General features: G+C 54.9%; 1 protein-coding gene across 1 annotated transcript; it reads right to left on the reverse strand.

The window, feature by feature from the left end:
* Nucleotides 1-34766: 34766 nt before the first annotated feature.
* Nucleotides 34767-36903, reverse strand: LOC123797306 (uncharacterized). Its single transcript, XM_087869976.1, has one exon. It carries the CDS (start codon nt 36809-36811, stop codon nt 35774-35776), a length of 1038 nt encoding a protein of 345 aa, XP_087726102.1. The 5' UTR covers nt 36812-36903; the 3' UTR covers nt 34767-35773.
* Between the last annotated feature and the right edge of the window lie 32628 nt (nt 36904-69531).

The following is a 69531-nucleotide window of genomic DNA, read 5'->3' on the forward strand; positions in this document are numbered from 1 at the left end:
ACATGCTCCCAGGTGCCTGTGGCAAGGGGAAGGATATGCCATACACTGACCTGGAAGAGACCGCACTGCCCAGGCACAGTCTGAACCCTTCCCTCATCCCGGCGGTTTTGCTAGCAGGAGTTCAAACTCAACGAACACAGCCCGGAGACCCCTGGGGCAAAAACGGCTTCCGACGAAGAATATGCTCTTGCTGTGGAAAACCTATCCCAAGTGGGGGTAGCCTGGTCAACAAAATGCCACACACCCAGGTGGAAGAAACAGCATGGCCCAGGCATGGTCTAAGCCCCTCACCTCGTCCCTGTGCTTTGGGGAGCCGGAGGGACACCCGAGGCCCACGGCACTGAGGCCCGTTGGGCAGAAAGCCGGCTTCCCAAGGAAACAGCTTTCCTGAGGTGCAGACTCTATCCCAAGGGGTGGTGGCAAGGGAAAGCAAATGCCATCCCCTTCTCTGGAAGAAACCCCAGTGCCCCGCCATGTTCTAAGCCCTCCCCTCCTCCCTGGGCTTCTGGCAGCAGGAGAGAAAAGAGAGGAGCACAGCACTGGGACCCTTTGACAGAAACCGGCTTCCCACGAGGAAGTCCTTCTCCACGTGCGGAAATTCTCCCCAGTGCCTGTGGCAAGGGGAAAGAAATGCCATACACTGACCTGGAAGAGACAACAGGGCCCAGGCACAGTCTGAGCCCTTCCCTCATCCCGGCGGTTTTGCTAGCAGGAGTTCAACACCAACGAACACAGCCCGGAGACCCCCGGGGGCCCAAACGGCTTCCGACAAACAATATGCTCTTGCTGTGGAAAACCTATCCCAAGTGGGGGTAGCCAGGTCAACAAAATGCCAAACACCCAGGTGTAAGAAACAACATTGCCCAAGCATGGTCTAAGCCACTCACCTCGTCCCTGTGCTTTGGGGACCGGAGCGACAGCCGAGCCCCACGGCCCTGAGACCCGTTTGGCCAAAAGCCGGCTTCCCACGGAAACAGTTTTCCTGAGGTGCAGACCTTCTCACAAGTGGTTGTGGCAAGGTAAAGCAAATGCCATCCCCTTCTCTGGAAGAAACCACAGTGCCCAGCCATGTTCTAAGCCCTCCCATCCTCCCTGGGCTTCTGGCAGCAGGAGTGAAAAGAGAGGAGTAGAGCACTGGGACCCGTTTGACAAAAACCGGCTTCCCATGGGAAAGTCTTTCTCCACGTGCAGACATGCTCCCAGGTGCCTGTGGCAAGGGGAAGGAAATGCCATACACTGACCTGGAAGAGACCACAGGGCCCAGGCACAGTCTGAACCCTTCCCTCATCCCGGCGGTTTTGCTAGCAGGAGTTCAACCCCAACGAACACAGCCCGGAGACCCCTGGGGCAAAAACGGCTTCCGACGAACAAGAGGTGCTTGCTGTCGAAAACCTATCCCAAGTGGGAGTAGCCAGGTCAACGAAATGCCACACACCCAGGTATAAGAAACAACATTGCCCAGGCACGGTCCAAGCCCCTCACCTCGTCCGTGTGCTTTGGGGAGCCGGAGGGACACCCGAGGCCCACGGCCCTGAGACCCCTTTGCAAAAAGCCGGCTTCCCACGGAAACAGTTTTCCTGAGGTGCAGACCCTATCCAAAGTGGTTGTGGCAAGGTAAAGCAAATGCCCTCCACTTCTCTGGAAGAAACCACAGTGCCCAGCCATGTTCTAAGCCCTCCCATCCTCCCTGGGCTTCTGGCAGCAGGAGTCAAAAGAGAGGAGCAGGGCACTGGGACCCGTTTGAGAAAAACCCGCTTCCCACGGGAAAGTCTTTCTCCAGGTACAGACATGCTCCCAGGTGCCTGTGGCAAGGGGAAGGAAATGCCATACACTGACCTGGAAGAGACCACAGGGCCCAGGCACAGTCTGAACCCTTCCCTCATCCCGGCAGTTTTGCTAGCAGGAGTTCAACCCCAACGAACACAGCCCGGAGACCCTGAGGCAAAAACGGCTTCCGACGAACAAGAGGTGCTTGACTGGAAAACCTATCCCAAGTGGGGGTAGCCAGGTCAACAAAATGCCACACACCCAGGTGTAAGAAACAACATTGCCCAGGCACGGTCTAAGCCCTTCACCTCGTCCCTGTGCTTTGGGGCGCCGGAGGGACACCCGAGGCCCACGGCCCTGAGACCCCTTTGCAAAAAGCCGCCTTCCCACGGAAACAGTTTTCCTGAGGTGCAGACCCTCTCACAAGTGGTTGTGGCAAGGTAAAGCAAATGCCCTCCACTTCTCTGGAAGAAACCACAGTGCCCAGCCATGTTCTAAGCCCTCCCATCCTCCCTGGGCTTCTGGCAGCAGGAGTGAAAAGAGAGGAGCAGGGCACTGGGACCCGTTTGACAAAAACCGGCTTCCCACGGGAAAGTCTTTCTCCACGTGCAGACATGCTCCCAGGTGCCTGTGGCAAGGGGAAGGAAATGCCATACACTGACCTGGAAGAGACCACAGGGCCCAGGCACAGTCTGAACCCTTCCCTCATCCCGGCAGTTTTGCTAGCAGGAGTTCAACCCCAATGAACACAGCCCGGAGACCCTGAGGCAAAAACGGCTTCTGACGAACAAGAGGTGCTTGACTGGAAAACCTATCCCACGTGGGGGTAGCCAGGTCAACAAAATGCCACACACCCAGGTGTAAGAAACAACATTGTCCAGGCTCGGTCTAAGCCCCTCACCTCGTCCCTGTGCTTTGGGGAGCCGGAGGGATAGCCGATCCCCCCGGCCCTGAGAACCCTTTGCAAAAAGCCGGCTTCCCACGGAAACAGTTTTCCTGAGGTGCACACCCTATCCCAAGTGGTTGTGGCAACGTAATGCAAATGCCCTCCACTTCTCTGGAAGAAACCACAGTGCCCAGCCATGTTCTAAGCCCTCCCATCCTCCCTGGGCTTCTGGCAGCAGGAGTGAAAAGAGAGGAGCAGAGCACTGGGACCCGTTTGACAAAAACCGACTTCCCACGGGAAAGTCTTTCTCCAGGTGCAGACATGCTCCCAGGTGCCTGTGGCAAGGGGAAGGAAATGCCATACACTGACATGGAAGAGACCACAGGGCCCAGGCACAGTCTGAACACTTCCCTCATCCCGGCGGTTTTGCTAGTAGGAGTTCAACCCCAACGAACACAGCCCAGAGACCCCTGGGCAAAACCGGCTTCCGACGAACAATAGGTGCTTGCTGTGGAAAACCTATCCCAAGTGGGGGTAGCCAGGTCAACGAAATGCCACACACCAAGGTGTAAGAAACAACATTGCCCAGGCATGGTCTAAGCCCCTCACCTCGTCCTTGTAGTTTGGGGAGCTAGAGGGATACCCGAGGCCCACGGCCCTGAGACCCCTTTGCAAAAACTCGGCTTCCACGGAAACAGTTTTCTTGAGGTGCAGACCCTATCCCAAGTGGTTGTGGCAAGGTAATGCAAATGCCCTCCACTTCTCTGGAAGAAACCGCAGTGCCCAGCCATGTTCTAAGCCCTCCCATCCTCCCTGGGCTTCTGGCAGCAGGAGTGAAAAGAGAGGAGCAGAGCACTGGGACCCGTTTGACAAAAACTGGCTTCCCACGGGAAAGTCTTTCTCCACGTGCAGACATGCTCTCAGGTGCCTGTGGCAAAGTGGAAGGAAATGCCATACACTGACCTGGAAGAGACCACAGGGCCCAGGCACAGTCTGAACCCTTCCCTCATCCCGGCGGTTTTGCTAGCAGGAGTTCAACCCCAACGAACACAGCCCGGAGACCCCTGGGGCAAAAACGGCTGGCGACGAACAATAGGTGCTTGCTGTGGAAAACCTATCCCAAGTGGGGGTAACCAGGTCAACACTATGCCACACACCCAGGTGTAAGAAACAACATTGCCCAGGCATGGTCTAAGCCCCTCACCTCGTCCCTGTGCTTTGGGGAGCCGAGGGACACTCGAGGCCCACGGCCCTGAGACCCCTTTGCAAAAAGCCGGCTTCACACGGAAACAGTTTTCCTGAGGTGCAGACCCTCTCACAAGTGGTTGTGGCAAGGTAAAGCAAATGCCCTCCACTTCTCTGGAAGAAACCACAGTGCCCAGCCATGTTCTAAGCCCTCCCATCCTCCCTGGGCTTCTGGCAGCAGGAGTGAAAAGAGAGGAGCAGAGCACTGGGACCCGTTTGACAGAAACCGGCTTCCCACGAGAAAGTCCTTCTCCACGTGCAGACATGCTCCCCAGTGCCTGTGGCAAGGTGAAAGAAATGCCATACACTGACCTGGAAGAGACCACAGGGCCCAGGCACAGTCTGAGCCCTTCCCTCATCCCGGCGGTTTTGCTAGCGGGAGTTCAACCCCAACGAACACAGCCCGGAGACCCTGAGGCAAAAACGGCTTCGGACGAACAAGAGGTGCTTGCTGTGGAAAACCTATCCCAAGTGGGGGTAGCCACGTCAACGAAATGCCACACACTCAGGTGTAAAAACAACATTGCCCAGGCACGGTCTAAGCCCCTCACCTCGTCCCTGTGCTTTGGGGAGCCGGAGGAACACCCGAGGCCCACTGCCCTGAGACCCCTTTGCAAAAAGCCGGCTTCCGACGGAAAGAGTCTTCCTGAGGTGCAGACCCTATCCCAACTGGTTGTGGCAAGGTAATGCAAATGCCCTCCACTTCTCTGGAAGAAACCACAGTGCCCAGCCATGTTCTAAGCCCTCCCATCCTCCCTGGGCTTCTGGCAGCAGGAGTGAAAAGAGAGGAGCACAGCACTGGGACCCGTTTGACAAAAACCGGCTTCCTACGGGAAAGTCTTTCTCCACGTGCAGACATGCTCCCAGGTGCCTGTGGCAAGGGGAAGGAAACGCCATACACTGACCTGGAAGAGACCACAGGGCCCAGGCACAGTCTGAACCCTTCCCTCATCCCGGCGGTTTTGCTAGCAGGAGTTCAACCCCAACGAACACAGCCCGGAGACCCCTGAGGCAAAAACGGCTTCCGACGAACAAGAGGTGCTTGCTGTGGAAAACCTATCCCAAGTGGGGGTAGCCAGGTCAACAAAATGCCACACAACCAGGTGGAAGAAACAACATGGCCCAGGCATGGTCTAAGCCCCTCACCTCTTCCCTGTGTTTTGGGGAGCCGGAGGGACAGCCGAGGCCCACGGCCCTGAGAACCCTTTGCAAAAAGCCGGCTTCAAACGGAAACAGCTTTCCTGAGGTGCAGACCCTATCCCAAGGGGTGGTGGCAAGGGAAAAAAATGCCATCTCCTTCTCTGGAAGAAACCCCAGTGCCCAGCCATGTTCTAAGCCCTCCCCTCCTCCCTGGGCTTCTAGCAACAGGAGTGAAAAGAGAGGAGGACAGCACTGGGACGCTTTGACAGAAACCGGCTTCCACGAGGAAGTCCTTCTCCACGTGCAGACATGCTCCCCAGTGCCTGTGGCAAGGTGAAGGAAATACCATACACTGACCTGGAAGAGACCACAGGGCCCAGGCACAGTCTGAACCCTTCCCTCATCCCGGCGGTTTTGCTAGCAGGAGTTCAACCCCAACGAACACAGCCCGGAGACCCCTGGGGCAAAAACGGCTTCCGACGAACAATAGGTGCTTGCTGTGGAAAACCTATCCCAAGTGGGGGTAACCAGGTCAACAATATGCCACACACCCAGGTGTAAGAAACAACATTGCCCAGGCATGGTCTAAGCCCCTCACCTCGTCCCTGTGCTTTGGGGAGCCGAGGGACACCCGAGGCCCACGGCCCTGAGACCCCTTTGCAAAAAGCCGGCTTCCCACGGAAACAGTTTTCCTGAGGTGCAGACCCTCTCACAAGTGGTTGTGGCAAGGTAAAGCAAATGCCCTCCACTTCTCTGGAAGAAACCACAGTGCCCAGCCATGTTCTAAGCCCTCCCATCCTCCCTGGACTTCTGGCAGCAGGAGTGAAAAGAGAGGAGCAGAGCACTGGGACCCGTTTGACAGAAACCGGCTTCCCACGAGAAAGTCCTTCTCCACGTGCAGACATGCTCCCCAGTGCCTGTGGCAAGGTGAAAGAAATGCCATACACTGACCTGGAAGAGACCACAGGGCCCAGGCACAGTCTGAACCCTTCCCTCATCCCGGCGGTTTTGCTAGCGGGAGTTCAACCCCAACGAACACAGCCCGGAGACCCTGAGGCAAAAACGGCTTCCGACGAACAAGAGGTGCTTGCTGTGCAAAACCTATCCCAAGTGGGGGTAGCCACGTCAACGAAATGCCACACACTCAGGTGTAAAAACAACATTGCCCAGGCACGGTCTAAGCCCCTCACCTCGTCCCTGTGCTTTGGGGAGCCGGAGGAACACCCGAGGCCCACTGCCCTGAGACCCCTTTGCAAAAAGCCGGCTTCAGACGGAAAGAGTCTTCCTGAGGTGCAGACCCTATCCCAACTGGTTGTGGCAAGGTAATGCAAATGCCCTCCACTTCTCTGGAAGAAACCACAGTGCCCAGCCATGTTCTAAGCCCTCCCATCCTCCCTGGGCTTCTGGCAGCAGGAGTGAAAAGAGAGGAGCACAGCACTGGCACCCGTTTGACAAAAACCGGCTTCCTACGGGAAAGTCTTTCTCCACCTGCAGACATGCTCCCAGGTGCCTGTGGCAAGGTGAAGGAAATACCATACACTGACCTGGAAGAGACCACAGGGCCCAGGCACAGTCTGAGCCCTTCCCTCATCCCGGCGGTTTTGCTAGCAGGAGTTCCACCACAAGGAACACAGCCCGGAGACACCCTGGGGCCCAAACGGCTTCCGACTAACAATATGCTCTTGCTGTGAAAAACCTATCCCAAGAGTGGGTAGCCAGGTCAACAAAATGGTACACATCCAGGTGGAAGAGACAACTAGGCCCAGGCATGGTCTAACCCCTCACCTCCTCTCTGTGCTTTGGGGAGTCGGAGGGACCCCCGAAGCCCACGGCCCTGAGACCCGTTTGGCAGAAAGCCGGCCTCCCACGGAAACAGCTTTCCTGAGTTGCAGACCCTATCCCAAGGGGTGGTGTTAAGGGAAAGAAAATGCCATCTCCTCCTCTGCAATAAACCCCAGTGCCCAGCCATGTTCTACGCCCTCCCCTCCTCCCTGGGCTTCTAGCAACAGGAGTGAAAAGAGAGGAGGACAGCACTGGGACGCTTTGACAGAAACCGGCTTCCACGAGGAAGTCCTTCTCCACGTGCAGAAATGCTCCCCAGTGCCTGTGGCAAGGTGAAGGAAATACCATACACTGACCTGGAAGAGACCACAGGGCCCAGGCACAGTCTGAGCCCTTCCCTCATCCCGGCGGTTTTGCTAGCAGGAGTTCCACCACAAGGAACACAGCCCGGAGACCCCCTGGGGCCCAAACGGCTTCCGACAAACAATATGCTCTTGCTGTGGAAAACCTATCCCAAGTGGGGGTAGCCAGGTCAACAAAATGCCACACAACCAGGTGGAAGAAACAACATGGCCCAGGCATGGTCTAAGCCCCTCACCTCGTCCCTGTGCTTTGGGGAGCCAGAGGGACAGCCGAGGCCCACGGCCCTGAGACCGCTTTGCAAAAAGCCGGCTTCCCACGGAAACAGTTTTCCTGAGGTGCCGACCCTCTCACAAGCGCTTGTGGCAAGGTAAAGCAAATGCCCTCCACTTCTCTGGAAGAAACCACAGTGCCCAGCCATGTTCTAAGCCCTCCCATCCTCCCTGGGCTTCTGGCATCAGGAGTGAAAAGAGAGGAGCAGAGTACTGGGACCCATTTGACAAAAACCGGCTTCCCACGGGAAAGTCTTTCTCCACGTGCAGACATGCTCCCAGGTGCCTGTGGCAAGGGGAAGGAAATGCCATACACTGACCTGGAAGAGACCACAGGGCCCAGGCACAGTCTGAGCCCTTCCCTCATCCCGGCGGTTTTGCTAGCAGGAGTTCAACCACAAGGAACACAGCCCGGAGACCACCTGGGGCCCAAACGGCTTCCAACGAACAATATGCTCTTGCTGTGGAAAACCTATCCCAAGTGGGGGTAGCCAGGTCAACAAAATGCCACACAACCAGGTGGAAGAAACAACATGGCCCAGGCATGGTCTAAGCCCCTCACCTCGTCCCTGTGCTTTGGGGAGCCGGAGGGACAGCCGAGGCCCACGGCCCTGAGACCCCTTTGCAAAAAGCCGGCTTCCCACGAAAACAGTTTTCCTGAGGTGCAGACCCACTCACAAGTGGTTGTGGCAAGGTAAAGCAAATGCCCTCCACTTCTCTGGAAGAAACCACAGTGCCCAGCCATGTTCTAAGCCCTCCCATCCTCCCTGGGCTTCTGGCAGCAGGAGTGAAAAGAGAGGAGCAGAGCACTGGGACCCGTTTGACAAAAACCGGCTTCCCACGGGAAAGTCTTTCTCCACGTGCAGACATGCTCCCAGGTGCCTGTGGCAAGGGGAAGGAAATGCCATACACTGACCTGGAAGAGACCACAGGGCCCAGGCACAGTATGAGCCCTTCCCTCATCCCGGCGGTTTTGCTAGCAGGAGTTCCACCACAAGGAACACAGCCCGGAGACCCCCTGGGGCCCAAAGGGCTTCCAACGAACAATATGCTCTTGCTGTGGAAAACCTATCCCAAGAGGGGGTAGCCAGGTCAACAAAATGCCACACACCCAGGTGGAAGAGACAACTAGGCCCAGGCATGGTCTAACCCCACACCTCCTCTCTGTGCTTTGGGGAGCCGGAGGGACCCCCGAAGCCCACGGCCCTGAGGCCCGTTTGGCAGAAAGCCGGCCTCCCACGGAAACAGTTTTCCTGAGGTGCAGACCCACTCACAAGTGCTTGTGGCAAGGTAAAGCAAATGCCCTCCACTTCTCTGGAAGAAACCACAGTGCCCAGCCATGTTCTAAGCCCTCCCATCCTCCCTGGGCTTCCGGCAGCAGGAGTGAAAAGAGAGGACCACAGCACTGGGATCCTTTGACGGGAAACCGGCTTCCCACGAGGAAGTCCTTCTCCACATGCAGACATGCTCCCCAGTGCCTGTGGCAAGGGGAAGGAAATGCCATACACTGACCTGGAAGAGACCACAGGGCCCAGGCACAGTCTGAGCCCTTACCTCATCCCGGCGGTTTTGCTAGCAGGAGTTCAACCCCAACGAACAAAGCCCGGAGACCCGCTGGGGCCCAAACGGCTTCTGACGAACAATATGCCCTTGCTGTGGAAAACCTATCCCAAGTGGGGGTAGCCAGGTCAACAAAATGCCACACACCCAGGTGGATGAAACAACATGGCCCAGGCATGGTCTAAGCCCCTCACTTCGTCCCTGTGCTCTGGGGAGCCGTAGGGACCCCCGAGGCCCACGGCCCTGAGGCCCGTTGGTCAGAAAGCCGGCTTCCCACGGAAACAGCTTTCCTGAGGTGCAGACCCTATCCCAAGGGGTGGTGGCAAGGGAAAGCAAATGCCATCCCCTTCTCTGGAAGAAACCCCAGTGCCCAGCCATGTTCTAAGCCCTCCCCTCCTCCCTGGGCTTCTGGCACCAGGAGAGAAAAGAGAGGAGCACAGCACTGGGACCCTTTGACAGAAACCGGCTCCCACGAGGAAATCCTTCTCCATGTGCAGACAAGTTTCCCAGTGCCTGTGGCAAGGTGAAGGAAATGCCATACACTGACCTGGAAGAGACCACAGGGCCCAGGCACAGTCTGAGCCCTTCCCTCATCCCAGCGGTTTTTAGCAGGAGTTCAAGCCCAAGGAACACAGCCCGGAGACCCCTGGGGCAAAAACGGCTTTCGACGAACAATAGGTGCTTGCTGTGGAAAACCTATCCCAAGTGGGGTTAGCCAGGTCAACAAAATGCCAAACACCCAGGTGTAAGAGACAACATTGCCCAAGCATGGTCTAAGCCACTCACCTCGTCCCTGTGCTTTGGGGAGCAGGAGGTACACCCGAGGCCGCCGGGCCTGAGACCCGTTTGGCCAAAAGCCGGCTTCCCACGGAAACAGTTTTCCTGAGGTGCAGACCTTCTCACAAGTGGTTGTGGCAAGGTGAAGCAAATGCCATCCCCTTCTCTGGAAGAAACCCCAGTGCCCAGGAATGTTCTAAGCCCTCCCCTCCTCCCTGGGATTCTGGCAGCAGGAGTGAAAAGAGAGGAGCACAGCACTCGGACCCGTTTGACAGAAACCGGCTTCCCCCGAGGAAGTCCTTCTCCACGTGCAGACATGCTCCCCAGTGCCTGTGGCAAGGTGGCGGAAATGCCATACACTGACCTGGAAGAGACCACAGGGCCCAGGCACAGTCTGAGCCCTTCCCTCATCCCGGCGGTTTTGCTAGCAGGAGTTCAACCCCAACGAACAAAGCCCGGAGACCCGCTGGGGCCCAAACGGCTTCTGACGAACAATATGCCCTTGCTGTGGAAAACCTATCCCAAGTGGGGGTAGCCAGGTCAACAAAATGCCACACACCCAGGTGGATGAAACAACATGGCCCAGGCATGGTCTAAGCCCCTCACTTCGTCCCTGTGCTCTGGGGAGCCGTAGGGACCCCCGAGGCCCACGGCCCTGAGGCCCGTTGGTCAGAAAGCCGGCTTCCCACGGAAACAGCTTTCCTGAGGTGCAGACCCTATCCCAAGGGGTGGTGGCAAGGGAAAGCAAATGCCATCCCCTTCTCTGGAAGAAACCCCAGTGCCCAGCCATGTTCTAAGCCCTCCCCTCCTCCCTGGGCTTCTGGCACCAGGAGAGAAAAGAGAGGAGCACAGCACTGGGACCCTTTGACAGAAACCGGCTTCCCACGAGGAAATCCTTCTCCATGTGCAGACAAGTTTCCCAGTGCCTGTGGCAAGGTGAAGGAAATGCCATACACTGACCTGGAAGAGACCACAGGGCCCAGGCACAGTCTGAGCCCTTCCCTCATCCCAGCGGTTTTTAGCAGGAGTTCAAGCCCAAGGAACACAGCCCGGAGACCCCTGGGGCAAAAACGGCTTTCGACGAACAATAGGTGCTTGCTGTGGAAAACCTATCCCAAGTGGGGTTAGCCAGGTCAACAAAATGCCAAACACCCAGGTGTAAGAGACAACATTGCCCAAGCATGGTCTAAGCCACTCACCTCGTCCCTGTGCTTTGGGGAGCAGGAGGTACACCCGAGGCCGCCGGGCCTGAGACCCGTTTGGCCAAAAGCCGGCTTCCCACGGAAACAGTTTTCCTGAGGTGCAGACCTTCTCACAAGTGGTTGTGGCAAGGTGAAGCAAATGCCATCCCCTTCTCTGGAAGAAACCCCAGTGCCCAGGAATGTTCTAAGCCCTCCCCTCCTCCCTGGGATTCTGGCAGCAGGAGTGAAAAGAGAGGAGCACAGCACTCGGACCCGTTTGACAGAAACCGGCTTCCCCCGAGGAAGTCCTTCTCCACGTGCAGACATGCTCCCCAGTGCCTGTGGCAAGGTGGCGGAAATGCCATACACTGACCTGGAAGAGACCACAGGGCCCAGGCACAGTCTGAGCCCTTCCCTCATCCCGGCGGTTTTGCTAGCAGGAGTTCAACCCCAACGAACACAGCCTGGAGACCCTGGGGCAAAAACGGCTTCCGACGAACAATAGGTGCTTGCTGTGGAAAACCTATCCCAAGTGGGGGTAGCCAGGTCAACAAAATGCCACACACCCAGGTGTAAGAAACAACATTGCCCAGGCATGGTCTAAGCCCCTCACCTCGTCCCTGTGCTTTGGGGAGCCGGAGGGACCCCCGAGGCCCACGGCCCTGAGACCCCTTTGCAAAAAGCCGGCTTCCCACGGAAACAGTTTTCCTGAGGTGCAGACCATATCCCAAGTGGTTGTGGCAAGGTAAAGCAAATGCCCTCCACCTCTCTGGAAGAAACCACAGTGCCCAGCCATGTTCTAAGCCCTCCCATGCTCCCTGGGCTTCTGGCAGCAGGAGTGAAAAGAGAGGAGCAGAGCACTGGGACACGTTTGACAAAAACCGGCTTCCCACGGGAAAGTCTTTCTCCTTGTGCAGACATGCTCCCAGGTGCCTGTGGCAAGCGGAAGGAAATGCCATACACTGACCTGGAAGAGACCACAGGGCCCAGGCACAGTCTGAACCCTTCCCTCATCCCGGCAGTTTTGCTAGCAGGAGTTCAACCCCAACGAACACAGCCCGGAGACCTTGAGGCAAAAACGGCTTCCGACGAACAAGAGGTGCTTGACTGGAAAACCTATTCCAAGTGGGGGTAGCCAGGTCAACAAAATGCCACACACCCAGGTGGAAGAAACAACATTGCCCAGGCATGGTCTAAGCCCCTCACCTCGTCCCTGTGCTTTGGGGAGCCGGAGGGACGGCCGAGCCCCACGACCCTAAGACCCCTTTGCAAAAAGCCGGCTTCCCATGGAAACATTTTCCTGAGGTGCAGACCCTATCCCAAGTGGTTGTGGCAAGGTAATGCAAATGCCCTCCACTTCTCTGGAAGAAACCACAGTGCCCAGCCATGTTCTAAGCCCTCCCATCCTCCCTGGGCTTCTGGCAGCAGGAGTGAAAAGAGAGGAGCAGAGCACTGGGACCCCTTTGACAAAAACCGGCTTCCCACGGGAAAGTCTTTCTCCACGTGCAGACATGCTCCCAGGTGCCTGTGGCAAGGGGAAGGAAATGCCATACACTGACCTGGAAGAGACCACAGGGCCCAGGCACAGTCTGAGCCCTTGCCTCATCCCGGCGGTTTTGCTAGCAGGAGTTCAACCCCAACGAACACAACCCAGAGACCCCTGAGGCAAAAACGGCTTCCGAGGAACAATAGGCGCTTGCTGTGGAAAACCTATCCCAAGTGGGGGTAGCCAGGTCAACAAAATGCCACACACCCAGGTGTAAGAAACAACGTTGCCCAGCCATGTTCTAAGCCCTCCCCTCCTCCCTGGGCTTCTGGCAGCAGGAGAGAAAAGAGAGGAGCACAGCACTGGGACCCTTTGACAGAAACCGGCTTCCCACGAGGAAGTCCTTCTCCACGTGCAGACATGCTCCCCAGTGCCTGTGGCAAGTGAAGGAAATGCCATACACTGACCTGGAAGAGACCACAGGGTCCAGGCACAGTCTGAAACCTTTCCTCATCCCGGCGGTTTTGCTAGCAGGAGTTCCACCACAACGAACACAGCCCGGAGACCCCCTGGGGCCCAAACGGCTTCCGACGAACAATAGGTGCTTGCTGTGGAAAACCTATCCCAAGTGGGTGTAGCCAGGTCAACAAAATGCCACACACCAAGGTGGAAGAGACAACATGGCCGAGGCATGGTCTAAGCCCCTCAGCTGGTCTTTGTGCTTTGGGGGAGCCGGAGGGACCCCCGAGGCCCACGGCCCTGAGGCCCGTTGGGCAGAAAGCCGGCTTCCCAAGGAAACAGCTTTCCTGAGGTGCAGACCCTATCCCAAGGGATGGTGGCAAGGGAAAGCAAATGCCATCCCCTTCTCTGGAAGAAACCCAACTGCCCACCAATGTTCTAATCCCTCCCCTCCTCCCTGGGCTTCTGGCAGCAGGAGTGAAAAGAGAGGAACACAGCACTGGGACCCTTTGACAGAAACCGGCTTCCCACGAGGAAGTCCTTCTCCATGTGCAGACATGCTCCCCAGTGCCTGTGGCAAGGTGAAGGAAATGCCATACACTGACCTGGAAGAGACGACAGGGCCCAGGCACAGTCTGAGCCTTTCCCTCATCCCGGCGGTTTTGCTAGCAGGAGTTCAACCCCAAGGAACACAGCCCGGAGACCCCCTGGGGCCCAAACGGCTTCCGACTAACAATATGCTCTTGCTGTGGAAAACCTATCCCAAGTGGGGGTAGCCAGGTCAACAAAATGCCACACACCCAGATGGAAGAAACAACATGGCCCAGGCATGGTCTAAGCCCCTCACCTCGTCCCTGTGCTGTGGGGAGCCGGAGGGACCCCCGAGGCCCACGGCCCTGAGGCCCGTTGGGCAGAAAGCCGGCTTCCCAAGGAAACAGCTTTCCTGAGGTGCAGACCCTATCCCAAGGGGTGGTGGCAAGGGAAAGCAAATGCCATCCCCTTTCTGGAAGAAACCCCACTGCCCACCAATGTTCTAAGCCCTCCCCTCCTCCCTGGGATTCTGGCAGCAGGAGTGAAAAGAGAGGAACACAGCACTGGGACCCTTTGACAGAAACCGGCTTCCCACGAGGAACTCCTTCTCCACGTGCAGACATGCACCCCAGTGCCTGTGGCAAGGTGAAGGAAATGCCATACTCTGCCCTGGAAGAGGCCACAGGGCCCAGGCACAGTCTGAGCCTTTCCCTCATCCCGGCGGTTTTGCTAGCAGGAGTTCAACCCCAACGAACAAAGCCCGGAGACCCGCTGGGGCCCAAATGGCTTCCAACGAACAATATGCCCTTGCTGTGGAAAACCTATCCCAAGTGGGGGTAGCCAGGTCAACAAAATGCCACACACCCAGGTGGAAGAAACAACATGGCCCAGGCATGGTCTAAGCCCCTCACTTCGTCCCTGTGCTCTGGGGAGCCGGAGGGACCCCCGAACCCACGGCCCTGAGGCCCGTTGGTCAGAAAGCCGGCTTCCCACGGAAACAGCTTTCCTGAGGTGCAGACCCTATCCCAAGAGGTGGTGGCAAGGGAAAGCAAATGCCATCCCCTTCTCTGGAAGAAACCCCAGTGCCCAGCCATGTTCTAAGCCGTCCCTTCCTCCCTGGGCTTCTGGCAGCAGGAGTGAAAAGAGAGGAGCACAGCACTGGGACCCGTTTGACAGAAACCGGCTTCCCCCGAGGAAGTCCTTCTCCACGTGCAGACATGCTCCCCAGTGCCTGTGGCAAGGTGAAGGAAATGCCATACACTAACCTGGAAGAGACCACAGGGCCCAGGCACAGTCTGAGCCCTTCCCTCATCCCAGCGGTTTTTAGCAGGAGTTCAAGCCCAACGAACACACCCCGGAGACCCCTGGGGCAAAAACGGCTTTCGACGAACAATAGGTGCTTGCTGTGGAAAACCTATCCCAAGTGGGGTTAGCCAGGTCAACAAAATGCCAAACACCCAGGTGTAAGAAACAACATTGCCCAAGCATGGTCTAAGCCACTCACCTCGTCCCTGTGCTTTGGGGAGCCGGAGGTACACCCGAGGCCGCCGGGCCTGAGACCCGTTTGGCCAAAGCCGGCTTCCCACGGAAACAGTTTTCCTGAGGTGCAGACCTTCTCACAAGTGGTTGTGGCAAGGTGAAGCAAATGCCATCCCCTTCTCTGGAAGAAACCCCAGTGCCCAGGAATGTTCTAAGCCCTCCCCTCCTCCCTGGGATTCTGGCAGCAGGAGTGAAAAGAGAGGAGCACAGCACTGGGACCCTTTGACAGAAACCGGCTTCCCACGAGGAAGTCCTTCTCCACGTGCAGACATGCTCCCCAGTGCCTGTGGCAAGGTGACGGAAATGCCATACACTGACCTGGAAGAGACCACAGGGCCCAGGCACAGTCTGAGCCCTTCCCTCATCCCGGCGGTTTTGCTAGCAGGAGTTCAACCCCAAGGAACACTGCCCGGAGACCCCTGGGGCAAAAACTGCTTCTGAGGAACAATAGGTGCTTGCTGTGGAAAACGTATGCAAATGGGAGTAGCCAGGTCAACAAAATGCCACACACCCAGGCAGAAGAAACAACATGGCCCAGGCATGGTCTAAGTCCCTCACCTCGTCTCCGTGCTTTGGGGAGCCGGAGGGACCCCCGAGGCCCACGGCCCTGAGGCCCGTTGGGCAGAAAGCCGGCTTCCCACGGAAACAGCTTTCCTGAGGTGCAGCCCCTATCCCAAGGGGTGGTGGAAAGGGAAAGCAAATGCCATCATCTTCTCTGGAAGAAACCCCAGTGCCCATCCATGTTCTAAGCCGTCCCTTCCTCCCTGGGCTTCTGGCAGCAGGAGTGAAAAGAGAGGAGCACAGCACTGGGACCCGTTTGACAGAAACCGGCTTCCCCCGAGGAAGTCCTTCACGTGCAGACATGCTCCCCAGTGCCTGTGGCAAGGTGAAGGAAATGCCATACACTGACCTAGAAGAGACCACAGGGCCCAGGCACAGTCTGAACCCTTCCCTCATCCCGGCGGTTTTGCTAGCAGGAGTTCAACCCCAAGGAACACAGCCTGGAGACCCTGGGGCAAAAACGGCTTCCGACGAACAATAGGTGCTTGCTGTGGAAAACCTATCCCAAGTGGGGGTAGCCAGGTCAACAAAATGCCACACACCCAGGTGTAAGAAACAACATTGCCCAGGCATGGTCTAAGCCCCTCACCTCCTCCCTGTGCTTTGGGGAGCCGGAGGGACACCCGAGGCCCACGGCCCTGAGACCCCCTTTGCAAAAAGCCGTCTTCCCACGGAAACAGTTTTCCTGAGGTGCAGACCCTCTCACAAGTGGTTGTGGCAAGGTAAAGCAAATGCCCTTCACTTCTCTGGAAGAAACCACAGTGCCCAGCCATGTTCTAAGCCCTCCCATCCTCCCTGGGCTTCTGGCAGCAGGAGTGGAAAGAGAGGAGCAGGGCACTGGGACCCGTTTGAGAAAAACGGGCTTCCCACGAGAAAGTCTTTCTCCACGTGCAGACATGCTCCCAGGTGCCTGTGGCAAGGGGAAGGAAATGCCATACACTGACCTGGAAGAGACCACAGGGCCCAGGCACAGTCTGAGCCCTTCCCTCATCCCGGCGGTTTTGCTAGCAGGAGTTCAACCCCAACGAACACAGCCCGGAGACCCCTGAGGCCCAAACGGCTTCCGACGAACAATATGCTCTTGCTGTGGAAAACCTATCCCAAGTGGGGGTAGCCAGGTCAACAAAATGCCACACACCAAGGTGGAAGAGACAACATGGCCCAGGCATGGTCTAAGCCCCTCATCTCGTCTCTGTGCTTTGGGGAGCCGGAGGGACACCCGAGGCCCACGGCCCTGAGACCCGTTTGGCCAAAATCCGGCTTCCCACGGAAACAGTTTTCCTGAGGTGCAGACCCTCTCACAAGTGGTTGTGGCAAGGTAAAGCAAATGCCATCCACGACTCTGGAAGAAACCATAGTGCCCAGCCATGTTCTAAGCCCTCCCATCCTCACTGGGCTTCTGGCAGCAGGAGTGAAAAGAGAGGAGCACAGCACTGGGACCCGTTTGACAAAAGCCGGCTTCCCACGAAAAAGTCTTTCTCCACGTGCAGACATCCTCCCAAGTGCTGAGGACATAGTACTGAGACATATTTGGCAGAAACGGGTTCAAATGAAAAATATTTCTTGATGTGCAAACTCTATCTTAATTTGTTGTGGCAAGGTAAAGGATGTGCCATATGCTTATTTGTAAGAAATAACTGGTCCCATGGACGGTCTGAGCCCTAAGATCATCACTGTTCTTTTGGTATCATGAGTTAAAACCGAGGCAAACAGCTGAGAAAATTTGGCAAAAACCGCCTTTCAATGAAATAAATTTTCTCTTTTGCAAACTCTATCATAATTGTTTGTGCCAATGTAAAGAAAATGCCATACGCTTATCTGTAAGAAACAGAAGTTTCCAGGATCGGTCTGAGCCCTCACATCATCATAGTGATTTCGGTAGCATTAGTTAATCCCAAACAACACGGTATTGAGACACATTTGACAAAAAACCGCTTCCAACGAAAAATATTTTGTTCATGTTGAAACCCTATCATATGTGGTTGTGGCAATGTAAAGAAAATGCCACACCCTTATGTGTAAGAAACAACATTACCCAGGAACAGTCTAAGCCCTAACATCATCACTGTGCTTTTGGTAGCATGAGTGAAACCCGAGGAATACAGCACTTAGACACATTTGGGAAAAACCGGCTTCCAATGAAAACGATTTTCTTAACGTGGAAACCCTATCACAAGGGGTTGTGGAAGGTAAAGTAAAAAAGCGGAGTTCCAACGAGAAATATTTTCTTCACGTAGAAACCCGTTCCTGGGCACTGTTGTTTCTTACACATAAGGGTGTGGCATTTATTTATCTGGCCACAACCACTTACGTTTGGGTTTGAAAGGGAAGAAAATATTATTCATTGGAACGCGATTTTTGCCAAATGTGTCTTAGTGCTGTTTGCCTCCGCTTTAACTCCCGCTCCCAAAAGCACAGTGCTGATATTAAGGCTCAGACTCTTCCAGGGCACTGTTGTTTCTTACAGATAAGCGTATGGCATTTTCTTTACATTGGCACAAACAATTATGGGTTTCGGGTTTGGGTTCGGGTTAGGGGTTTGGGTTCTGGTTCTGGTTCTGGTTCGGGTAGGTTTCGGGTTCGGGTTCGGGTAGGGTTCGGGTTCGGGTAGGGTTCGGTTTCAGTTACGGTTCGGGTTCGGTATCGGTTTCGCTTTCAGTTATGGATTCGGGTTCAGGTTCGGGTTAGGGGTTAGGGTTCGGGTTCGGGTTCTGGTTCGGTATTGGTTTCGCTTTCGAGTATGGATTCGGGTTCGGGTTCGGGTTAGGATTAGGGTTCGGGTTCGGGTTAGGATTAGGGTTCGGGTTCGGGTTCGGGTTCAGGCTCGGGTTAGGGTTCGGGTTAGGGTTAGGGTAAGGATTCGGGTTAGGGTTCGGGTTCGGGTTCGGGTTAGGGTTCGGTTTAGGGTTAGGGTTCGGGTTACGGTTAGGGTTAGGGTTCGGTTTAGGGTCAGGTTTAGGGTTAGGGTTAGGGTTAGGGTTCGGGTTAGGGTTCGGGTTAGGGTTCGGGTTCGGGTTAGGTTTCGGGTTAGGGTTAGGGTTAGGGTTCGGGTTCGGTTTCGGGTTAGGGGTCGGGTTAGGGTTAGGGTTCGGGTTCGGGTTAGGGTTCGGGTTCGGGTTAGGTTTCGGGTTAGGTTTAGGGTTCGGGTTAGGGTTAGGGTTAGGGTTCGGGTTCGGTTTCGGGTTAGGGGTCGGGTTCGGGTTCGGGTTAGGGTTAGGGTAAGGGTTAGGGTTAGGGTTAGGGTTCGGGTTCGGGTTAGGGTTAGGGTTCGGGTTCGGTTTCGGGTTAAGGTTCGGGTTCGGGTTAGGGTTAGGGTTCGTGTTAGGGTTCGGGATAGGGTTAGGGTTCGGGTTCGGGTTAGGGTTCGGGTTCGGTTTCGGGTTAGGGTTCGGGTTAGGTTTCAGGTTAGGGATAGGGTTAGGGTTTGGGTCAGGTTAGGGTTAGTGTTCGGGTTAGGGTTAGGGTTACGGTTAGGGTTAGGGTTCGGGTTAGGGTTCGTTTTCGGGTTAGGGTTCGGGTTAGGGTTAGGGTTCGGGTTCGGGTTAGGGTTCGGGTTAGGTTTCGGGTTAGGTTTAGGGTTCGGGTTAGGGTTAGGGTTCGGGTTCGGTTTCGGGTTAGGGGTCGGGTTCGGGTTCGGGTTAGGGTTAGAGTAAGGGTTAGTGTTAGGGTTAGGGTTCTGGTTAGGGTTAGGCTTAGGGTTAGGGTTTGGGTTCGGTTTCGGGTTAGGGTTCGGGTTAGGGTTAGGGTTAGGGTTCGTGTTAGGTTTAGGGTTAGGGTTAGGGTTCGGGTTCGGGTTAGGTTTAGGGTTAGGGTTAGGTTTCAGGTTAGGGATAGGGTTAGGGTTAGGGTCAGGTTAGGTTTAGTGTTCGGGTTAGGGTTACGGGTAGGGTTAGGGTTCGGGTTCGGGTTAGGCTTAGGGTAAGAGTTAGGGTTAGGGTTAGGGTTCAGGTTAGGGTTAGGGTTAGGGTTAGGGTTACGGTTCGGGTTCGGGTTCGGGTTAGGTTTCAGGTTAGGGATAGGGTTAGGGTTAGGGTCGGGTTAGGTTTAGTGTTCGGGTTAGGGTTACGGATAGGGTTAGAGTTCGGGTTCGGTTTTGGGTTAGGTTTAGGGTTAGGGTTCGGGTTAGGGTTAGGGTTAGGTTTCCGGTTAGGGATAGGGTTAGGGTTAGGGTTAGGGTTAGGTTTCGGGTTAGGGTTAGGTTGCGGGATCGGTTTTGGTTTAGGGTTCGGGTTTTGGTATCGTTTGGGTTATGGTTAGTGTTTGGCTTCGGGTTCGGGTTAGGTTTAGAGTTAGGGTTAGGGTTAGGTTTAGGGTTAGTGTTCGGATTAGGGTTAGGGTTAGGGTTAGGGTTAGGGTTAGGGTTAGGGTTCGGGTTAGGGTTAGGGTTAGGTTTCCGTTTAGGGATAGGGTTAGGGTTAGGGTCGGCTTAGGGTTAGGGTTCGGGTTAGGGTTAGCATTCGGGTTAGGGGTACGGTTAGGGTTAGGGTTAGGGTTCGGGTTAGGGTTACGATTAGGTTTCAGGTTAGGGATAGGGTTAGCGTTAGGGTTCGAGTCAGGGTTAGGGTTCCGGTTATGGTTAGGGTTAGGGTTAGGTTTCGGGTTAGGGTTAGGGTGCGGGATTGGTTTTGGTTTAGGGTTCGGGTTCGGGTATCGTTTGGGTTATGGTTAGTGTTTGGCTTCGGGTTCGGGTTAGGTTTAGAGTTAGGGTTCATGTTAGGGTTAGGGTTAGGGTTCGGATCAGGGTTAGGGTTAGGGTTAGGGTTAGGTTTCGGGTTCGGTTTAGGGTTAGGGTTAGGGTTAGGGTTAGGGTTCGGTTTCGGGTTCGGGTTAGGGTTAGGGTTAGGTTTCCGGTTAGGGATAGGGTTACGGTTAGGGTCGGGTTAGGGTTAGGGTTCGGGTTAGGGTTAAGTTTCGGGTTCGGGTTATGGTTAGGGTTAGGGTTAGGGTTACGGTTAGGGTTAGGGTTACGATTTGGGTTCGGGGTTGGGTTAGGGTTAGGGTTAGGGTTAGGGTTAGTTTTCGGGTTAGGGTTACGGTTAGGGTTTGGGTTAGGGTTAGGGTTCGGATAGGGTTAGGGTTAGAGTTAGGGCTCAGATTCGGGTTAGGGTTAAGTTTAATGTTAGTGTTAGAGTCAGGGTTAGGGTTAGCGTTCGTGTTAGGGTTCGTGTGAGGGTTAGGGTTAGGGTTAGGGTTAGGGTTTGGTTTCGGGTTAGGATTCAGGTTACGTTTCGGGTTGATGTTCGCGTCAGGGTTAGTGTTCAGGTTCGGGTCAGGTTCGGGTTAGGGTGAGGGTCAGGGTCAGTGTCAGGGTTTAGGGTTTAGGGTCAGGGTCAGGGTCAGGTTTAAGGTTAGGTTCAGGGTCAGGTTTAAGGGTTTAGGGTGAGGGTTAGGGTCAGGGTCATGGTCAGGGTCAGGGTTAGGTTTCGTGATTAGGGTTCGGGTCAGGTTCGGGTTCGGTTTAGGGATAGGGTTCGGGTTAGGGTTCGGGTGAGGGTTCGCATTAGGGTTTGGGTTCATGTAAGGGTTCGGGTTAGGGTTAGGCTTAGGGTTAGGTGTTTGGTTTCGGGTTCAGGTTCGGGGTTTGGGTTCGGGTTCAGGTTCGCGTCAGGGTTAGGCTTCAGGTTCCGGTCAGGGTTCGGGTTAGGGTTAGGGTCAGGGTCAGTGTCAGGGTTAGGGTTAGGGTCAAGGTCAGTGTTTAGGGATTAGGGTTAGGGTGAGGGTACGGGTTAGGGTTAGGGTTACGGTTAGGGTTCAGGTTAGGGTTAGGGTTTGGGTTAGGGTTAGGGTTCGGGTAGGGTTAGGGTTAGGGTTCGGGTATGGGTTAGGGTTAGGGAAGGGTTCGGGTTCGGGTTAGGGTTAGGGTTCGGGTTAGGGTTTGAGTTAGGGTTAGGGTTAGGGTTAGGGTTCGGGTTAGGGTTTGAGTTAGGGCCAGGGTTCGGGTTAGTTTTAGGGTTAGGGTTAGGGTTCTTGTAGGGTTAGGGTTAGGGTTAGGGTTAGGGGTTCGGTTTCGGGGTTTGGGTTCGGGTTAGGTTTTGGGTTCAAATTCGCGTCAGGTTTAGTGTTCTGGTTCGGGTCAGGTTTCGGTTAGCGTTCGGTTTCGGGTTAAGGTTAGGGTTAGGGTTATGGTTACGGTTCGGGTTAGGGTTAGGGTTAGGTTTAGGGTTAGGGTTTGGTTTAGGATTAGGGTTCAGGTAGGGTTAGCGTTAGGGTTCGGGTTCGGGTTAGGCTGAAGATTAGGGTTAGGGTTAGTGTTCGGGTTAGGGTTAGGTTTCGGGTTAGGGTTACTGTTAGGGTTAGGTTTCGGGTTGGGGTTATGGTTAGGGTTAGAGTTCGGGTTAGGGTGAGGGTTCGGGTTAGGGTTAGGTTTCGGGTTAGGGTTAGGGTTAGGGTTAGGGTTAGGGTTCAAGTTATGGTTAGGGTTAGGGTTAGGTTTAGTGTTCGTGTTAGGGTTAGGGTTAGGGTTAGGTTTCGGGTTTCTGTTCATGTTAGGGTTAGGGTTAGGGTTAGGGTTTAGGTTAGGATTCGGGTGAGGGTTAGGGTTAGGGTTCGGGTTAGGTTTAGGGTTTGGGTTTGGTTTAGGGTTAGGGTTCGGGTAGGGTTAGGGTTAGGGTTAGGGTTAGGGTTAGGATTAGGGTTAGTTTTCGGGTTAGGGTTACGGTTAGGGTTTGGGTTAGGGTTAGGGTTCGGATAGGGTTAGGGTTAGAGTTAGGGCTCAGATTCGGGTTAGGGTTAAGTTTAATGTTAGTGTTAGAGTCAGGGTTAGGGTTAGCGTTCGTGTTAGGGTTCTGGTGAGGGTTACGGTTAGGGTTAGGGTTAGGGTTCGGGTTAGGGTTCGGGTTAGGGTTTGAGTTAGGGTTAGGGTTAGGGTTAGGCTTAGGCTTAGGGTTAGGGGTTTGGTTTCGGGTTCAGGTTCGGGGTTTGGGTTCGGGTTCAGGTTCGCGTCAGGGTTAGGCTTCAGGTTCCGGTCAGGGTTCGGGTTAGGGTTAGGGTCAGGGTCAGTGTCAGGGTTAGGGTTAGGGTCAAGGTCAGTGTTTAGGGATTAGGGTTAGGGTGAGGGTACGGGTTAGGGTTAGGGTTACGGTTAGGGTTCGGGTTAGGGTTAGGGTTTGGGTTAGGGTTAGGGTTCGGGTAGGGTTAGGGTTAGGGTTTGGGTATGGGTTAGGGTTAGGGAAGGGTTCAGGTTCGGGTTAGGGTTAGGGTTCGGGTTAGGGTTTGAGTTAGGGTTAGGGTTAGGGTTCGGGTTAGGGTTAGGGTTAGGGTTAGGGTTAGGGTTAGGGGTTCGGGTTTGGGGTCAGGTTAGGGGTTCGCGTTCAGGTTCGGGTTCAAGTTTGCATCACGGTTAGTGTTCAGGTTCGGGTCAGGGTTCGGTTTAGGGTTAGGGTCAGGGTCAGGGTCAGGGTTTAGGGTTTAGGGTCAGGGTAAGGGTCAGGGTCAGGTTTAGGGTTAGGGTTAGGGTTATGGTTCGGGTTAGGGTTCGGGTTAGGGTTCGGTTTCGGGTTAAGGTTAGGGTTAGGGTTATGGTTAGGGTTCGCTTTAGCGTTAGGGTTAGGGTTAGGGTTAGGGTTTGGTTTAGGGTTAGGGTTAGGGTTAGGGTTCACGTTAGGGTTAGGTTTAGGGTTAGGGTTAGTTTTCGTGTTAGGGTTAGGGTTAGGGTTAGGTTTCGGGTTCAGGTTCATGTTAAGGTTAGGGTTCGGGTTAGGGTTAGGGTTAGGTTTCGTGTTAGGGTTAGGATTAAGGTTAGGGTTCGGGTTAGGGCTAGGGTTCTGGTTAGGGTTATGGTTCGGTTTAGGGTTAGGGTTTGGGTTAGGGTTCTGTTTCGAGTAGGGTTACGGTTAGGATTCGGGTTCAGGTTCGTGTTAGGCTGAGGGTTAGGGTTAGTGTTAGGTTTAGGGTTCGGGTTACGTTTCAGGTTCGGGTTCGAGTAAGTGTTAGGGTAAGGGTTAGGATTAGGAGAGGGTTAGGGTTAGGGTTACTGTTAGGGTTAGGTTTTGGGTTAGGGTTCATGTTAGGGTACGGGTTAGGGTTAGGGTTCGGGTTAGGGTTAGGTTTAGGGTTATATTTCGGGTATGGTTAGGGTTAGGGTGAGTTCTGGTTAGGATTCGGGTTCCGGTTAGGGTTCGGGTTAGGGCTAGGGTTCGGGTTAGGGTTAGGGTTCGGGTTTGGGTTCGTGTTAGGGATTCGGGTTCGGGTTAGGGTTAGGGTTCGGGTTCAGATTCGTGTCAGGGTTAGGGTTCGGGTTCCGGTCAGGGTTCGGGTTAGGGTAGGGTCAGGGTCAGGGTCAGGGTTTAGGGTTTAGAGTCAGGGTCAGGGTCAGGGTTAGGTTTGGGGTCAGGGTCAGGTATTAGGGTTTAGGGTTAGGATTAGGGTCAGGGTCATGGTCAGGATCAGGGTCAGGGTCAGTGTCAGGGTTAGGGTTCGTGTTCGGTTGACAGTTCGCGTCGGGTTCCGGTTCGGGTTAGGGATGGGGTTAGGGTTAGTGTTCGGGTTAGGGTTAGGGTTCGGCTTAGGGTTAGGTTTCGGGTAAGGGTTCGGGTTCGGGTTCGGGTTACGGTACGGGTTATGGTTAGGGTTCGGGTTAGGGTTAGGGTTAGGGTCGGGTTAGTTTTAGGGTTAGGGTTAGGGTTAGGGTTACGGTTAGGGTTCGGGTTAGGGTTAGGGTTCTGGTTAGGGTTAGGGTTCGGGTTAGGGTTAGGATCAGGGTCAGGGTTTAGGGATTAGGGTCAGTGTCAGGGTCAGCGTTAGGTTTAGGGTGAGGGTCAAGGTTAGGGTTAGGGTCAGGGTCAGGTTTTAGGGTTTGGGGTTAGGGTTAGGTTCAGGGTTAGGATTAGGGTTAGGGTTAGGGTTAGGGTTTGGGTTCGGTTTAGGCTTAGGGTTAGGGTTTGTGTTCGGGTTAGGGTTAGGTTTAGGGTTAGGGTTAGGCTGAGGTTTAGGGTTAGGGTTATGGTTAGGGTTAGGGTTCGGGTTAGGCTGAGGGTTAGTGGTAGGGTTAGGGTTTGGTTTAAGGTTAGGGTTCGGGTTCAAGTTCACGTCAGGGTTAGTGTTCGGGTTAGGGTTAGGGTAAGGGTTAAGTTAGGGTTAGAATTCAGATTCGGGTTAGGCTGAGGGTTAGGGTTAGGTTTAGGGTCCTTTTAGGGTTCAGGTTAGGGTTAGCGTTCGATTTAGGACTAGGGTTCGGGTTAGGGTTACGGTTCAGTTTAGGGTTAGGGTTCGGGTAAGGGTTCGGGTTCAGGTTAGGGTACGGGTTAGGGTTAGGGTTAGGGTTAGGGTTCGGGTTAGGGTTAAGTTAGGGTTAGGGTTAGGGTTAGGGTTAGGGTTCGGGTTAGGCTTCGGGTTAGGGTTTGAGTTAGGGTTAGGGTTAGGGTTAGGGTTAGGCTTAGGGTTAGGGTTTGGTTTAGGGTTAGGGTTCGGGTAGCGTTAGGGTTAGGGTTAGGGTTAGGGTTAGGGTTAGGGTTAGGTTTCGGGTTCGGGTTATGGTTAGGGTTAGCGTTAGGGTTACGGTTAGGGTTAGGGTTACGATTCGGTTTAGGGTTAGCGTTCGGGTTAGGGTTACGGTCAGGGTTAGGGTTAGGGTTCGGGTTAGGGTTAGGGTTAGGGTTAGGGTTAGGGTTAGGGTTAGGATTAGGGTTAGTGTTCGGGTTAGGGTTAGGGTTACGGTTAGGGTTTGGGTTAGGGTTAGGGTTCGGATAGGGTTAGGGTTAGGGTTAGGGTTAGGGTTAGGGTTAGGATTAGGGTTAGTGTTCGGGTTAGGGTTACGGTTAGGGTTTGGGTTAGGGTTAGGGTTCGGATAGGGTTAGGGTTAGAGTTAGGGCTCAGATTCGGGTTAGGGTTAAGTTTAATGTTAGTGTTAGAGTCAGGGTTAGGGTTAGCGTTCGGGTTAGGGTTCGGGTGAGGGTTAGGGTTAGGGTTAGGGTTAGGGTTCGGGTTAGGGTTCGGGTTAGGGTTTGAATTAGGGTTAGGGTTAGGGTTAGGGTTCGGGTTAGGGTTTGAGTTAGGGCCAGGGTTCGGGTTAGTTTTAGGTTTAGGGTTAGGGTTCTTGTAGGGTTAGGGTTAGGGTTAGGGTTAGGGGTTCGGGTTCGGGGTTCGGGTTCGGGTTAGGTTTTGGATTCAAATTCGCGTCAGGTTTAGTGTTCTGGTTTGGGTCAGGTTTCGGTTAGCGTTCGGTTTCGGGTTAAGGTTAGGGTTAGGGTTATGGTTACGGTTCGGGTTAGGGTTAGGGTTAGGTTTAGGGTTAGGGTTTGGTTTAGGATTAGGGTTCAGGCAGGGTTAGCGTTAGGGTTCGGGTTCGGGTTAGGCTGAGGATTAGGTTTAGGGTTAGTGTTCGGGTTAGGGTTAGGTTTCGGGTTAGGGTTACTGTTAGGCTTAGGTTTCGGGTTGGGGTTATGGTTAGGGTTAGAGTTCGGGTTAGGGTGAGGGTTCGGGTTAGGGTTAGGGTTCGGGTTAGGGTTAGGGTTAGGGTTAGGGTTCACGTTATGGTTAGGGTTAGGGTTAGGTTTAGTGTTCGTGTTAGGGTTAGGGTTAGAGTTAGGTTTCGGGTTTCTGTTCATGTTAGGGTTAGGGTTAGGGTTAGGGTTTGGGGTAGGATTCGGGTGAGGTTTAGGGTTAGGGTTCGGGTTAGGTTTAGGGTTAGGGTTTGGTTTAGGGTTAGGGTTCGGGTAGGGTTAGGGTTAGGGTTAGGGTTCGGGTAGGGTTAGGGTTAGGGTTAGGGTTAGGGTTAGGTTTATGGTTAGGTTTCGGGTTAGCGTTAGGGTTAGGGTTAGGGTTAGGGTAAGGGTTTGGTTTAGGGTTAGGGTTAGGGTTAGGGTTCACGTTATGCTTAGGGTTAGGTTTAGGGTTAGGGTTAGTTTTGGTGGTACGGTTAGGGTTAGGGTTAGGGTTAGGTTTCGGGTTAGGGTTAGGATTAGTGTTAGGGTTCGGGTTAGGGCTAGGGTTCTGGTTAGGGTTAGGGCTAGGGTTAGGGTCAGGGTAATGGTCAGGTTCAGGCTAAGGGTCTGGGTCAGGGTATAGGGTTTGGGTTCCAGTTAGGGTACGGGTCGGGTAAGAGACCACAGTGCCCAGGCACCGTCTGAGCTCTTCCCTCATCCCGGCGGTTTTGCAGGCAGGAGTTCAACCCCAACGAACCCAGCACGGAGACACCTGGGGCAGAAACGGCTTCCGACAAGCAATATGCTCTTGCTGTGGAAAACCTATCCCAAGTGGGGGTAGCCAGGTAAACAAAATGGAACACACCCAAGTGTAAGAAAAAACATTTCCCAGGCGTGGTCTAAGCATCTCAACGCGTCCCTGTACTTTGGGGAGCCGGAGGGACACCCGAGTTCCACGGCTCTGAGACAAGTTTGGCCAAAAGCCGGCTTCCCATGGAAACAGTTTTCCTGAGGTGCAGACCCTCTCCCAAGTGGTTGTGGCAACGTAAAGCAAAAGCCATCCACTTCTCTGGAAGAAACCACTGTGCCCAGCCATGTTCTAAGCTCTCCCATCCTCACTGGGCTTCTGGCAGCAGGAGGGAAAAGAGAGGAGCACATCACTGGGACCCGTTTGACAAAAACCGGCTTCCCACGGAAACGTCTTTCCCCACGTGCAGACATGCTCCCAAGTGCTTGTCGCAAGGTGAAGGAAATGCCATACACTGACCTGTAAGAGACCACAGGGCCCAGGCACAGTCTGAGCCCTTCCCTCATCCCGGCGGTTTTGCTAGCAGGAGTCAACCCCAACGAACACAGCCCGGAGACCCCTGGGGCAAAAACGGCTTCCGATGAGCAGTATACTCTTGCTGTGGAAAACCTATCCCAAGTGGGGGTAGCCAGGTAAACAAAATGCAACACACCCAGGTGTAAGAAACAACCTTGCCCAGGCATGTTCTAAGCACCTCACCTCGTCCCTGTGCTTTGGGGACCGGAGGGACACCCGAGGCCCACGGGCCTGAGACCCGTTTGGCCAAAAGCCGGCTTCCCACGGAAACAGTTTTCCTGAGGTGCAGACCCTCTCACAAGTGGTTGTGGCAAGGTAAAGAAATGCCATCCACTTCTCTGGAAGAAACCCCAGTGCCCAGCCATGTTCTAAGCCCTCCCCTCCTCCCTGGGCTTCTGGCAGCAGGAGTGAAAAGAGAGGAACACAGCACTGGGACCCTTTGACAGAAACCGGCTTCCCACGAGGAAGTCCTTCACCACGTGCACACATGCTCCCCAGTGCCTGTGGCAAGGTGAAGGAAATGCCATACACTGACCTGGAAGAGGCCACAGGGCCCAGGCACAGTCTGAGCCTTTCCCTCATCCCAGCGGTTTTGCTAGCAGGAGTTCAACCCCAACGAACACAGCCCGGAGACCCTGAGGCAAAAAAGGCTTCCGACGAACAAGAGGTGCTTGCTGTGGAAAACCTATCCCAAGTGGGCGTAGCCAGGTCAACGACATGCCACACACCCAGGTGTAAGAAACAACATTGCCCAGGCACGGTCTAAGGCCCTCACCTCGTCCCTGTGCTTTGGGGAGCCGGAGGGACAGCCGAGCCCCACGGCCCTGAGACCCCTTTGCAAAAAGCCGGCTTCCCACGGAAACAGTTTTCCTGAGGTGCACACCCTATCCCAAGTGGTTGTGGCTAGGTAATGCAAATGCCCTCCACTTCTCTGGAAGAAACCACAGTGCCCAGCCATGTTCTAAGCCCTCCCATCCTCCCTGGGCTTCTGGCAGCAGGAGTGAAAAGAGAGGAGCAGAGCACTGGGACCCGTTTGACAAAAACCGGCTTCCCACACGAAAGTCTTTCTCCATGTGCAGACATGCTCCCAGGTGCCTGTGGCAAGCGGAAGGAAATGCCATACACTGACCTGGAAGAGACCACAGGGCCCAGGCACAGTCTGAACCCTTCCCTCATCCCAGCGGTTTTGCTAGCAGGAGTTCAACCCCAACGAACACAGCCCGGAGACCCATGAGGCAAAAACGGCTTCCGAGGAACAATAGGCGCTTTCTGTGGAAAACCTATCCCAAGTGGGGGTAGCCAGGTCAACAAAATGCCACACACCCAGGTGTAAGAAACAACATTGCCCAGGCATGGTCTAAGCCCCTCACCTCGTCCCTGTGCTTTGGGGAGCCGGAAGGACACTCGAGGCCCACGGCCCTGAGACCCCTTTGCAAAAAGCCGGCTTCCCAAGGAAACAGTTTTCTTGAGGTGCAGACCCTATCCTAAGTGGTTGTGGCAAGGTAATGCAAATGCCCCCCACTTCTCTGGAAGAAACCGCAGTGCCCAGCCATGTTTTAAGCCCTCCCATCCTCCCTGGGCTTCTGGTAGCAGGAGTGAAAAGAGAGGAGCAGAGCACTGGGACACGTTTGACAAAAAACGGCTTCCCACGGGAAAGTCTTTCTCCACGTGCAGACATGCTCTCATGTGCCTGTGGCAAAGGGGAAGGAAATGCCTACACTGACCTGGAAGAGACCACAGGGCCCAGGCACAGTCTGAACACTTCCCTCATCCCGGCGGTTTTGCTAGCAGGAGTTCAACCCCAACGAACACAGCCCGGAGACCCTGAGGCAAAAACGGCTTCTGACGAACAAGAGGTGCTTGCTGTGGAAAACCTATCCCAAGAGGGGGTAGCCAGGTCAACAAAATGCCACACACCCAGGTGGAAGAGACAAGTAGGCCCAGGCATGGTCTAACCCCTCACCTCCTCTCTGTGCTTTGGGGAGCCGGAGGGACCCCCGAAGCCCACGGCCCTGAGACCCGTTTGGCAGAAAGCCGGCCTCCCACGGAAACAGCTTTCCTGAGTTGCAGACCCTATCCCAAGGGGTGGTGGTAAGGGAAAGCAAATGCCATCTCCTCCTCTGCAATAAACCCCAGTGCCCAGCCATGTTCTAAGCCCTCCCCTCTTCCCTGGGCTTCTAGCAACAGGAGTGAAAAGAGAGGAGGACAGCACTGGGACGCTTTGACAGAAACCGGCTTCCACGAGGAAGTCCTTCTCCACGTGCAGACATGCTCCCCAGTGCCTGTGGCAAGGTGAAGGAAATACCATACACTGACCTGGAAGAGACCACAGGGCCCAGGCACAGTCTGAGCCCTTCCCTCATCCCGGCGGTTTTGCTAGCAGGAGTTCCACCACAACGAACACAGCCCGGAGACCCCTGGGGCCCAAAGGGCTTCCGAGGAATAATATGCTCTTGCTGTGGAAAACCTATCCCAAGAGGGGGTAGCCAGGTCAACAAAATGCCGCACACCCAGGTGGAAGAGGCAACTAGGCCCAGGCATGGTCTAACCCCTCACCTCCTCTCTGTGCTTTGGGGAGCCGGAGGTACCCCCGAAGCCTACAGCCCTGAGGCCCGTTTGGCAGAAAGCCGGCTTCCCAAGGAAACAGCTTTCCTGAGGTGCAGACTCTATCCCAAGGGGTGGTGGCAAGGGAAAGCAAATGCCATCCCCTTCTCTGGAAGAAACCCCAGTACCCAGCCATGTTCTAAGCCCTCCCCTCCTCCCTGGACTTCTGGCTGCAGGAGTGAAAAGAGAGGAGCACAGCATTGGGACCATTTTACAGAAACCGGTTTCCCAGGGAGAAGTCCTTATCCACGTGCAGACATGCTCCCCAGTGCCTGTGGCAAGGTGAAGGAAATACCATACACTGACCTGGAAGAGACCACAGGGCCCAGGCACAGTCTGAGCCCTTCCCTCATCCGGGCGGTTTTGCTAGCAGGAGTTCAACCCCAACGAACACAGCCCGGAGACCCCCTGGGGCCCAAATGGCTTCCGACGAACAATATGCTCTTGCTGTGGAAAACCTATCCCAAGTGGGGGTAGCCAGGTCAACAAAATGCCAAACACCAAGGTGTAAGAAACAACATTGCCCAAGCATGGTCTAAGCCACTCACCTCGTCCCTGTGCTTTGGGGAGCCGGAGGGACAGCCGAGCCCCACGGCCCTGAGACCCGTTTGGCCAAAAGCCGGCTTCCCACGGAAACAGTTTTCCTGAGGTGCAGACCCTCTCTCAAGTAGTTGTGGCAAGGTAAAGCAAATGCCCTGCACTTCTCTGGAAGAAACCACAGTGCCCAGCCATGTTCTAAGCCCTCCCATCCTCCCTGGGCTTCTGGCAGCAGGAGTGAAAAGAGAGGAGCAGGGCACTGGGACCCGTTTGAGAAAAACCGGCTACCCACGCGAAAGTCTTTCTCCACGTGCAGACATGCTCCCAGGTGCCTGTGGCAAGGGGAAGGTGTAAGGGGGGAAATAAAAATCACACCCTACCTTAGAGGACGCGGCAACTCAACCCCATGAAGTCGAGAGAGACAGTTCTTGATGCAATCACACGAGGCTTTATTGCAGGACCAGCGCGCTGGGGCTCATCTCATAACCCACGCAGGGGCAGCGGAGAAGAGCCTCGAGCTATGAAAGGGTTAGGTTTTTATGGGGGCTTGTGGGCGTGACCCTCAGGAGACAGTCATTGGGGTGTTTGCAGTTTCTACCCAATCAAGAGTCCAGTTGGCCAGTACAAACTGTCCAATAGGAAATTTTGGCGCGAGGAACTATCAGAGAGCTCCAGAAGATGCAGGGTGGTGGTCTTTCGGAGGGTCTCTCTGGGCGTCATCCTGGGTGGAGGGTGGGATGATAACATGCCGGGGGGGGTGATAGCTCTGGGTGGGATACAATTAGGCACCCCTCCACCCAGGGGCTCGATTTATCTGTTTATCTTTCACAAGCAGGCGTGCACAGAAGCGAGAAGGCGAAGCTGTGGTTAGCATTTTTCCAAGTGGGCCCCTTCCTTAAAGTATTTGGGGCGCCCAAACTTTGCTTAAGGGGATTTTCAGTTATGTTCCTCCACGTATGTTTTCTTGCAACCAAACAACTTCAAATATGTCCTTTCATTCCCCCCTTTTTGTTTTTGAACAATTCCAATCATGGAATAGTTGGATCCTCTGAGGGGTTTAACTCTTGGTATTCATGTCTTAACATGAATAGTTGCACAGTGCTGACTTGGCTACGGACAAATTGTATGAGACGATTCAGAACACAAGGGCCTAGGGTAAGGAGTAACAGAATAATTAGCAGTGGTCCTGTCAGGGCGGAAATTAGAGTAGTTAACCAGGGAGTTTTATTGAACCAACCTTGGAACCACCCCTGAGAGGCCTCTCGTTCTTTTCGTCTCTCTACTAATCTCTGTCTCAATTTAGTCATAGAATCCTTTATTACTCCGGAGTGATCGGAATAAAAACAGCATTCTTCATTTAGGGCAACACATACGCCCCCTTGCTGCAAGAAAAGAAGGTCTAAACCCCTTCTGTTCTGTAAGACTACTTCCGACAAGGAAGTTAATGACTTTTCTAGGTGGGTAATGGATTGTTCTAACACTTTCAGGTCTTCATCAATTGACATCCGCAGTTCCTGATAGGATTGGGACCCTTGAACTAGGGCCGCCGCTCCGGTGCCTATGCCGGCAGCAACTCCCAATCCCAATAGGACCGCCAAAGAGATGGAGATCAATTCTCTCTTGTGGCGATCCCCGATTAGGGAACCACCTTGGCGGTATGAATCGAACCTGTCTTCGAAGGGGGCTGTCTCATAGTAGGTCACTTTGGGCAGCAACTGGATCATGATACAAAAGTCTGCGGACTGATTGAAAATACTAGTGTGCAAGCAGGGAGTTAGGCCGGTGTTGCAGGCCCACCATCCGCCCAGGGGAACTAAGTATTTACTGGTCACATTCTCATGGATAATCGTGGTGTTTTCAGTAATATTAGCCCCTGAAATAACATGGGTTTTACTGCATAAGGGCTGATATTCTGGAGTGGGATTTCCTATACAAAGACCCTGCCCAAAAATTTCTGTTAAGGTCAATTTTCCAGGTTTTCCCCAGTTACATCTGTCATCTCCTCCGGACACAGTGTAGTTGCCAGAGTGTACGATCCCTTGGTAGTAAGGAGGGATGGAGGACAAGCATAGCCAGCAGGCCTGTGTCAAGTTTGAACTAGTATGGTTTAAGGCCGTGTAGGCTCCCTGCACTATACTGAACAGCCGCTGCACAGGATGGTAAGTTTTCAGGGAGGAGTTAAGAAAGGGGTGGCGCCGGGGAAGCAGGTCTGCGGTCAGACCATGGGAGTCATTTGGGGACGGACCACGTGACTGGTTACTTAGTATCTGGTTAGGTCCTATAGGAACAGTTCTTAGCGGGTCAGCACGTAGCCTTACAGTAAATGTGAATCCGGGATCCGTCCCAGTTATATAAAACCTAAAACCCCAAGTTCTCCCTTTTAGCCAGTCCCGGGATACTTTCCCTTTATTAGTGAAGGTAACGTTAAGGGTAGTGGCATTTCCTCGTGTCACGCTTATTAAGTCCCATGAGGAAGTTGGCTTCCACGGGGCTACCCCCGTGGTTTCACATCCCCAGCTTTTACAGAAGTAGTGGTCGAAACCTCCGCATTTGCGGATGATTGCCCTTGTTCGACCATCTTTAGGACATATATAGAAGGGGTCCGTTTTTAGTCTATGTTTGGCCATGGGGTCGCGACAGGCTATGTTTTGTTCATCTAAGATGTCCCAGGCATCTAAGCCTGAAACCAGTCTACAGAGATCGGGGTATAGGTTGGGCCACCACGCCCAAAGGGAAACATTGTTAGAGATGCTCCATATTGGAGCCCCTAACTGAGAGGTGATTTCCCAGGTCAAGGTAAGTGGACCATGTGGGTTAAGGCTACTTATCGGTAGTTGAATCAGCATCAGCAGCATACACGCGGTGCAGACGGAGTTTGAGGGGGTTGTCAGTCTTTTCCACAGTCCAATTCTTATCGGGGGGGGGCCTCCTTGACGTGAGACGCATGAATCCAAGCCGAGACGCCATCTACTTTGACAGCAGTTGGGGTTGTCAGCAGGACGATGTAAGGTCCTTTCCACCGGGGTTCTAGGTTACCGGCTCGATGTCTCCTTACGTAGACTGAGTCTCCCACCTGGAACCGGTGAGGTACCTGGAGGTCCCCAGGTCGGTAGGCGTCTGCTAATGATTTCCACAACGTCCTTTGGGTGATTTCAAGGGCCTTTAATCTGCTGAGTAAAGCTTGGTTAGTTACGTGTTCAAAGGTAGGCAAATGCATAGAGGCCAAGGGAGGGGTAGTCCCATACAATATTTCGAAGGGAGTGACATTTAGAAAATTCGGGGTATTTCGGACCCGGAACAGGGCATAGGGAAGGAGGGCTATCCAGTCTGCAACGCCAGTCTCCAAGGACAATTTAGTTATGGTCTCTTTTATAGTTCTATTTATTCTTTCTACTTGACCTGAGCTTTGGGGTCTATAAGCACAATGTAATTTCCAATTTACCCCAAGGATCCTGGCTATATCCTGACTTACCTGAGCAACAAAGGCTGGGCCGTTGTCCGACCCGATTATTCTTGGGACTCCAAACCGAGGAAAAATTTCTTCTATAAGTTTTTTTGTGACAATCTGTGCAGTCTCAGTTTTGGTGGGGTATGCTTCTACCCACCCAGAGAAAGTATCAATGAATACTAGTAAGTACTTGTTACCATATCTTCCTGGGCGTGCTTCGGTGAAATCGACTTCCCAATCATTCGAGCGTTCGACAGCCATCGGTCGGGGGGTTGTCTGACAACGCTCTCGAGTGTATGAGGGGCCACAATTGTCAGTTTCTGTCCCATAGTTAGTTTGTAACAAGGACTGCGACTGCTGCGACGGCCCTGAGGCAATTTGGCCAGCCTTTAGCAACCGGGTCAAGTTTTTTTGACAGGTAGGCTACTGGCCGTCTCCAGGGTCCGAGAGGTTGAGTTAGTACTCCCCGAGCTATGCCCTTTCGTTCGTCTACGTATAGAGTGAAGGGCTTCGATACGTCTGGCAACGTGAGGGCCGGTGCTGACAGCAGAGCGCGCTTGATATTATCGAAGGCTTCCTGCTGGTCGGCTCCCCATATGAAAGGGGATCCTTCTTTTGTCAGGGGGTAAAGGGGGGCTGCTAAAGTGGCAAAGCCCGGTATCCAGAGTCGGCAAAAGCTGGCTGTGCCCAGGAACTCCCGCACCTGACGGGGAGATTTGGGCACAGGAATCTGGACCACCGTTTGTTTTCTGGAGTCTGACAGCCATCTCTTTCCCCCTTTTAGAACATACCCCAAGTAGGTTACCTGAGGTTGGCAGATCTGAGCCTTTTTAACTGATACTCGATATCCCAGGGCGGCGAGTTCTCTCAGCAAATCCTCGGTGTCTCGGCGGCAGTCAGCTAATGTGGCCCCGGCCAACAGGAGGTCATCGACATACTTAAGCAACGCGGTTTGGGGATGCGTCATTCGGAATGGGATCAAGTCCTGATGTAGGGCCTCATCAAATAGGGTTGGGGAGTTTTTTTGAACCCTTGGGGAAGTCTGGTCCAAGTGAGCTGTTGGGAGGTCCCCGTGTCAGGGTCCCTCCATTCAAACGCAAATAAATTTTGGCTGGAGGCATGAAGACGGAGACAGAAAAAGGCATCCTTTAAGTCTAAAACGGTATACCATGTGTGATCAGGCGGGAGCGAACTCAGCAAATTATACGGATTTGGGACTGTCGGGTGTATATCCTGAACCCTTTTATTTACTTCTCTTAAGTCCTGTACGGGCCGATACTCCTGGGTCCCTGGCTTTTTTACTGGCAGCAAGGGGGTATTCCATGGCGACCGACAAGGCACTAATATGCCGAGTTTTTGTAGTCTCAATATATGAGGCTGTATACCTTTTAGTGCTTCCTGGCTCATCGGGTATTGACGAATCGCTATCGGCTCAGCCGTAGCTTTTAATTCAATAATTATAGGAGGCCTCTGTTTCGCTAGCCCCATCCCTGCCGTCTCTGCCCAGGCTTCTGGGAATCGCTGGACCCAGGTTGTGAGATCGGCCCTTACGGGGGCCGGCTCAAACAGTCTATGTTCGTCTTCCAGTTTTATGGAGAGGACGGTGATTGTTTGGCCTTCCTGTGTAACTTGGGGGCCCTCCGGTGTAAAAGAGATTTGGGCCCCTATTTTTGTTAAGAGGTCTCTTCCAATTAAGGGAGTTGGGCACTCGGGGATCACCAGAAACGAATGGGTCACCTGTCCAGTTCCAAGGTCAACAGTTCTCTTAGTGGTCCATGGGTACACTTGCTGCCCGGTGGCCCCGGTTACCAGGGACCTTTTATGGGATAAGGGCCCCGATGGATATAGTAAAACTGAGTGCTGAGCTCCAGTATCCACTAAAAAGTCGACTGGTTTCCCCTCCACTTTGAGAGTTATCCTGGGCTCAGGGAGGGGGTCCGAGCCCCGACCTCCCTAGATGGAATCCTCGGCTAGGGAAAGGATTTTGTTCTGGTTTTTCTTTTTGGGGCAGTCCTTAACCCAGTGGCCCTGTTCCTTGCAGTAGGCGCATTGGTTTTTTCCCAGCGGTGATCTGGGCCCCCTTTGATTGCTCAGGTTGCCTGCCTGCCGGTCTCTTTCAAAGTTTTTCCCATCTACTACTGCAGCCAGGATCCGAGTTAAATTTTTTTCTCGTATCTTTTCTCTTTTTTGTTCTTTTTCCTCATCTGTCTCCCTTCTATGGTACACCTTTTCTGCCTCTTTTACCAAATCTTGTAAGGTCCTATCTTGTAACCCCTCTAGTCTTTGTAATTTTTTTCGTATGTCAGGCGCGGCTTGGCCTATAAACGCCATCGCTACTGAGGCTCGCTGGCCTTCTGAAGTCGGGTCGAATGGGGTGTACCTACGAAAAGCCTCCATCAGCCTTTCCAGGAAAACCGAAGGGGGTTCCTCAGGTTTTTGAAGCACCTCTCTTACCTTAGTCAAATTGGTGGGGCGCCTTGCAGCCCCTTTGAGACCAGCCACTAGAGCCTGGCGGTAGACCTGTAGCCGCTCCCTACCTTTGGGTTGACTGTAGTCCCAGTCCGGACGACTCAATGGGAAAGCGAGGTCTATAAGGTTAGGGAGAGTAGTGGGGAGCCCATTGTCTCCAGGGACGTTTTTCCGGGCCTCCATCAGGATTCTCTCGCGTTCCTCGGTCGTGAACAGAGTCTGTAGGAGCTGTTGGCAGTCATCCCAAGTAGGCTGGTGGGAAAACATTAAAGATTCTACCAGGTTAGTTAGGCGTTGGGGATCCTCAGAGAATGGGGGGTGGTTAGTTTTCCAATTATAGAGGTCTGAGGAGGAAAACGGCCAATACTGTAGGGGCTGGAGGCCATTCCCTTCGGGAGGGGGGCCATAGGCTCGGAGGGGAAGGGCCCGAGTGGAATCGGGTGAGATCCCTCGCCTGCTCCTTGTCCCTTGAGCTGGACCTCCTTCCCCACTTGCCCCGCTTTCTTCCCCCGTGGGTTCCATCGGTGGGGCAGAGGGAGGGACGTGCGGGTAAGGGGGAGGCCATTCTAGAAGGGCCGGATCTTGAGACTCAGGGTAAATCTTACGGGGCTCGCAGGAACACTGTTTTATTGTGGACGTTTTTACGGTCAGGGCAGAGGTTTGTGTAGGAGTCTGACTAAGCCACGGCTACCCAAGGAGGGGGGTTCTGGACGAGGTCCTGCCAGACAATGATGTAAGGCTGCTGGTCAGGGTGTCCGTGCGGATTTGGCTGAAAGACAACAGCTTTGACTGCTAGAATTGGTGTTAAGTTGAATGACCCTCCAGGGGGCCAACCAACGCCAAAAGTGGGCCATTCAGAGGCACAGAAGGTTACCCATTTATTTTTGTTGACTTCTACTGACAAATTGTGGGCTCTCGCTCTTACTTCTGACCAATGCCGGGTGGTGAGACAAAGAGGGGTAGAAATAGTTTGCCCCATGGTTTCCTGCCGGATGGAAACCTGCCAAATGAAAAAAACGAAACAGACAAGCAAAAACGAAACAGACAAGCAGTAAAGACAGAAAGCCGTCAAGCGCCCACCGGCCTCTCCGACTCTTAAAAAAACTTGGGGTTAAGAGTGGACGAGGTCCGATATCCCTGGCCGTCTATGGGCAGGTGGGTCAGACCTTCGCCAGAGACCTCCCTATAAAGGGAAACCGAGCGTCCCCGATTCCCTTCTGAAACCACCGGGGCGTCCCCCGGGGGTGCAGCCTAGGGCGTTCGTGGCACGTCTACCCGCCCAACAGGCCACCAGAACCAGATCCAGATGTCAGTCAACCGACCAGATGGCAACAAACGCCTAAAACCAGAACCAGAACCAGATGTCAGTCAACCGACCAGATGGCGACAAGTGCCGTGCAGAGCAGACAGATACAGCCGACGCAGACACAGAGCAAGCAGCAAGCAGCAGGGGGATGGGTACCTCCAAGATTGTGGTCTCTCGAGACGTGGGGATGGTTGCCAATGTTTCCCGGCCAACGCACCAAATGTAAGGGGGGAAATAAAAATCACACCCTACCTTAGAGGACGCGGCAACTCAACCCCATGAAGTCGAGAGAGACAGTTCTTGATGCAATCACACGAGGCTTTATTGCAGGACCAGCGCGCTGGGGCTCATCTCATAACCCACGCAGGGGCAGCGGAGAAGAGCCTCGAGCTATGAAAGGGTTAGGTTTTTATGGGGGCTTGTGGGCGTGACCCTCAGGAGACAGTCATTGGGGTGTTTGCAGTTTCTACCCAATCAAGAGTCCAGTTGGCCAGTACAAACTGTCCAATAGGAAATTTTGGCGCGAGGAACTATCAGAGAGCTCCAGAAGATGCAGGGTGGTGGTCTTTCGGAGGGTCTCTCTGGGCGTCATCCTGGGTGGAGGGTGGGATGGTAACATGCCGGGGGGGGGGGTGCTAGCTCTGGGTGGGATACAATTAGGCACCCCTCCACCCAGGAGCTCGAATTTATCTGTTTATCTTTCACAAGCAGGCGTGCACAGAAGCGAGAAGGCGAAGCTGTGGTTAGCATTTTTCCAAGTGGGCCCCTCCCTTAAAGTATTTGGGGCGCCCAAACTTTGCTTAAGGGGATTTTCAGTTATGTTCCTCCACGTATGTTTTCTTGCAACCAAACAACTTCAAATATGTCCTTTCAAAGGAAATGCCATACACTGACCTGGAAGAGACCACAGGGCCCAGGCACAGTCTCAACCCTTCCCTCATCCCGGCGGTTTTGCTAGCAGGAGTTCAACCCCAAGGAACACAGCCCGGAGAGCCCTGGGGCAAAAACGGCTTCCGACGAACAATAGGTGCTTGCTGTGGAAAACCTATCCCAAGTGGGGGTAGCGAGGTCAACGAAATGCCACACACCCAGTTGTAAGAAACAACATTGCCCAGGCACGGTCTAAGCCCCTCACCTCGTCCCTGTGCTTTGGGGAGCCGGAGGGACACCCGAGGCACACGGCCCTGAGACGCCTTTGCAAAAACCCGGCTTCCCACGGAAACAGTCTTCCTGAGGTGCACACCCTATCCCAAGTGGTTGTGGCAAGGTAATGTAAATGCCCTCCACTTCTCTGGAAGAAACCACAATGCCCAGCCATGTTCTAAGCCCTCCCATCCTCCCTGGGCTTCTGGCAACAGGAGTGAAAAGAGAGGAGCAGGGCACTGGGACCGGTTTGACAAAAACCGGCTTCCCACGGGAAAGACTTTCTCCACATGCAGACATGCTCCCAGTTCCCTGTGCAAGGGGAAGGAAATGCCATACACTGACCTGGAAGAGACCACAGGGCCCAGGCACAGTCTGAACCCTTCCCTCATCCCGGCGGTTTTGCTAGCAGGAGTTCAACCCCAACGAACACAGCCCGGAGACCCTGGGGCAAAAACGGCTTCCGAGGAACAATAGGTGCTTGCTGTGGAAAACCTATCCCAAGTGGGGGTAGCCAGGTCAACAAAATGCCACACACCCAGGTGTAAAAAACAACATTGCCCAGGCATGGTCTAAGCCCCTCACCTCCTCCCTGTGCTTTGGGGAGCCGGAGGGACACCCGAGGCCCACGGCCCTGAGACCCCCTTTGCAAAAAGCCGGCTTCCCACGGAAACAGTTTTCCTGAGGTGCAGACCCTATCCCAAGTGGTTGTGGCAAGGTAAAGCAAATGCCCTCCACTTCTCTGGAAGAAACCACAGTGCCCAGCCATGTTCTAAGCCCTCCCATCCTCCCTGGGCTTCTGGCAGCAGGAGTGAAAAGAGAGGAGCAGAGCACTGGGACCCGTTTGACAAAAACCAGCTTCCCACGGGAAAGTCTTTCCCCACGTGCAGACATGCTCCCAGGTGCCTGTGGCAAGGGGAAGGAAATGCCATACACTGACCTGGAAGAGACCACAGGGCCCAGGCACAGTCTGAACCCTTCCCTCATCCCGGTAGTTTTGCTAGCAGGAGTTCAACCCCAACGAACACAGCCCGGAGACCCCTGGGGCAAAAACGGCTGGCGACGAACAATAGGTGCTTGCTGTGGAAAACCTATCCCAAGTGGGGGTAGCCAGGTCAACAAAATGCCACACACCCAGGTGTAAGAAACAACATTGCCCAGGCACGGTCTAAGCCCCTCACCTCGTCCCTGTGCTTTGGGGACCAGGAGGGACAGCCGAGGCCCACAGCCCTGAGACCCCTTTGCAAAAAGCCAGCTTCCCACCGAAACAGTTTTCCTGAGGTGCACACCCTATCCCAAGTGGTTGTGGCAAGGTAATGCAAATGCCCTCCACTTCTCTGGAAGAAACCACAGTGCCCAGCCATGTTCTAAGCCCTCCCATCCTCCCTGCGCTTCTGGCAGCAGGAGTGAAAAGAGAGGAGCAGAGCACTGGGACCCGTTTGACAAAAACCGGCTTCCCACGCTAAAGTCTTTCTCCACGTGCAGACATGCTCCTAGGTGCCTATGGCAAGGGGAAGGAAATGCCATACACTGACCTGGAAGAGACCACAGGGCCCAGGCACAGTCTGAACCCTTCCCTCATCCCGGCGGTTTTGCTAGCAGGAGTTCAACCCCAACGAACACAGCCCGGAGACCCCTGGGGCAAAAACGGCTGACGACGAACAATAGGTGCTTGCTGTGGAAAACCTATCCCAAGTGGGGGTAGCCAGGTCAACAAAATGCCACACACCCAGGTGTAAGAAACAACATTGCCGAGGTATGGTCTAAGCCCCTCACCTCGTCCCTGTGCTTTGGGGAGGCGGAGGGACAGCCGAGCCCCACGGCCCTGAGACCCCTTTGCAAAAATCCGGCTTCTCACGGAAACAGTTTTCCTGAGGTGCAGACCCTCTCACAAGTGGTTGTGGCAAGGTAAAGCAAATGCCCTCCACTTCTCTGGAAGAAACCACAATGCCCAGCCATGTTCTAAGCCCTCCCATCCTCCCTGGGTTTCTGGCAGCAGGAGTGAAAAGAGAGGAGCAGAGCACTGGGACCCGTTTGACAAAAACCGGCTTTCCACGGGAAAGTCTTTCTCCACGTGCAGACATGCTCCCAGGTGCCTGTGGCAAGGGGAAGGAAATGCCATACACTGACCTGGAAGAGACCACAGGGCCCAGGCACAGTCTGAACCCTTCCCTCATCCCGGCAGTTTTGCTAGCAGGACTTCAACCTCAACGAACACAGCCCGGAGACCCTGAGGCAAAAACGGCTTCCGACGAACAAGAGGTGCTTGCTGTGGAAAACCTATCCCAAGTGGGGGTAGCCAGGTCAACAAAATGCCACACACCCAGGTGTAACAAACAACATTGCCCAGGCACGGTCCAAGCCCCTCACCTCGTCCCTGTGCTTTGGGGAGCCAAAGGGACACCTGAGGCCCACGGCCCTGAGACCCCTTTGCAAAAAGCCGGCTTCCCACGGAAACAGTTTTCCTGAGGTGCACACCCTATCCCAAGTGGTTGTGGCAAGGTAATGCAAATGCCCTCCACTTCTCTGGAAGAAACCACAGTGCCCAGCCATGTTCTAAGCCCTCCCATCCTCCCTGGGCTTCTGGCAGCAGGAGTGAAAAGAGAGGAGCAGAGCACTGGGACCCGTTTGACAAAAACCGGCTTCCCACGGGAAAGTCTTTCTCCACGTGCAGACATGCTCCCAGGTACCTGTGGCAAGGGGAAGGAAATGCCGTACACTGACCTGGAAGAGACCACAGGGCCCAGGCACAGTCTGAACACTTCCCTCATCCCGGTAGTTTTGCTAGCAGGAGTTCAACCCCAATGAACACAGCCCGGAGACCCTGAGGCAAAAACGGCTTCTGACGAACAAGAGATGCTTGACTGGAAACCTATCCCAAGTGGGGGTAGCCAGGTCAACAAAATGCAACACACCCAGGTGTAAGAAACAACATTGCCCAGGCACGGTCTAAGCCCCTCACCTCGTCCCTGTGCTTTGGGGAGCCGGAGGGACAGCCGAGGCCCACTGCCCTGAGACCCCTTTGCAAAAAGCCGGCTTCCGACGGAAAGAGTCTTCCTGAGGTGCAGACCCTATCCCACATGGTTGTGGCAAGGTAATGCAAATGCCCTCCACTTCTCTGGAAGAAACCACATGCCCAGCCATGTTCTAAGCCCTCCCATCCTCCCTGGGATTCTGGCAGCAGGAGTGAAAAGAGAGGAGCAGAGCACTGGGACCCGTTTGACAAAAACCGACTTCCTATGGGAAAGTGTTTCTCCACGTGCAGACATGCTCCCAGGTGCCTGTGGCAAGGGGAAGGAAATGCCATACACTGACCTGGAAGAGACCACAGGGCCCAGGCACAGTCTGAACCCTTCCCTCATCCCGGCGGTTTTGCTAGCAGGAGTTCAACCCCAACGAACACAGCCCGGAGACCCATGAGGCAAAAACGGCTTCCGAGGAACAATAGGCGCTTGCTGTGGAAAACCTATCCCAAGTGGGGGTAGCCAGGTCAACAAAATGCCACACACCCAGGTGTAAGAAACAACATTGCCCAGGCATGGTCTAAGCCCCTCACCTCGTCCCTGTGCTTTGGGGAGCCGGAAGGACACCCGAGGCCCAGGGCCCTGAGACCCCTTTGCAAAATGCCGGCTTCCCACGGAAACAGTTTTTCTGAGGTGCAGACCCTATCCCAAGTGGTTGTGGCAAGGTAATGCAAATGCCCTCCACTTCTCTGGAAGAAACCGCAGTGCCCAGCCATGTTCTAAGCCCTCCCATCCTCCCTGGGCTTCTGGCAGCAGGAGTGAAAAGAGAGGAGCAGAGCACTGGGACCCGTTTGACAAAAACCGGCTTCCCACGGGAAAGTCTTTCTCCACGTGCAGACATGCTCTCAGGTGCCTGTGGCAAAGGGGAAGGAAATGCCATACACTGACCTGGAAGAGACCACAGGGCCCAGGCACAGTCTGAACCCTTCCCTCATCCCGGCGGTTTTGCTAGCAGGAGTTCAACCCCAACGAACACAGCCCGGAGACCCCTGGGGCAAAAACGGCTGACGACGAACAATAGGTGCTTGCTGTGGAAAACCTATCCCAAGTGGGGGTAGCCAGGTCAACAAAATGCCACACACCCAGGTGTAAGAAACAACATTGCCCAGGCATGGTCTAAGCCCCTCACCTCGTCCCTGTGCTTTGGGGAGCCGGAAGGACACCCGAGGCCCAGGGCCCTGAGACCCCTTTGCAAAATGCCGGCTTCCCACGGAAACAGTTTTTCTGAGGTGCAGACCCTATCCCAAGTGGTTGTGGCAAGGTAATGCAAATGCCCTCCACTTCTCTGGAAGAAACCGCAGTGCCCAGCCATGTTCTAAGCCCTCCCATCCTCCCTGGGCTTCTGGCAGCAGGAGTGAAAAGAGAGGAGCAGAGCACTGGGACCCGTTTGACAAAAACCGGCTTCCCACGGGAAAGTCTTTCTCCACGTGCAGACATGCTCTCAGGTGCCTGTGGCAAAGGGGAAGGAAATGCCATACACTGACCTGGAAGAGACCACAGGGCCCAGGCACAGTCTGAACCCTTCCCTCATCCCGGCGGTTTTGCTAGCAGGAGTTCAACCCCAACGAACACAGCCCGGAGACCCCTGGGGCAAAAACGGCTTCCGACGAACGAAGGCGCTTGCTGTGGAAAACCTATCCCAAGTGGGGGTAGCCAGGTCAACAAAATGCCACACACCCAGGCGTAAGAAACAACATTGCCCAGGCATGATCTAAGCCCCTCACCTCGTCCCTGTGCTTTGGGGAGCCGGAGGGACACCCGAGGCCCACGGCCCTGAGACCCCTTTGCAAAAGGCCGGCTTCCCACGGAAACACTTTTCTAGAGGTACAGACCCTCTCCCAAGTGGTTGTGGCAAGGTAAAGCAAATGCCCTCCACTTCTCTGGAAGAAACCACAGTGCCCAGCCATGTTCTAAGCCCTCCCCTCCTCCCTGGGCTTCTAACAACAGGAGTGAAAAGAGAGGAGGACAGCACTGGGACGCTTTGACAGAAACCGGCTTCCACGAGGAAGTCCTTCTCCACGTGCAGACATGCTCCCCAGTGCCTGTGGCAAGGTGAAGGAAATACCATACACTGACCTGGAAGAGACCACAGGGCCCAGGCACAGTCTGAGCCCTTCCCTCATCCAGGCGGTTTTGCTAGCAGGAGTTCCACCACAAGGAACACAGCCCGGAGACCCCCTGGGGCCCAAACGGCTTCTGACAAACAATATGCTCTTGCTGTGGAAAACCTATCCCAAGTGGGGGTAGCCAGGTCAACAAAATGCCACACAACCAGGTGGAAGAAACAACATGGCCGAGGCATGGTCTAAGCCCCTCACCTCGTCCCTGTGCTTTGGGGAGCCGGAGGGACAGCCGAGGCCCACGGCCCTGAGACCCCTTTGCAAAAAGCCGGCTTCCCACGGAAACAGTTTTCCTGAGGTGCAGACCCTCTCACAAGTGGTTCTGGCAAGGTAAAGCAAATGCCCTCCACTTCTCTGGAAGAAACCACAGTGCCCAGCCATGTTCTAAGCCCTCCCATCCTCCCTGGGCTTCTGGCAGCAGGAGTGAAAAGAGAGGAGCAGAGCACTGGGACCCGTTCGACAAAAACCGGCTTCCCACGGGAAAGTCTTTCTCCACGTGCAGACATGCTCCCAGGTGCCTGTGGCAAGGGGAAGGAAATGCCATACACTGACCTGGAAGAGACCACAGGGCCCAGGCACAGTCTGAGCCCTTCCCTCATCCCGGCGGTTTTGCTAGCAGGAGTTCCACCACAACGAACACAGCCCGGAGACCCCCTGGGGCCCAAACGGCTTCCAAGGAACAATATGCTCTTGCTGTGGAAAACCTATCCCAAGAGGGGGTAGCCAGGTCAACAAAATTCCACACAGCCAGGTGGAAGAGACAACTAGGCCCAGGCATGGTCTAACCCCTCACCTCCTCTCTGTGCTTTGGGGAGCCGGAGGGACCCCCGAAGCCGACGGCCCTGAGGCCCGTTTGGCAGAAAGCCGGCTTCCCACGGAAACAGCTTTCCTGAGGTGCAGACCCTATCCCAAGGGGTGGTGGCAAGGGAAAGCAAATGCCATCTCCTCCTCTGCAATAAACCCCAGTGCCCAGCCATGTTCTAAGCCCTCCCCTCCTCCCTGGGCTTCTGGCAGCAGGAGTGAAAAGAGAGAACCACAGCACTGGGATCCTTTGACGCGAAACCGGCTTCCCACGAGGAAGTCCTTCTCCACGTGCAGACATGCTCCCCAGTGCCTGTGGCAAGGGGAAGGAAATGCCATACACTGACCTGGAAGAGACCACAGGGCCCAGGCACAGTCTGAGCCCTTACCTCATCCCGGCGGTTTTGCTAGCAGGAGTTCAACCCCAAGGAACACACCCGGAGACCCCCTGGGGCCCAAACGGCTTGCAACGAACAATATGCTCTTGCTGTGGAAAACCTATCCCAAGTGGGGGTAGCCAGGTCAACGAAATGCCACACACCCAGGTGTAAGAAAGAACATGGCTCAGGCACGGTCTAAGCCCCTCACCTCGTCCCTGTGCTTTGGGGAGCCGGAGGGACCCCCGAAGCCCACGGCCCTGAGGCCCGTTTGGCAGAAAGCCGGCTTCCGAAGGAAACAGCTTTCCTGAGGTGCAGACTCTATCCCAAGGGGTGGTGGCAATGAAAGCAAATGCCATCCCCTTCTCTGGAAGAAACCCCAGTGCCCAGCCATGTTCTAAGCCCTCCCCTCCTCCCTGGACTTCTGTCTGCAGGAGTGAAAAGAGAGGAGCACAGCATTGGGACCATTTTACAGAAACCGGTTTCCAAGGGGGAAGTCCTTATCCACATGCAGACATGCTCCCCAGTGCCTGTGGCAAGGTGAAGGAAATACCATACACTGACCTGGAAGAGACCACAGGGCCCAGGCACAGTCTGAGCCCTTCCCTCATACCAGCAGTTTAGCTAGCAGGAGTTCAAGCCAAAGGAACACTGCCCGGAGACCCCTGGGGCAAAAACTGCTTCTGAGGAACAATAGGTGCTTGCTCTGGAAACCATATGCAAATGTGAGTAGCCAGGTCAACAAAATGCCACACACCTAGGTGGAAGAAACAACATGGCCCAGGCATGGTCTAAGTCCCTCACCTCGTCTCTGTGCTTTGGGGAGCCGGAGGGACTCCCGAGGCCCACGGCCCTGAGGCCCGTTGGGCAGAAAGCCGGCTTCCCATGGAAACAGCTTTCCTGAGGTGCAGCCCCTATCCCAAGGGGTGGTGGCAAGGGAAAGCAAATGCCATCCCCTTCTCTGAAAGAACCCCAGTGCCCAGGGATTTTCTAAGCCCTCCCCTCCTCCCTGGGCTTCTGGCAGCAGGAGTGAAAAGAGAGGAGCACAGCACTGGGACCCTTTGACAGAAAATGGCTTCCCACGAGAAAGTCCTTCTCTACGTGCAGACATGCTCCCCAGTGCTGTGGTAAGGTGAAAGAAATGCCATACACTAACCTGGAAGAGACCACAGGGCCCAGGAACAGTCTGAGCCCTTCCCTCATCCCGGCGGTTTTGCTAGCAGGAGTTCAACCCCAAGGAACACAGCCCGGAGACCCCCTGTGGCCCAAACGGCTTCCGACGAACAATATGCTCTTGCTGTGGAAAACCTATCCCAAGTGGGGGTAGCCAGGTCAACAAAATGCCACACACCAGGTGGAAGAAACAACATGGCCCAGGCATGGTCTAAGTACCTCACCTCGTCTCTGTGCTTTGGGGAGCCGGAGGGACCCCCGAGGCCCACGGCCCTGAGGCCCGTTGGGCAGAAAGCCGACTTCCCACGGAAACAGATTTCATGAGGTGTAGACCCTATCCCAAGGAGTGGTGGCAAGGGAAAGCAAATGCCATCCCCTCCTCTGGAAGAAACCCCAGTGCCCAGCCATGTTCTAAGCCCTCCCATCCTCCCTGGGCTTCTGGCAGCAGGAGTGAAAAGAGAAGAGCAGAGCACTGGGACCCGTTTGACAAAAACCGGCTTCCCACGGGAAAGTCTTTCTCCACGTGCAGACATGCTCCCAGGTGCCTGTGGCAAGGGGAAGGAAATGCCATACACTGACCTGGAAGAGACCACAGTGCCCAGGCACAGTCTGAACACTTCCCTCATCCCGACGGTTTTGCTAGCAGGAGTTCAAACTCAACGAACACAGCCCGGAGACCCCTGGGGCAAAAACGGCTTCCGACGAACAATATGCTCTTGCTGTGGAAAACCTATCCCAAGTGGGGGTAGCCTGGTCAACAAAATGCCACACACCCAGGTGGAAGAAACAACATGGCCCAGGCATGGTCAAAGCCCCTCACCTCGTCCCTGTGCTGTGGGGAGCCGGAGGGACCCCCGAGGCCCACGGCCCTGAGGCCCGTTGGGCAGAAAGCCGGCTTCCCAAGGAAACAGCTTTCCTGAGGTGCAGACCCTATCCCAAGGGGTGGTGGCAAGGGAAAGCAAATGCCATCCCCTTCTCTGGAAGAAACCCCAGTGCCCAGCCATGTTCTAAGCCCTCCCCTCCACCCTGGGCTTCTGGCAGCAGGAGAGAAAAGAGAGGAGCACAGCACTGGGACCCGTTGACAGAAACCGGCTTCCCACGAGGAAGTCCTTCTCCACGTGCAGAAATTCTCCACAGTGCCTGTGGTAAGGGGTAGGAAATGCCATACACTCACCTGGAAGAGACCACAGGGCCCAGGCACAGTCTGAACCCTTCCCTCATCCCGGCGGTTTTGATAGTAGGAGTTCAACCCCAACGAACACAGCCCGGAGACCCCTGGGTCAAAAACGGCTTCCGACGAACAAGAGGTGCTTGCTGTGGAAAACCTATCCCAAGTGGGAGTAGCCAGGTCAACGAAATGCCACACATCCAGGTGTAAGAAACAACATTGCCCAGGCACGGTCCAAGCCCATCACCTCGTCCCTGTGCTTTGGGGAGCCGGAGGGACACCCGAGGCCCACGGCCCTGAGACCCCTTTGCAAAAAGCCGGCTTCCCACGGAAACAGTTTTCCTGAGGTGCAGACCCTATCCCAAGTGGTTGTGGCAAGTTAAAGCAAATGCCCTCCACTTCTCTGGAAGAAACCACAGTGCCCAGCCATGTTCTAAGCCCTCCCATCCTCCCTGGGCTTCTGGCAGCAGGAGTGGAAAGAGAGGAGCAGGGCACTGGGACCCGTTTGAGAAAAACGGGCTTCCCACGGGAAAGTCTTTCTCCACGTGCAGACATGCTCCCAGGTGCCTGTGGCAAGTGGAAGGAAACGCCATACACTGACGTGGAAGAGACCACTGGGCCCAGGCACAGTCTGAACCCTTCCCTCATCCCGGCGGTTTTTCTAGCAGGAGTTCAACCCCAACGAACACAGCCCGGAGACCCCTGAGGCAAAAACGGCTTCCGACGAACAAGAGGTGCTTGCTGTGGAAAACATATCCCAAGTGGGGGTAGCCAGGTCAACAAAATGCCACACAACCAGGTGGAAGAAACAGCGTGACCCAGGCATGGTCTAAGCCCCTCACCTCGTCCCTGTGCTTTGGGGAGCCGGACGGACCCCCGAGGCCCACGGCTCTGAGGCCCGTAGGGCAGAAAGCCGGCTTCCCACCGAAACAGGTTTCATGAGGTGCAGACCTTATCCCAAGGGGTGGTGGCAAGGGAAAGCAAATGCCATCCCCTTCTCTGGAAGAAACCCCACTGCCCACCAATGTTCTAAGCCCTCCCCTCCTCCCTGGGCTTCTGGCACCAGGAGTGAAAAGAGAGGAACACAGCACTGGGACCCTTTGACAGAAACCGGCTTCCCACGAGGAAGTCCTTCTCCACGTGCAGACATGCTCCCCAGTGCCTGTGGCAAGTGAAGGAAATGCCATACACTGACCTGGAAGAGACCACAGGGCCCAGGCAGAGTCTGAACCCTTCCCTCATCCCGGCGGTTTTGCTAGCAGGAGTTCCACCACAACGAACACAGCCCGGAGACCCCCTGGGGCCCAAAAGGCTTCCGAGGAACAATATGCTCTTGCTGTGGAAAACCTATCCCAAGTGGGTGTAGCCAGGTCAACAAAATGCCACACACCAAGGTGGAAGAGACAACATGGCCGAGGCATGGTCTAAGCCCCTCACTTCGTCCCTGTGCTCTGGGGAGCCGTAGGGACCCCTGAGGCCCACGGCCCTGAGGCCCGTTGGTCAGAAAGCCGGCTTCCCACGGAAACAGCTTTCCTGAGGTGCAGACCCTATCCCAAGGGGTGGTGGCAAGGGAAAGCAAATGCCATCCCCTTCTTTGGAAGAAACCCCAGTGCCCAGCCATGTTCTAAGCCCTCCCATCCTCCCTGGGCTTCTGGCAGCAGGAGTGAAAAGAGAGGAGCAGAGCACTGGGACCCGTTTGACAAAAACCGGCTTCCCACGGGAAAGTCTTTCTCCACGTGCAGACATGCTCCCAGGTGCCTGTGGCAATCGGAAGGAAATGCCATACACTGACCTGGAAGAGACCACAGGGCCCAGGCACAGTCTGAACCCTTCCCTCATCCCGGCAGTTTTGCTAGGTGGAGTTCAACCCCAAGGAACACACCCCGGAGACCTTGAGGCAAAAACGGCTTCCGACGAACAAGAGGTGCTTGACTGGAAAACCTATTCCAAGTGGGGGTAGCCAGGTCAACAAAATGCCACACACCCAGGTGTAAGAAACAACATTGCCAAGGCATGGTCTAATCCCCTCACCTCGTCCCTGTGCTTTGGGGAGCCGGAGGGACACCCGAGGCCCACGGCCCTGAGACCCCTTTGCAAAAAGCCGGCTTCCCACGGAAACAGTTCTCCTGAGGTGCACACCCTATCCCAAGTGGTTGTGGCAAGGTAATGCAAATGCCCTCCACTTCTCTGGAAGAAACCACAGTGCCCAGCCATGTTCTAAGCCCTCCCATCCTCCCTGGGCTTCTGGCAGCAGGAGTGAAAAGAGAGGAGCAGAGCACTGGGACCCGTTTGACAAAAACCGGCTTCCCACGGGAAAGTCTTTCTCCACGTGCAGACATGCTCCCAGGTGCCTGTGGCAAGGGGAAGGAAACGCCATACACTGACCTGGAAGAGACCACAGTGCCCAGGCACAGTCTGAACCCTTCCCTCATCCCGGCGGTTTTGCTAGCAGGAGTTCAACCCCAACGAACACAGCCCGGAGACCCCTGAGGCAAAAACGGATTCCGATGAGCAAGAGGTGCTTGCTGTGGAAAACCTATCCCAAGTGGGGGTAGCCAGGTCAACGAAATGGCACACACCCAGGTGTAAGAAACAACATTGCCCAGGCACGGTCTAAGCCCCTCACCTCGTCCCTGTGCTTTGGGGAGCCGGAGGGATGGCCGAGCCCCACGACCCTGAGACCCCTTTGCAAAAAGCCGGCTTCCCACGGAAACAGTTTTCCTGAGGTGCAGACCCTGTCCCAAGTGGTTGTGGCAAGGTAATGCAAATGCCCTCCACTTCTCTGGAAGAAACCACATTGCCCAGCCATGTTCTAAGCCCTCCCATCCTCCCTGGGCTTCTGGCAGCAGGAGTGAAAAGAGAGGAGCAGTGCACTGGGACCCCTTTGACAAAAATCGGCTTCCCACGGGAAAGTCTTTCTCCACGTGCAGACATGCTCCCAGGGGCCTGTGGCAAGGGGAAGGAAATGCCATACACTGACCTGGAAGAGACCACAGGGCCCAGGCACAGTCTGAACCCTTCCCTCATCCCGGCGGTTTTTGCTAGCAGGAGTTCAACCCCAACGAACACAGCCCGGAGACCCCTGAGGCAAAAACGGCTTCGAGGAACAATAGGCGCTTGCTGTGGAAAACCTATCCCAAGTGGGGTAGCCAGGTCAACAAAATGCCACACACCCAGGTGTAAGAAACAACGTTGCCCAGCCATGTTCTAAGTCCTCCCCTCCTCCATGGGCTTCTGGCAGCAGGAGAGAAAAGAGAGGAGCACAGCAGTGGGACCCTTTGACAGAAACCGGCTTCCCACGAGGAAGTCCTTTTCCACGTGCAGACATGCTCCCCAGTGCCTGTGGCAAGTGAAGGAAATGCCATACACTGACCTGGAAGAGACCACAGGGCCCAGGCACAGTCTGAACCCTTCCCTCATCCGGGCGGTTTTGCTAGCAGGAGTTCCACCACAACGAACACAGCCCGGAGACCCTATGGGGCCCAAACGGCTTCTGACGAACAATATGCTCTTGCTGTGGAAAACCTATCCCAAGTGGGTGTAGACAGGTCAACAAAATGCCACACACCCAGGTGGAAGAAACAACATTGCCCACGCATGGTCTAAGCCCCTCACCTCTTCCCTGTGCTTTGGGGAGCCGTAGGGACCCCCGAGGCCCACGGCCCTGAGGCCCGTTGGTCAGAAAGCCGGCTTAACATGGAAACAGCTTTCCTGAGGTGCAGACCCTATCCCAAGGGGTGGTGGCAAGGGAAAGCAAATGCCATCCCCTTCTCTGGAAGAAACCCCAGTGCCCAGCCATGTTCTAAGCCCTCCCCTCCTCCCTGGGCTTCTGGCACCAGGAGAGAAAAGAGAGGAGCACAGCACTGGGACCCTTTGACAGAAACCGGCTTCCGACGAGGAAATCCTTCTCCATGTGCAGACAAGTTTCCCAGTGCCTGTGGCAAGGTGAAGGAAATGCCATACACTGACCTGGAAGAGGCCACAGGGCCCAGGCACAGTCTGAGCCCATCCCTCATCCCAGCGGTTTTTAGCAGGAGTTCAAGCCCAACGAACACACCCCGGAGACCCCTGGGGCAAAAACGGCTTCCGACGAACAATATGTGCTTGCTGTGGAAAACCTATCCCAAGTTGGGGTAGCCAGGTCAACAAAATGCCAAACACCCAGGTGTAAGAAACAACATTGCCCAAGCATGGTCTAAGCCACTCACCTCGTCCCTGTGCTTTGGGGAGCCGGAGGTACACCCGAGTCCGCCTGGCCTGAGACCTGTTTGGCCAAAAGCCGGCTTCCCACGGAAACAGTTTTCCTGAGGTGCAGACCTTCTCACAAGTGGTTGTGGCAAGGTGAAGCAAATGCCATCCCCTTCTCTGGAAGAAACCCCAGTGCCCAGGAATGTTCTAAGCCCTCCCCTCCTCCCTGGGATTCTGGCAGCAGGAGTGAAAAGAGAGGAGCACAGCACTGGGACCCTTTGACAGAAACCGGCTTCCCCCGAGGAAGTCCTTCTCCACGTGCAGACATGCTCCCCAGTGCCTGTGGCAAGGTGACGGAAATGCCATACACTGACCTGGAAGAGACCACAGGGCCCAGGCAAGGTCTGAGCCCTTCCCTCATCCCGGAGGTTTTGCTAGCAGGAGTTCAACCCCAAGGAACACTGCCCTGAGACCCCTGGGGCAAAAACTGCTTCTGAGGAACAATAGGTGCTTGCTGTGGAAAACATATGCAAATGGGAGTAGCCAGGTCAACAAAATGCCACACACCCAGGCAGAAGAAACAACATGGCCCAGGCATGGTCTAAGTCCTTCACCTCGTCTCTGTGCTTTGGGGAGCCGGAGGGACCCCCGAGGCCCAAGGCCCTGAGGCCCGTTGGGCAGAAAGCCGGCTTCCCACGGAAACAGCTTTCCTGAGGTGCAGCCCCTATCCCAAGGGGTGGTGGCAAGGGAAAGCAAATGCATCCTCTTCTCTGGAAGAAACCCCAGTGCCCAGCCATGTTCTAAGCCGTCCCTTCCTCCCTGGGCTTCTGGCAGCAGGAGTGAAAAGAGAGGAGCACAGCACTGGGACCCGTTTGACAGAAACCGGCTTCCCCCGAGGAAGTCCTTCTCCACGTGCAGACATGCTCCCCAGTGCCTGTGGCAAGTGAAGGAAATGCCATACACTGACCTGGAAGAGACCACAGGGCCCAGGCACAGTCTGAGCCCTTCCCTCATCCCGGCGGTTTTGCTAGCAGGAGGTCCACCGCAAGGAACACAGCACGGAGACCCCCTGGGGCCCAAACGGCTTCCGAGGAACAATATGCTCTTGCTGTGGAAAACCTATCCCAAGTGGGGGTAGCCAGGTCAACAAAATGCCACACACCCAGGTGGAAGAAACAACATGGCCCAGGCATGGTCTAAGCCCCTCACCTCGTCCCTGTGCTGTGGGGAGCCGGAGGGACCCCCGAGGCAAACGGCTCTGAGGCCCGTAGGGCAGAAAGCCGGCTTCCCACCGAAACAGGTTTCATGAGGTGCAGACCTTATCCCAAGGGGTGGTGGCAAGGGAAAGCAAATGCCATCCCCTTCTCTGGAAGAAACCCCACTGCCCACCAATGTTCTAAGCCCTCCCCTCCTCCCTGGGCTTCTGGCATCAGGAGTGAAAAGAGAGGAACACAGCACTGGGACCCTTTGACAGAAACCGGCTTCCCACGAGGAAGTCCTTCTCCACGTGCAGACATGCTCCCCAGTGCCTGTGGCAAGGTGAAGGAAATGCCATACACTGACCTGGAAGAGACCACAGGGCCCAGGCACAGTCTGAACACTTCCCTCATCCCGGTTGTTTTGCTAGCAGGAGGTCCACCGCAAGGAACACAGCCCGGAGAGCCCCTGGGGCCCAAACGGCTTCCGAGGAACAATATGCTCTTGCTGTGGAAAACCTATCCCAAGTGGGGGTAGCCAGGTCAACGAAATGCCACACACACAGGTGTAAGAAACAACATTGCCCAGGCACGGTCTAAGCCCCTCACCTCGTCCCTGTGCTTTGGAGAGCCGGAGGGACACCCGAGGCCCACTGCCCTGAGACCCCTTTGCAAAAAGCCGGCTTCCCACGTAAACAGTTTTCCTGAGGTGCACACCCTATCCCAAGTGGTTGTGGCAAGGTAATGCAAATGCCCTCCACTTCTCTGGAAGAAACCACAGTGCCCAGCCATGTTCTAAGCCCTCCCATCCTCCCTGCGCTTCTGGCAGCAGGAGTGAAAAGAGAGGAGCAGAGCACTGGGACCCGTTTGACAAAAACTGGCTTCCCATGGGAATGTCTTTCTCTACGTGCAGACATGCTCCCAGGTGCCTGTGGCAAGGGGAAGGAATTGCCATACACTGACCTGGAAGAGACCACAGGGCCCAGGCACAGTCTGAACCCTTCCCTCATCCCGGCGGTTTTGCTAGCAGGAGTTCAACCCCAAGGAACACAGCCCGGAGACCCCTGGGGCAAAAACGGCTTCCGACGAACAATAGGTGCTTGCTGTGGAAAACCTATCCTAAGTGGGGGTAGCCAGGTCAACGAAATGCCACACACCAAGGTGTAAGAAACAACATTGCCCAGGCATGGTCTAAGCCCCTCACCTCGTCCCTGTGCTTTGAGGAGCCGGAGGGACACCCGAGGCCCACGGCCCTGAGACCCCTTTGCAAAAAGCCGGCTTCCCACGGAAACAGTTTTCCTGAGGTGCAGACCCTATCCCAAGTGGTTGTGACAAGGTAAAGCAAATGCCCTCCTCTTCTCTGGAAGAAACCACAGTGCCCAGCCATGTTCTAAGCCCTCCCATCCTCCCTGGGCTTCTGGCAGCAGGAGTGAAAAGAGAGGAGCAGAGCACTGGGACCCGTTTGACAAAAACCGGCTTCCCACGGGAAAGTCTTTCTCCACGTGCAGACATGCTCCCAGGTGCCAGTGGCAAGCGGAAGGAAATGCCATGCACTGACCTGGAAGAGACCACAGGGCCCAGGCACAGTCTGAACACTTCCCTCATCCCGGCAGTTTTGCTAGCAGGAGTTCAACCCCAACGAACACAGCCCGGAGACCACTGAGGCAAAAACGGCTTCCGTCGAGCAAGAGGTGCTTGCTGTGGAAAACCTATCCCAAGTGGGGGTAGCCAGGTCAACGAAATGCCACACACCCAGGTGTAAGAAACAACATTGCCCAGGCACGGTCTAAGCCCCTCACCTCGTCCCTGTGCTTTGGGGAGCCGGAGGGACGGCCGAGGCGCACGGCCCTGAGACCCCTTTGCAGAAAGCCGGCTTCCCACGGAAACAGTTTTCCTGAGGTGCAGACCCTATCCCAAGTGGTTGTGGCAAGGTAATGCAAATGCCCTCCACTTCTCTGGAAGAAACCCCAGTGCCCAGCCATGTTCTAAGCCCTCCCCTCCTCCCTGGGCTTCCGGCAGCAGGAGAGAAAAGAGAGGAGCACAGCACTGGGACCCTTTGACAGAAACCGGCTTCCCATGAGGAAGTCCTTCTCCACTTGCAGACATGCTTCCCAGTGCCTGTGGCAAGGTGAAGGAAATGCCATACACTGACCTGGAAGAGACGACAGGGCCCAGGCACAGTCTGAGCCTTTCCCTCATCCCGGCGGTTTTGCTATCAGGAGTTCAACCCCAAGGAACACAGCCCGGAGACCCCCTGGGGCCCAAACGGCTTCCGACGAACAATATGTTCTTGCTGTGGAAAACCTATCCCAAGTGGGGTTAGCCTGGTCAACAAAATGCCACACACCCAGGTGGAAGAAACAACATGGCCCAGGCATGGTCTAAGCCCCTCACCTTGTCCCTGTGCTGTGGGGAGCCGGAGGGACCCCCGAGGCCCACGGCCCTGAGGCCCGTTGGGCAGAAAGCCGGCTTCCCAAGGAAACAGCTTTCCTGAGGTGCAGACCCTATCCCAAGGGGTGGTGGCAAGGGAAAGCAAATGCCATCCCCTTCTCTGGAAGAAACCCCACTGCCCACCAATGTTCTAAGCCCTCCCCTCCTCCCTGGGCTTCTGGCACCAGGAGTGAAAAGAGAGGAACACAGCACTGGGACCCTTTGACAGAAACCGGCTTCCCACGAGGAAGTCCTTGTCCACGTGCAGACATGCACCCCAGTGCCTGTGGCAAGGGGAAGGAAATGCCATACACTGACCTGGAAGAGACCACAGGGCCCAGGCACAGTCTGAGCCCTTCCCTCATCCCGGCGGTTTTGCTAGCAGGAGTTCAACCCCAACGAACACAGCCCGGAGACCCCCTGGGGCCCAAACGGCTTCCGAGGAACAATATGCTCTGGCTGTGGAAAACCTATCCCAAGTGGGGGTAGCCAGGTCAACAAAATGCCACACACCCAGGTGGAAGAAACAACATTGCCCAGGCATGGTCTAAGCCCCTCACCTCGTCCCTGTGCTTTGGGGAGCCGGAGGGACCCCCGAGGCCCACGGCCCTGAGGCCCGTTGGGCAGAAAGCCGGCTTCCCACGGAAACAGCTTTCCTGAGGTGCAGACCCTATCCCAAGGGGTGGTGGCAAGGGAAAGCAAATGCCATCCCCTTCTCTGGAAGAAACCCCAGTGCCCAGCCATGTTCTAAGCCCTCCCCTCCTCACTGGGCTTCTGGCAGCAGGAGAGAAAAGAGAGGAGCACAGCACTGGGACCCTTTGACAGAAACCGGCTTCCCATGAGGAAGTCCTTCTCCACTTGCAGACATGCTTCCCAGTGCCTGTGGCAAGGTGAAGGAAATGCCATACACTGACCTGGAAGAGACGACAGGGCCCAGGCACAGTCTGAGCCTTTCCCTCATCCCGGCGGGTTTGCTAGCAGGAGTTCAACCCCATCGAACAAAGCCCGGAGACCCGCTGGGGCCGAAACAGCTTCCGAGGAACAATACGTGCTTGCTGTGGAAAACCTATCCCAAGTGGGGGTAGCCAGGTCAACAAAATGCCACACACCCAGGTGGAAGAAACAACATGGCCCAGGCATGGTCTAAGCCCCTCACCTTGTCCCTGTGCTGTGGGGAGCCGGAGGGACCCCCGAGGCCCACGGCCCTGAGGCCCGTTGGTCAGAAAGCCGGCTTCCCAAGGAAACAGCTTTCCTGAGGTGCAGACCCCATCCCAAGGGGTGGTGGCAAGGGAAAGCAAATGCCATCCCCTTCTCTGGAAGAAACCCCACTGCCCACCAATGTTCTAAGCCCTCCCCTCCTCCCTGGACTTCTGGCAGCAGGAGTGAAAAGAGAGGAACACAGCACTGGGACCCTTTGACAGAAACCGGCTTCCCACGAGGAAGTCCTTCTCCACGTGCAGACATGCACCCCAGTGCCTGTGGCAAGGTGAAGGAAATGCCATACTCTGCCCTGGAAGAGGCCACAGGGCCCAGGCACAGTCTGAGCCTTTCCCTCATCCCGGCGGTTTTGCTAGCAGGAGTTCAACCCCAACGAACAAAGCCCGGAGACCCGCTGGGGCCCAAACAGCTTCCGACGAACAATACGTGCTTGCTGTGGAAAACCTATCCCAAGTGGGGGTAGCCAGGTCAACAAAATGCCACACACCCAGGTGGAAGAAACAACATGGCCCAGGCATGGTCTAAGCCCCTCACTTCGTCCCTGTGCTCTGGGGAGCCGTAGGGACCCCTGAGGCCCACTGCCCTGAGGCCCGTTGGTCAGAAAGCCGGCTTCCCACAGAAACAGCTTTCCTGAGGTGCAAACCCTATCCCAAGAGGTGGTGGCAAGGGAAAGCAAATGCCATCCCCTTCTCTGGAAGAAACCCCAGTGCCCAGCCATGTTCTAAGCCGTCCCTTCCTCCCTGGGCTTCTGGCAGCAGGAGTGAAAAGAGAGGAACACAGCACTGGGACCCGTTTGACAGAAACCGGCTTCCCCCGAGGAAGTCCTTCTCCACATGCAGACATGCTCCCCAGTGCCTGTGGCAAGGTGAAGGAAATGCCATACACTAACCTGGAAGAGACCACAGGGCCCAGGCACAGTCTGAGCCCTTCCCTCATCCCGGCGGTTTTGCTAGCAGGAGGTCCACCGCAAGGAACACAGCCCGGAGACCCCCTGGGGCCCAAACGGCTTCCGAGGAACAATATGCTCTTGCTGTGGAAAACCTATCCCAAGTGGGGGTAGCCAGGTCAACAAAATGCCACACACCCAGGTGGAAGAAACAACATGGCCCAGGCATGGTCTAAGCCCCTCACCTCGTCCCTGTGCTGTGGGGAGCCGGAGGGACCCCCGAGGCCCACGGCTCTGAGGCCCGTAGGGCAGAGAGCCGGCTTCCCACCGAAACAGGTTTCATGAGGTGCAGACCTTATCCCAAGGGGTGGTGGCAAGGGAAAGCAAATGCCATCCCCTTCTCTGGAAGAAACCCCACTGCCCACCAATGTTCTAAGCCCTCCCCTCCTCCCTGGGCTTCTGGCACCAGGAGTGAAAAGAGAGGAACACAGCACTGGGACCCTTTGACAGAAACCGGCTTCCCACGAGGAAGTCCTTCTCCACGTGCAGACATGCTCCCCAGTGCCTGTGGCAAGGTGAAGGAAATGCCATACACTGACCTGGAAGAGACCACAGGGCCCAGGCACAGTCTGAACACTTCCCTCATCCCGGTTGTTTTGCTAGCAGGAGGTCCACCGCAAGGAACACAGCCCGGAGACCCCCTGGGGCCCAAACGGCTTCCGAGGAACAATATGCTCTTGCTGTGGAAAACCTATCCCAACTGGGGGTAGCCAGGTCAACGAAATGCCACACACCCAGGTGTAAGAAACAACATTGCCCAGGCATGGTCTAAGCCCCTCACCTCGTCCCTGTGCTTTGGAGAGCCGGAGGGACTACCGAGGCCCACTGCCCTGAGACCCCTTTGCAAAAAGCCGGCTTCCCACGTAAACAGTTTTCCTGAGGTGCACACCCTATCCCAAGTGGTTGTGGCAAGGTAATGCAAATGCCCTCCACTTCTCTGGAAGAAACCACAGTGCCCAGCCATGTTCTAAGCCCTCCCATCCTCCCTGCGCTTCTGGCAGCAGGAGTGAAAAGAGAGGAGCAGAGCACTGGGACCCGTTTGACAAAAACTGGCTTCCCATGGGAATGTCTTTCTCTACGTGCAGACATGCTCCCAGGTGCCTGTGGCAAGGGGAAGGAAATGCCATACACTGACCTGGAAGAGACCACAGGGCCCAGGCACAGTCTGAACCCTTCCCTCATCCCGGCAGTTTTGCTAGCAGGAGTTCAACCCCAACGAACACAGCCCGGAGACCCCTGAGGCAAAAACGGCTTCCATCGAGCAAGAGGTGCTTGCTGTGGAAAACCTATCCCAAGTGGGGGTAGCCAGGTCAACGAAATGCCACACACCCAGGTGTAAGAAACAACATTGCCCAGGCACGGTCTAAGCCCCTCACCTCGTCCCTGTGCTTTGGGGAGCCGGAGGGACACCCGAGCCCCACGGCCCTGAGACCCCTTTGCAAAAAGCCGGTTTCCCACGGAAACAGTTTTCCTGAGGTGCAGGCCCTATCCCAAGTGGTTGTGGCAAGGTAATGCAAATGCCCTCCACTTCTCTGGAAGAAACTACAGTGCCCAGCCATGTTCTAAGCCCTCCCCTCCTCCCTGGGCTTCTGGCAGCAGGAGTGAAAAGAGAGGAGCAGAGCACTGGGACCCCTTTGACAAAAACCGGCTTCCCACGGGAAAGTCTTTCTCCACGTGCACACATGCTCCCAGGTGCCTGTGGCAAGGGTAAGGAAATGCCATACACTGACCTGGAAGAGACCACAGGGCCCAGGCACAGTCTGAACCCTTCCCTCATCCCGGCGGTTTTGCTAGCAGGAGTTCAACCCCAACGAACACAGCCCGGAGACCCCTGAGGCAAAAACGGCTTCCGAGGAACAATAGGCGCTTGCTGTGGAAAACCTATCCAAAGTGGGGGTAGCCAGGTCAACAAAATGCCACACACCCAGGTGTAAGAAACAACGTTGCCCAGCCATGTTCTAAGCCCTCCCCTCCTCCCTGGGCTTCTGGCAGCAGGAGAGAAAAGAGAGGAGCACAGCACTGGGACCCTTTGACAAAAACCGGCTTCCCATGAGGAAGTCCTTCTCCACTTGCAGACATGCACCCCAGTGCCTGTGGCAAGGTGAAGGAAATGCCATACTCTGCCCTGGAAGAGGCCACAGGGCCCAGGCACAGTCTGAGCCTTTCCCTCATCCCCGCGGTTTTGCTAGCAGGAGTTCAACCCCAACGAACAAAGCCCGGAGATCCGCTGGGGTCCAAACGGCTTACGACGAACAATATGCCCTTGCTGTGGAAAACCTATCCCAAGTGGGGGTAGCCAGGTCAACAAAATGCCACACACCCAGGTGGAAGAAACAACATGGCCCAGGCATGGTCTAAGCCCCTCACTTCGTCCCTGTGCTCTGGGGAGCCGTAGGGACCCCCGAGGCCCACGGCCCTGAGGCCCGTTGGTCAGAAAGCCGGCTTCCCACGGAAAAAGCTTTCCTGAGGTGCAGACCCTATCCCAAGGGGTGGTGGCAAGGGGAAGCAAATGCCATCCCCTTCTCTGGAAGAAACGCCAGTGCCCAGCCATGTTCTAAGCCCTCCCCTCCTCCCTGGGCTTCTGGCAGCAGGAGAGAAAAGAGAGGAGCACAGCACTGGGACCCTTTGACAGAAACCGGCTTCCCACGAGGAAATTCTTCTCCATGTGCAGACAAGTTTCCCAGTGCCTGTGGCAAGGTGAAGGAAATGCCATACACTGACCTGGAAGAGACCACAGGGCCCAGGCACAGTCTGAGCCCTTCCCTCATCCCAGGGGTTTTTAGCAGGAGTTCAAGCCCAAGGAACACACCCCGGAGACCCCTGGGGCAAAAACGGCTTCCGAGGAACAATAGGTGCTTGCTGTGGAAAACCTATCCCAAGTGGGGGTAGCCAGGTCAACAAAATGCCAAACACCCAGGTGTAAGAAACAACATTGCCCAAGCATGGTCTAAGCACTCACCTCGTCCCTGTGCTTTGGGGAGCCGGAGGTACACCCGAGGCCGCCGGGCCTGAGACCCGTTTGGCCAAAAGCCGGCTTCCCACGGAAACAGTTTTCCTGAGGTGCAGACCTTCTCACAAGTGGTTGTGGCAAGGTGAAGCAAATGCCATCCCCTTCTCTGGAAGAAACCCCAGTGCCCAGGAATGTTCTAAGCCCTCCCCTCCTCCCTGGGATTCTGGCAGCAGGAGTGAAAAGAGAGGAGCACAGCACTGGGACCCTTTGACAGAAACCGGCTTCCCACGAGGAAGTCCTTCTCCACGTGCAGACATGCTCCCCAGTGCCTGTGGCAAGGTGACGGAAATGACATACACTGACCTGGAAGAGACCACAGGGCCCAGGCACAGTCTGAACCCTTCCCTCATCCCGGCGGTTTTGCTAGCAGGAGTTCAACCCCAAGGAACACTGCCAGGAGACCCCTGGGGCAAAAACTGCTTCTGAGGAACAATAGGTGCTTGCTGTGGAAAACGTATGCAAATGGGAGTAGCCAGGTCAACAAAATGCCACACACCCAGGCAGAAGAAACAACATTGCCCAGGCATGGTCTAAGTCCCTCACCTCGTCTCTGTGCTTTGGGGAGCCGGAGGGACCCCCGAGGCCCACGGCCCTGAGGCCCGTTGGGCAGAAAGCCGGCTTCCCACGGAAACAGCTTTCCTGAGGTGCAGCCCCTATCCCAAGGGGTGGTGGCAAGGGAAAGCAAATGCCATCCTCTTCTCTGGAAGAAACCCCAGTGCCCAGCCATGTTCTAAGCCGTCCCTTCCTCCCTGGGCTTCTGGCAGCAGGAGTGAAAAGAGAGGAGCACAGCACTGGGACCCGTTTGACAGAAACCGGCTTCCCCCGAGGAAGTCCTTCACGTGCAGACATGCTCCCCAGTGCCTGTGGCAAGGTGAAGGAAATGCCATACACTGACCTGGAAGAGACCACAGGGCCCAGGCACAGTCTGAGCCCTTCCCTCATCCCGGCGGTTTTGCTAGCAGGAGGTCCACCGCAAGGAACACAGCCCGGAGACCCCCTGGGGCCCAAACGGCTTCCGACGAACAATATGCTCTTGCTGTGGAAAACCTATCCCAAGTGGGGGTAGCCAGGTCAACAAAATGCCACACACCCAGGTGGAAGAAACAACATGGCCCAGGCATGGTCTAAGCCCCTCACCTCGTCCCTGTGCTTTGGGGAGCCGGAGGGACCCCCGAGGCCCACGGCTCTGAGGCCCGTAGGGCAGAAAGCCGGCTTCCCACCGAAACAGGTTTCATGAGGTGCAGACCTTATCCCAAGGGGTGGTGGCAAGGGAAAGCAAATGCCATCCCCTTCTCTGGAAGAAACCCCACTGCCCACCAATGTTCTAAGCCCTCCCCTCCTCCCTGGCCTTCGGGCACCAGGAGTGAAAAGAGAGGAACACAGCACTGGGACCCTTTGACAGAAACCGGCTTCCCACGAGGAAGTCCTTCTCCACGTGCAGACATGCTCCCCAGTGCCTGTGGCAAGGTGAAGGAAATGCCATGCACTGACCTGGAAGAGACCACAGGGCCCAGGCACAGTCTGAGCCCTTCCCTCATCCCGGCGGTTTTGCTAGCAGGAGTTCAACCCCACGGAACACAGCCCGGACACCCCCCGGGGCCCAGAAGGCTTCCGACGAACAATATGCTCTTGCTGTGGAAAACCTAACCCAAGTGGGGGTAGCAAGGTCAAGAAAATGCCACACACCCAGGTGGAAGAAACAACATTGCCCTGGCATGGTCTAAGCCCCTCACCTCGTCCCTGTGCTTTGGGGAGACGGAGGGACCCCCGAGGCCCACGGCCCTGAGGCCCGTTGGGCAGAAAGCCGGCTTCCCACGGAAACAGCTTTCCTGAGTTGCAGACCCTATCCCAAGGGGTGGTGGCAAGGGAAAGCCAATGCCATCCCCTTCTCTGGAAGAAACCCCAGTGCCCAGCCATGTTCTAAGCCCTCCCCTCCTCCCTGGGCTTCTGGCAGCAGGAGTGAAAAGAGAGGAACACAGCCCTGGGACTCTTTGACAGAAACCGGCTTCCAACGAGGAAGTCCTTCTCCCCGTCCAGACATGCTCCCCAGTGCCTGTGGCAAGGTGAAGGAAATGCCATACACTGACCTGGAAGAGACCACAGGGCCCAGGCACAGTCTGAGCCCTTCCCTCATCCCGGCGGTTTTGCTAGCAGGAGTTCAACCCCAACGAACACAGCCCGGAGACCCCTGAGGCCCAAACGGCTTCCGACGAACAATATGCTCTTGCTGTGGAAAACCTATCCCAAGTGGGGGTAGCCAGGTCAACAAAATGCCACACACCAAGGTGGAAGAGACAACATGGCCCAGGCATGGTCTAAGCCCCTCATCTCGTCTCTGTGCTTTGGGGAGCCGGAGGGACACCCGAGGCCCACGGCCCTGAGACCCGTTTGGCCAAAATCCGGCTTCCCACGGAAACAGTTTTCCTGAGGTGCAGACCCTCTCACAAGTGGTTGTGGCAAGGTAAAGCAAATGCCATCCACGACTCTGGAAGAAACCACAGTGCCCAGCCATGTTCTAAGCCCTCCCATCCTCACTGGGCTTCTGGCAGCAGGAGTGAAAAGAGAGGAGCACAGCACTGGGACCCGTTTGACAAAAGCCGGCTTCCCACGAAAAAGTCTTTCTCCACGTGCAGACATCCTCCCAAGTGCTGAGGACATAGTACTGAGACATATTTGGCAGAAACGGGTTCAAATGAAAAATATTTCTTGATGTGCAAACTCTATCTTAATTTGTTGTGGCAAGGTAAAGGATGTGCCATATGCTTATTTGTAAGAAATAACTGGTCCCATGGATGGTCTGAGCCCTAAGATCATCACTGTTCTTTTGGTATCATGAGTTAAAACCGAGGCAAACAGCTGAGAAAATTTGGCAAAAACCGCCTTTCAATGAAATAAATTTTCTCTTTTGCAAACTCTATCATAATTGTTTGTGCCAATGTAAAGAAAATGCCATACGCTTATCTGTAAGAAACAGAAGTTTCCAGGATCGGTCTGAGCCCTCACATCATCATAGTGATTTCGGTAGCATTAGTTAATCCCAAACAACACGGTATTGAGACACATTTGACAAAAAACCGCTTCCAACGAAAAATATTTTGTTCATGTTGAAACCCTATCATATGTGGTTGTGGCAATGTAAAGAAAATGCCACACCCTTATGTGTAAGAAACAACATTACCCAGGAACAGTCTAAGCCCTAACATCATCACTGTGCTTTTGGTAGCATGAGTGAAACCCGAGGAATACAGCACTTAGACACATTTGGGAAAAACCGGCTTCCAATGAAAACGATTTTCTTAACGTGGAAACCCTATCACAAGGGGTTGTGGAAGGTAAAGTAAAAAAGCGGAGTTCCAACGAGAAATATTTTCTTCACGTAGAAACCCGTTCCTGGGCACTGTTGTTTCTTACACATAAGGGTGTGGCATTTATTTATCTGGCCACAACCACTTACGTTTGGGTTTGAAAGGGAAGAAAATATTATTCATTGGAACGCGATTTTTGCCAAATGTGTCTTAGTGCTGTTTGCCTCCGCTTTAACTCCCGCTCCCAAAAGCACAGTGCTGATATTAAGGCTCAGACTGTTCCAGGGCACTGTTGTTTCTTACAGATAAGCGTATGGCATTTTCTTTACATTGGCACAAACAATTATGGGTTTCGGGTTCGGGTTCGGGTTAGGGGTTTGGGTTCTGGTTCTGGTTCGGGTAGGTTTCGGGTTCGGGTTCGGGTAGGGTTCGGGTTCGGGTTCGGGTAGGGTTCGGTTTCAGTTACGGTTCGGGTTCGGTATCGGTTTCGCTTTCAGTTATGGATTCGGGTTCAGGTTCGGGTTAGGGGTTAGGGTTCGGGTTCGGGTTCTGGTTCGGTATTGGTTTCGCTTTCGAGTATGGATTCGGGTTCGGGTTCGGGTTAGGATTAGGGTTCGGGTTCGGGTTAGGATTAGGGTTCAGGTTCGGGTTCGGGTTCAGGCTCGGGTTAGGGTTCAGGTTAGGGTTAGGGTAAGGGTTCAGGTTAGGGTTCGGGTTCGGGTTCGGGTTAGGGTTCGGTTTAGGGTTAGGGTTCGGGTTACGGTTAGGGTTAGGGTTCGGTTTAGGGTTAGGGTTAGGGTTAGGGTTAGGGTTAGGGTTCGGGTTAGGGTTCGGGTTCGGGTTAGGTTTCGGGTTAGGGTTAGGGTTAGGGTTCGGGTTCGGTTTCGGGTTAGGGGTCGGGTTAGGGTTAGGGTTCGGGTTCGGGTTAGGGTTCGGGTTCGGGTTAGGTTTCGGGTTAGGTTTAGGGTTAGGGTTCGGGTTCGGTTTCGGGTTAGGGGTCGGGTTCGGGTTCGGGTTAGGGTTAGAGTAAGGGTTAGGGTTAGGGTTAGGGTTCGGGTTAGGGTTAGGGTTCGTGTTCGGTTTCGGGTTAGGGTTCGGGTTAGGGTTAGGGTTCGTGTTAGGGTTCGGGTTAGGGTTAGGGTTCGGGTTCGGGTTAGGGTTTGGGTTCGGTTTCGGGTTAGGGTTCGGGTTAGGTTTCAGGTTAGGGATAGGGTTAGGGTTTGGGTCAGGTTAGGGTTAGTGTTCGGGTTAGGGTTAGGGTTACGGTTAGGGTTAGGGTTCGGGTTAGGGTTCGTTTTCGGGTTAGGGTTCGGGTTAGGGTTAGGGTTCGGGTTCGGGTTAGGGTTCGGGTTAGGTTTCGGGTTAGGTTTAGGGTTCGGTTTAGGGTTAGGGTTCGGGTTCGGTTTCGGGTTAGGGGTCGGGTTCGGGTTCGGGTTAGGGTTAGAGTAAGTGTTAGGGTTAGGGTTAGGGTTCTGGTTAGGGTTAGGGTTAGGGTTAGGGTTAGGGTTCGGGTTCGGTTTCGGGTTAGGGTTCGGGTTAGGGTTAGGGTTAGGGTTCGTGTTAGGGTTAGGGTTAGGGTTAGGGTTAGGGTTAGGTTTAGGGTTAGGGTTAGGTTTCAGGTTAGGGATAGGGTTAGGGTTAGGGTCAGGTTAGGTTTAGTGTTCGGGTTAGGGTTACGGGTAGGGTTAGGGTTCGGGTTCGGGTTAGGCTTAGGGTAAGAGTTAGGGTTAGGGTTAGGGTTCAGGTTAGGGTTAGGGTTAGGGTTAGGGTTACGGTTCGGGTTCGGGTTCGGGTTAGGGTTCGGGTTAGGATTAGGGTTAGGGTTCGGGTTAGGGTTTGGGTTAGGGTTAGGGTTTGGATTCAGGTTTGGGTTCTCATTAGGGTTAGGGATAGGGTTAGGGTTCGGGTTAGGGTTAGGGTTAGGGTTATATTTTAGGGTTAGGGTTAGTGTTCGGGTTCGGGTTAGGTTTAGGGTTAGGTTTCAGGTTAGGGATAGGGTTAGGGTTAGGGTCGGGTTAGGTTTAGTGTTCGGCTTAGGGTTAGGGTTAGGGGTAGGGTTAGGGTTAGGGTTCGGTTTAGGGTTCGGGTTCGTTTTAGGGTTAAGTTTAGGGTTAGGATTTGGGTTAGGGTTCGGGTTTGGGTTAGGGTCCGGGTTAGGGTTAGATTTTGGGTTCGGGTTCGGGTTTGGGTTCGTGTTAGGGTTAGGGTTTGGGTTAGGGTTAGGGTTAGGGTTATTGTTCGGGTTCGGGTTCGGGTTAGGGTTAGGTTTCAGGTTAGGGATAGGGTTAGGGTTAGGGTCGGGGTAGGTTTAGTGTTCGGGTTAGGGTTACGGTTAGGGTTAGGGTTCGGGTTCGGTTTTGGGTTAGGTTTAGGGTTAGGGTTCGGGTTAGGGTTAGGGTTAGGTTTCCGGTTAGGGATAGGGTTAGGGTTAGGGTTAGGGTTAGGTTTCGGGTTAGGGTTAGGTTGCGGGATCGGTTTTGGTTTAGGGTTCGGGTTTGGGTATCGTTTGGGTTATGGTTAGTGTTTGGCTTCGGGTTCGGGTTAGGTTTAGAGTTAGGGTTAGGGTTAGGTTTAGGGTTAGTGTTCGGATTAGGGTTAGGGTTAGGGTTAGGGTTAGGGTTAGGGTTAGGGTTCGGATTAGGGTTAGGGTTAGGTTTCCGGTTAGGGATAGGGTTAGGGTTAGGGTCGGCTTAGGGTTAGGGTTCGGGTTAGGGTTAGCATTCGGGTTAGGGGTACGGTTAGGGTTAGGGTTAGGGTTCGGGTTAGGGTTACGATTAGGTTTCAGGTTAGGGATAGGGTTAGCGTTAGGGTTCGAGTCAGGGTTAGGGTTCCGGTTATGGTTAGGGTTAGGGTTAGGTTTCGGGTTAGGGTTAGGGTGCGGGATCGGTTTTGGTTTAGGGTTCGGGTTCGGGTATCGTTTGGGTTATGGTTAGTGTTTGGCTTCGGGTTCGGGTTAGGTTTAGAGTTAGGGTTCATGTTAGGGTTAGGGTTAGGGTTCGGATCAGGGTTAGGGTTAGGGTTAGGGTTAGGTTTCGGGTTCGGTTTAGGGTTAGGGCTAGGGTTAGGGTTAGGGTTCGGTTTCGGGTTCGGGTTAGGGTTAGGGTTAGGTTTCCGGTTAGGGATAGGGTTATGGTTAGGATCGGGTTAGGGTTAGGGTTCGGGTTAGGGTTAAGTTTCGGGTTCGGGTTATGGTTAGGATTAGGGTTAGGGTTACGGGTAGGGGTAGGGTTACGATTAGGGTTAGGGTTAGCGTTTGGGTTAGGGTTACGGTTAGGGTTAGGGTTAGGGTTCGGGTTAGGGTTAGGGTAGTTTAGGGTTAGGGTTAGGGTTAGGGTTAGGGTTAGAGTTCGGGTTAGGGTTCGGGTTAGGGTTAGGGTTTGGATTCGGGTTCGGGTTAGGGTTAGGGTTCGGGTTCCGATTATGGTTAGGGTTAGGGATAGTGTTACGGTTAGGGTTAGGGTTACGATTTGGGTTAGGGTTAGGGTAAGGGTTAGGGTTAGGGTTAGGGTTAGGGTTACGATTCGGGTTAGGGTTAGGGTTAGGGTTCGGGTTCAGTTTCGGGTTAGGGGTCGGGTTCGGGTTCGGGTTAGGGTTAGGATAAGGGTTAGGGTTAGGGTTAGGGTTCGGGTTCGGGTTCGGGTTAGGGTTAGGGTTCGGTTTCGGGTTAGGGTTCGGGTTCGGGTTAGGGTTAGGGTTCGTGTTAGGGTTCGGGTTAGGGTTGGGGTTCGGGTTCGGGTTAGGGTTAGGGTTTGGTTTCGGTTTCGGGTTAGGGTTCGGGTTAGGGTTAGGGTTCGGGTTAGGGTTAGGTTTCGGGTTAGGGTTACTGTTAGGGTTAGGTTTCGGGTTGTGGTTATGGTTAGGGTTAGAGTTCGGGTGAGGGTGAGGGTTAGGGTTAGGGTTAGGGTTCGGGTTAGGGTTAGGGTTAGGGTTCACGTTATGGTTAGGGTTAGGGTTAGGTTTAGTGTTCGTGTTAGGGTTAGGGTTAGAGTTAGGTTTCGGGTTTTTGTTCATGTTAGGGTTAGGGTTAGGGTTAGGGTTTGGGGTAGGATTCGGGTGAGGTTTAGGGTTAGGGTTCGGGTTAGGTTTAGGGTTAGGGTTTGGTTTAGGGTTAGGGTTCGGGTAGTGTTAGGGTTAGGTTTAGGGTTTGGTTTAGGGTTAGGGTTCGGGTAGGGTTAGGGTTAGGGTTCGGCTTCAGGTTAGGGTTAGGTTTACGGTTAGGGTATGTTTTAGGGTTAGGGTTCGGGTAGGGTTAGGGTTAGGCTGAGTTTTAGGATTAGGGTTATGGTTAGGGTTAGGGTTCGGGTTAGGCTGAGGGTTAGGGTTAGGGTTAGGGTTAGGGTTAGGGTTAGAATTGGTGTTCGGGTTAGGGTTCGGGTTAGGGTTAGGTTTAGGGTTAGGGTTAGGGTTAGGGGTTCGAGTTTGGGGTCAGGTTAGGGGTTAGGGTTAGGGTTAGGGTTAGGGTTAGGGTTCGGGTTAGGATTCGGTATAGGGTTAGGGTTCGGGTTAGGGTTCGGTTTCGGGTTAAGGTTAGGGTTAGGTTTATGGTTAGGTTTCGGGTTAGCGTTAGGGTTAGGGTTAGGGTTAGGGTAAGGGTTTGGTTTAGGGTTAGGGTTAGGGTTAGGGTTCACGTTACGCTTAGGGTTAGGTTTAGGGTTAGGGTTAGGTTTCGGGTTAGGGTTAGGATTAGTGTTAGGGTTCGGGTTAGGGCTAGGGTTCTGGTTAGGGTTAGGGTTAGGGTTAGGGTCAGGGTAATGGTCAGGTTCAGGCTAAGGGTCTGGGTCAGGGTAGAGGGTTTGGGTTCCAGTTAGGGTACGGGTCGGGTAAGAGACCACAGTGCCCAGGCACAGTCTGAACCCTTCCCTCATCCCGGCGGTTTGGCTAGCAGGAGTTCAACCCCAACGAACACAGCCCGGAGACCCACGAGGCAAAAACGGCTTCCGAGGAACAATAGGCGCTTGCTGTGGAAAACCTATCCCAAGTGGGGGTAGCCAGGTCAACAAAATGCCACACACCCAGGTGTAAGAAACAACATTGCCCAGGCATGGTCTAAGCCCCTCACCTCGTCCCTGTGCTTTGGGGAGCCGGAAGGACACTCGAGGCCCACGGCCCTGAGACCCCTTTGCAAAAAGCCGGCTTCCCACCGAAACAGTTTTCTTGAGGTGCAGACCCTATCCCAAGTGGTCGTGGCAAGGTTATGCAAATGCCCTCCTCTTCTCTGGAAGAAACCACAGTGCCCAGCCATGTTCTAAGCCCTCCCATCCTCCCTGGGCTTCTGTCAGCAGGAGTGAAAAGAGAGGAGCAGAGCACTGGGACCCGTTTGACAGAAACTGGCTTCCCACGAGAAAGTCCTTCTCCACGTGCAGACATGCTCCCCAGTGCCTGTGGCAAGGTGAAAGAAATGCCATACACTGACCTGGAAGAGACCACAGGGCCCAGGCACAGTCTGAGCCCTTCCCTCATCCCGGCGGTTTTGCTAGCGGGAGTTCAACCCCAACGAACACAGCCCGGAGACCCCTGGGGCAAAAACGGCTGACGACGAACAATAGGTGCTTTCTGTGGAAAACCTATCCCAAGTGGGGGTAGCCAGGTCAACAAAATGCCACACACCCAGGTGTAAGAAACAACATTGCCCAGGCATGGTCTAAGCCCCTCACCTCGTCCCTGTGCTTTGGGGAGCCGAGGGACACCCGAGGCCCACGGCCCTGAGACTCCTTTGTAAAAAGCCGGCTTCCCACGGAAACAGTTTTCCTGAGGTGCAGACCCTATCCCAAGTGGTTGTGGCAAGGTAAAGCAAATGCCCTCCACTTCTCTGGAAGAATCCACAGTGCCCCGCCATGT

This window comes from Ursus americanus, chromosome 19 (genome assembly GCF_024610735.1).
Source record: "Ursus americanus isolate L20-20 chromosome 19, mUrsAme1.1.p, whole genome shotgun sequence".
Classification (NCBI taxonomy): domain Eukaryota; kingdom Metazoa; phylum Chordata; class Mammalia; order Carnivora; family Ursidae; genus Ursus; species Ursus americanus.

Excerpts from the sequence above, each read along its gene's own strand:
- LOC123797306 (XM_087869976.1), bottom strand. The coding sequence starts at position 36,811 with ATGGAACCCACGGGGGAAGAAAGCGGGGCAAGTGGGGAAGGAGGTCCA.